The sequence below is a fragment of the Nomascus leucogenys genome, chromosome X (genome assembly GCF_006542625.1).
Source record: "Nomascus leucogenys isolate Asia chromosome X, Asia_NLE_v1, whole genome shotgun sequence".
Classification (NCBI taxonomy): Eukaryota; Metazoa; Chordata; class Mammalia; order Primates; family Hylobatidae; genus Nomascus; species Nomascus leucogenys.
The window spans coordinates 106,765,134-106,837,222 of NC_044406.1; the positions used below are offsets into that span (position 1 = coordinate 106,765,134).

The following is a 72,089-nucleotide window of genomic DNA, read 5'->3' on the forward strand; positions in this document are numbered from 1 at the left end:
GACACATATAGTACTAATTCAACTGTTATATAACACTGTATTTTATAAATGTAACACAATTCATCCATTCTGTTGAACACTCATAGCTTGTTTCCATTTTTTTCTCATTACAGACAATACAGAAATAAACATTCTTGTAGATTTCTCTTCAAACATAGTGTGAGATGTATATCCTAAGATTAGAATTACTCAGTCATAAGATGTGGGCAGCTTTGATCTTACTAAATATTACTATTGCTTTTCAAAGTAGTTGTGCCAATTTATATTCCTACCATAAATGAGATTACATTCCTCATTACCGCCATCATTTAATGCTGTAAGGCTTTTCCATTTTTGGTAATCTGATGCATGTGAAGTACAATACCTTACAGTTTTATTCTGCATTCCTCTGACCATAGTGAGATTGATCTTATGAATGTAGTGGTCATTCGGGTTTCCTTTACTGTGAATCCCCTATTCATATTCTTTGCTCGTTTTTGAACTTACCTGTTTTTCTTATTGACTTATGAAACCTACTTATATTTTCTGAATATTAATCCTGTGTTGGTTATATGCACTATGAATGTCTTCTCCCAGACTGTAAGTTGTCTTTCTGATTTGTATGGGGCCTTTTGATTAGTTATATTGGAACTATCTCTCCCATGTTATTTTTGTGCTTTGCATTAACTTTGCTTTTTCTAAGCTTCTTTCCCTGTTTCACTGATCATGTTTCCCCCTTCTACTGGTTTGGATGTTAGACATTCTAATTCTTTTTGAGTCACCCTAAAAATATATATTTTAATTTATATACAGTATAATTCATTTTTGTTGTACAGCTGAGTTTTGACAAATGCAGAGCTGTGTAAACACTACTACAATTAAGATGCCAAAGAGTTTCATCATGCCTCAAATTCTCTCTTAGTACCCCTTTATATATCCCTCCTCTCACCCCCACCCATGCTAATTACTGATCTGTTTTCCACTCTTAGTTTTGCCTTTTGCATAATGTAATATAGGAATTACACCGTATGTAGCCTTTTGACTTTGGCTTCTTTCACTTAGAATAATGAACTGCAGATTTATTCGTGTTGTTGAATGTATCAATAGTTCATTCCTGTATATTGCTGACTAGTAGTATTCCATTACACAGATGTACCATTATTTACCCATTCAGCAGTTGAAGGACATTTGGGTTGTTTCAGGTTTTTGGCAATTATAAATAAAACTACCATAAACTTACATACAGGCTTTTGTGTGAGAATTAGTTTTCATTCCTCTTGGAAAATACCTAGGGGTGAGATTTCTCGGTACCCTTAAATTTTAATATGCATACAGTCCAAAGTTAGTATATACTTTATTCCCCTTTTGAATAAAACAAAGATCCTAATACATTCTAACTCCAAACTTTTACCTTCCATCTTCCATGTTAGCTTGTCTAATATTTTAGTGCTACTCTTACTGTAATCTTCCCCAACAAAATCAGTAATTTTTATTTTTAGTCAATACTTATTTAGGTATAGGAATATATTTCATCAATTACTTTGGTCATCATTGCTTCTTGCATCCCACTCCTTTCTTCTAAAAAGCACATTTTAGGCCGGGCGCAGTGGCTCATGCCTGTAATCCCAGCAGTCTGGGAGACCGAGGTGGGCGGATAATTGAAGTCTGGAGTTCGAGACCAGCCTGGCCAACATGGTGAAACCCCATCTATACCAAAAATGCAAAAATTAGCCAGGTGTGGTGGCAGGCCCCTGTAATCTCAGCTACTCGGGAGGCTGAGGCAGGAGAATCGATTGAACCCAGGAGGTGGAGGTTGCAGTGAGCCGAGATGGTGCCACTGTACTCCAGCCTGGGTGACAGAGCGAGACTCTGTCTCAAAAAAATAAAATAAAATAAAAGGACATTTTAATGATGTGCTTTAGAACAATAAATTAGAAATTAAATTAGCAGAATGTTCTAGTGTATACTAGAGCCTGATATGCCCAAAACACTCATTCCTAGATGACAGAATCTAGTGATCTGTTTTAGGTAGGAATTATATATACTGGTCTGAAATAATCTTTTCTTATTCCTTTTAATTGCAAAGGAAGTGACTCTCCATTTATTAGTTCCTACATGAGAGTAGGGTGAAAAGGCTAATAGAGGCTTCATGCATTCAAAGAGGGTTGAGGTTTTCATACTACTCTTACCTTTGGTTAAAACATTTGACCTGTTTATATCTAATTTCCTCTTAAACAATCACATGCAAAACCATATTGATTAAGTAGGATACTTGAAATTCCTGAACATTATATAAATTATGTTAAAAATTTAGTATGTTTGAAAGATAAAGAGGAAAATGCTTATACAGTTATCTTTCTGCCTCATAATCCTTAACTCAAAGAGGAATTAGAAATAAACCTTTGAAAGATCCTAATTCCATAGTCTGAATTGCTGCTTGTGTTTTAGGACAGAAGTCTAATTCATTATGTAGGCCTGATTCTAAGAAAATTTGTCTTTGCTTCTCACTTGTGTTATCTTTTAAAAATCCAGCAAATTCCATACTGCCCTTTTAGGTATAATGTTAACCATTACAAATAATTTTTTTTTTATAATAAGTCTCACACTGTCACCCAAGCTGGAATGCAGTGGCATGATCTCGGCTTACTGCAACCTCTGCCTCCCGGATTCAAGCGATTCTCCTGCCTCAGTCTCCCGAGTAGCTGGGACTATAGGCACACGCCACCATGCCTAGCTAATGTTTGTATTTTTAGTAGAGACAGGGTTTCACTATGTTGGCAAGGCTGGTCTTGAACTCCTGACCTGGTGATCCGCCCACCTCGGCCTCCTAAACTGCTGCGATTACAGGCGTGAGCCACCGTGCCCAGCCTGAAGAATCTTATGACCACTTTTAAAAATGCTTTCACAAGATATTCACATACCAATGATTTAAACAAATCAACAAAGGAAGAATTTCTTTGTACTTAATAAAAAATTCTTACTATCTGCCAAATGTTTAAAAAAATAACTTCTGACATATAGGCTGGGCGCGGTGGCTCACGTCTATAATCCCAGCACTTTTGGAGACTGAGGCGGGCAGATCACTTGAGGTCAATAGTTCGAGACCAGCCTGGTCAACATGGTGAAACCCTGTCTCTACTAAAAATACAAAAATTAGCCAGGTGTGGTGGCGCATGCCCATAATCCCAGCTATTCGGGTGACTGAGACAGGAGAATAGCTTGAATCCAGGAGATGGAGGTTGCAGTGAGGCAAGATCACGCCACTTCACTCCAGCCTGGGTGACAGAGTGAAACTGTCTCAAACAAAAACCAACAAAACAAACTTCTGACATATAGTTAATGAAAAGAAAATGCGTTTATGCACAGAAGGGATTTTTAAATTAACACAAAACAATTGAATATCTAAAAGCAACCCGTGCCGATATTTATATTGCTTTCAACTTAAGAATGTCTCATTGGCTATTTCAGACTAAGAAATCTGAGAAAGATTTCATCTCTAAATAGGCACACAATATATAAAGATGTACTTTGGGACAATAACTACATAAAGGAGGAGAGATAGAGCTGTATAGAAGCAGTTTTTATATATACTATTGAAGCTAAATTAGTATTAATTCATAGTAGTTTGTTGTAAACTTAAGATGCCCATCATAATCCCCAGGGTAACCACTAAGAAAAAAAACCTAAAAGATATATATGAAAAGAAGCCAGGCAAGGTGGCGTGCACCTATACTCTCAGCTACTCAGGAGGCTGAGGAGGGAGGATCACTTGAACCCAGGGGCTCTAGTCTAGCCTGGGTAACACAGTGATACTTTGCTTCTATTTAAAAAAAAGATATGCATAAAAGGAAATGAGAAGAGAATCAAAACGGTATACTACAAAAAAAAAATCAATCAAGTACAACAGAAAGGGAGATTTACTCATGCTTCCCTGGTTGGATGTATACATGAGGCATATAATAGTCCCCCCTTATAAGCAGTTTTGTTTTCCCTGGGTACAGTTACCTGTGGTCAAAATGGTCCAAGAATATTACATGGAAAATTCCAGAAATAAACAATTCCTAACTTTCAAATTGCACGCCATTCTGAATAGCATGATGGAATCTCATGCCGTCCTGCTCCATCCCACCCAAGATGCAAATCATTCCTTTGTCCAGCACATCCATACTGTATATACCACCCGTTAGTCACTTGGTAGCCATCTTGGTTATCAGATCAACTGTTGCAGTACTGCAGTGCTTCTGTTCAAGTAACCCTTGTTTTAATTAATAATGGCCCCAAAACACAAGAGTAGTAATGCTAGCAAATTGTTACAATTGTCCTATTTTATTGTTGTTAATCTCCTACTGTGTCTAATTTATAAATGAAGTATAGGTATGTATTTATAGGAAAAAATGTATATATAGGGTCTGGTACTATCCGTGGTTTCAGGCATCTACCAGGGGTCTTGGAACATTCCTCAGATAAGGGGGGACTGCTGTACAAGCTATTAAACTGTTTTTCTCTTGTGAATCTATCTTTTGTTATAGGAGTCCATCACAATTAAAAACTATGAAGGGTAGAGAGAAAATTATCTTTCCTCCCCTAGAGTTTCTGGTGATGAGGATAGGATCTCTGGGGTACCCTGCTCACTCTGGAACCTGCCAATGAGATCCCGGGGAAACTGACAGAAGCTGGCTAAGGGTAAGAATTCTTACCAAAGTCAACTCTCCTGGATGTGTCTGTAGCACCTAGTAGAGAAGAGGAAGGCAAACACTTTTCTTTGCTCCTTACTTTCTAACTTTGATTAGCAGGAGGAAAACATCTGTACGAATTGATTTTTTGGGATTGTGACTCTGGCTTGATCCTTTCCCTCTCAGAGACAGCTTTTGCTTTCCTGTCGGTCTCATCTTGTGTCCTGAAAGCTTAGCTTGGCTTTCTACCTGTCCGGGCACACAGGTTATCAAGCCTGTATTTGCAGGCAGCCAACTGAAAGGTTGGCAGCCCCCAATAATATGGCTGGACAGAAATGGGGGTTGCACCCTACTTGTATCTAGGGTCCTACCAACTGTTGCCAGCTCTCAGAGGATTCTGTCTTTTGGCTATCTCTGGGAGTGGCTCTGGATCTTGGCGGTGGGGGGAGGGCTGTATCTTTGCACCCTCTATGAAGACACCCCTTATACCCACAGTTAAGCCATTAAGGGCTTATTGGTTTTGGTCAAGTCACTCGATAAATATAACTCTGAAAATGTCCCCAGTGGGGTGACATGAATTGCATGCCAGGTTCTGGACAGAAATATAGTTAAAAATTAATCAGGCTGCCCTTTGGCCCACTTTCCTCTTGCTGAAAGTCATGTAGTACTAGATACTGACTATTTGCATTCCCATTGTTTCTATAGATAGGATCTCTGACATTGGAATCATAAGGCTTTTGTTTAAAGACTGCTTAAGATATTCTTCAGATCCTGAATTCCAGTGGAAAGGCTGAAGCCAACCAGTTTCAAGACCCTCAGAGAGGAACCAAATCAGCATAAGAATATACTTTTTTCTTTTTTTTAAGATAGAATCTTGTTCCGTCAGCCAGGCTGGAGTGAAGTGGCACAATCATAGCTCACTAAAGCCTCAAACTCCTGGGCTTAAGTGATCCTCCAGCCTCAGCCTCCTTAGTACCTGGGGCTACAGGTAGATACCACTACACCCAGCTAATTTTTAAAAATTTTTTGTAGAGATGGGGTCTCCCTATGTTAGCCAGGCTGGTCTTGAACTACTGCCCTCAAGCAATCCTCCTGCCTTGGGCTCCCAAAGTGTTGGGATTATAGGCGTCAACCTGGCCAAGAATACAGTTTCTTCATCTCCGAGTCCTATGACTTCATCCTGCACTCTTCAACCAATCAACAATCTCCACACTTTGGCCCACTCCAAAACCCTTTAAAACCCTAACCTCAAATTCCTTGGGGAGATAGATTTGAGGTTTCCTCCCATCTCTTTAATTATCCTACCATTAAACTTCTTTCTCGGCCAGGCGCAGTGGCTCACGCTTGTAATCCCAGAACTTTGGGAGGCCGAGGAAGACAGATCACCTGAGCTCAGGAGTTCAAGACCAGGCTGGGCAACATGGCGAAAACCCATCTCTACAAAAAATACAAATATTAGCCAGGTACGGTGGCATGTGCCTGTGGTCCCAGCTACTCGGGAGGCTGAGGCAGGAGAATTGCTTGAGCCCGGGAGGCGGAGGTTGCAGTGAACTGAGATAGTGCCATTGCACTCCAGCCTGGGCGACAGAGCAAGACTGTTTCAAGGAAAAAAAAAAAGGACAGAAAGAGAAACTTATATAAATTAAGTATTCTCTTAGAAAACAGAAGAACTAACTCAATTGCTTTTCAAGTTCACTTGACTGGTAATCTTTAGTAAATAATACTGCTGGTTTAGTTAAAAAAAAAAAAGAAAAGAAAATGCCTTCAGAGTTGTCAGCATCAGCATTAAATATAATGCAAACACACAACTTTTATTCTGAGTTTACTAGTCGAATAAGCTTATGTTATTTCTACTAGATGTTTATGATTATAAAATTAATTCAACCAAGAATAAATGTATAAGTAAAAATGCAGTATCTGTTACTTCATATATATCAAGTACAGCAGTAAACAAAAAACCCATGAATTTAAAAAGAAACACACACAAGAGACGGCAGTAATAAAGCTATTAAGGAACAAAAAAAATAGGATATATATAAAACAAATAGCAAAATGACAGAAGTCCTTCCTCATCAGTAATTATTTTAGATGTAAAAAAATTAAACTCTCCAATTTCAAAAGTCAGAGATTGGCAGAATGGATTTAAAATCAAGATCTAACTATAAATTGTCGACAAGAAAGTCACTTTAGGTTCTAGACACAAACAAGTTGAAAGAGAAAGGATGGAAAAAGACATTACAAGCAAACCAAAAGAGGGCTAGGGTTGCTCCACTAATGTCAGATAAAATAGACTTTTAAGTAAAAAAGTGTATTATTACAAGAGACAAAGAACAATAATATATATTGATATAGGGGTCAATCCATCAGTAAGGTATTAATAATCATAAACACAGACATACCTAACAGTCCTACTATATATGAAGTAAAAACTGGTAGAATTGAAGGGAGAAATAGACAGTTCTACAGTAATGGTTGAAGATTTCAATACCCCACTTTCAATAATGGATAATAATAGACAGAAGATCAATAAGGAAATAGAAAAACTGAACAACACTACAAACCTACTCGGCTCAGTAGACATATACAGAACATTCCACACAAAACAGTAGAATACACATTCTTCTCAACTCCACATGAAACATTCTCCAGGATAGATCATGTTAGGCCACACAACTCTCAATAAATTTAACAAGACTGAAATCATACACTATCTTCTCTGGCCACATGGAGTAAAATTAGAAATCAATAATAGACCTGGTATGATGGCTCTCGCCTGTAATCTCAGCAATTCGGAAGACCAAGATGGAAAGATTGCTTCAGGCCAGGAGTTCAAGACTAGCCTGGGCAACATAGGGAGACCCAATCTCTGCAAAAAATTTTAAAAAAATTAGCTGGGTATGGTGGCATGCACCTGTAGTGCCAGCTACCTAGAAAGATTGCTTAAGCCCAGGAGTTTGAGGCTGCAGTGAGCTGTGACTGTGCCACTGCACTCCAGCCTGGGCAACAGAGTGATACCCTGTCTCAAAAAAAAAAAAAAAAAAAAAAAGAATAACATAGAATAGACTCGAGTTACTAAAATCAGAAATGAAAGTGGGATATTACTACTGATCTCGCAGAAGTAAAAAGGATGATAAACGATTGCCATGAGGCTGGGCACAATGGCTCATGCCTGTAATACCAGCACTTTGGGAGGCCAAGGTGAGAGGATTGCTTAAGACTTTGAGACCAGCCTGGGCAACACAACAAGATCCCATCTCTACAAAAAATTAAAAAAAAAAAAAACTAGTTAGGTGTGGTGGTGAATGCCTGTGGTCCCAGCTACCTGGGATGCTGAGGTAGGAGAATTGCCTGAACCTGGAAGATCTAGGCTGTAGTCAGCTATCATTGTGCCACTGCACTCCAGCCTGGGTGACAGAGTGAGACCCTGTCTCAAAAAAAGAAAAAAGGATTGCTATCGACAATTGTATGCCAACAAATTAGATATCTAAGAGAAAATCGAGGCAGGCGGATCACAAGGTCAGGAGATCGAGAACATCTTGGCCAACATGGTGAAACCCCGTCTCTACTAAAAATACAAAAATTAGCCAGGCGTGGTGGTGTGCGCCTATAGTCCCAGCTACTCTGGAGGCTGAGGAAGGGGAATCGCTTGAACCCAGGAGGCGGAGGTTGCAGTGAGCCGATATCATGCCACTGCACTCCAGCCTGGGTGAAAAGAGTGAAACTGCATCTCAAAAAAAAAAAAAAAAAAAAAAAAAAAAAAAAAAAAAAAGACAAGGAAAAAAAAAAAAACCCAAAAAAACCAAATTCCTGGAAATATACAAATGACCTAAAACTGATGCAAAAAGAAATAGAAAATCTGAACAGACCTGTAAGATACTAAATAATCAAAAACATCCCCCAGAAGAAAAGCCTGGGACCGGACAGCTTCACTAGTGAATTCTCTTTTTTTTTCTTCATCCTCTGACTTTCACACTGGTGAGTTCTGTTAAAGAAGAATGGTGCTGGAGAGGATGTGGAGAAATAGGAACACTTTTACACTGTTGGTGGGACTGTAAACTAGTTCAACCATTGTGGAAGTCAGTGTGGCGATTCCTTAGGGATCTAGAACTAGAAATACCATTTGACCCAGCCATCCCATTACTGGGTATATACCCAAAGGACTATAAATCATGCTGCTATAAAGACACATGCACACGTATGTTTATTGCGGCACTATTCACAATAGCAAAGAGTTGGAACCAACCCAAATGTCCAACAACAATAAACTGGATTAAGAAAATGTGGCACATATACACCATGGAATACTATGCAGCCATAAAAAATGATGAGTTCATGTCCTTTGTAGGGACATGGATGAAACTGGAAACCATCATTCTCAGTAAACTATCGCAAGGACAAAAAACCAAACACCGCATGTTCTCACTCATAGGTGGGAATTGAACAATGAGAACTCATGGACACAGGAAGTGGAACATCACATTCCAGGGACTGTTGTGGGGTGGGGGGAGGGGGGAGGGGGGAGGGACAGCATTAGGAGATATACCTAATGCTAAATGACGAGTTAATGGGTGCAGGAAATCAACATGACACATGGATACATATGTAACAAACCTGCACATTGTGCACATGTACCCTAAAACCTAAAGTATAATAAAAAAAAGAAAAAGAAAAAAAAAAGGAATAAAATTCTAATACCTATTAAAAAAAAAAAAAAGAAGAATGAACACCAATCCTTCTCAAAGCCTTCCAAAAAACAGAAGACCAAATACTTGATAGTTCATTGTATAACACTAGCATTACCCTGATACCAAAGCTGGACAAAGATACTGCAAGAATAGTACAGATCAATATTCCTTATGAATATAGATGCAAAGATCTTCAAAAAATAATAGCAAATGAAATCCAACAACATACCAAAAGGATTAGACAACATGACCAAATGGGATTTATGCCAAGAATGCAAGGATGATTCTACATATGAAAACAAATCAATGTACTATACCACATGAATAGAATGAAGGAAATAAACCACATGATCATCTCAATTGATGCAGAAAAAGCATTTGACAAAGTTCAACACGCTTTAATGACAAAAACATTCAGAAAGCTAAGAATGAAAGAAAACTTCCGGCTGGGCAGTGGCTCACTCCTGTAGTCCCAGCAATTTGGGAGGCCAAGACAGCAGATCAATTGAGGCCAGGAGTTCGAGACCAGTCTGGGCAACACAGTGAGACCCCTGTCTCTATTAAAAAATGTTAATTAGCCAGGTGTGGTGGCAGGTGCCTGTAGTCCTAGCTACTTCGGAGACTGAGGTGGGAGGATTGCTTGAGCCCAGGAGGTAGAGGCTGTAGTGAGCCATGACTGTATCATAGCACTCTAGTCTGGGTGACAAGAGCGAGACTCCATCTCTAAAAAACTAAATAAAAGAGAAAGAAAACTTCCCCAATAAGATAAAGGGCATTTATTAAACACCCACAGGTAACATCATACTCAACGGTGAAAGACTGAAAGCTTCCCACCTAAGAACAGAAACAAGTCAAGAATGCTCACTTTAGCTACTTGTATTTAACATTGTTGAAATCTCCACTCAGAGAAATTAGGCAAGAAATTGAAGGCACTCAAAATGGAAAGGAAGAAGTAAACTGTAGATGGCAAAGATGCTATAAATAGAAACTCCCTAAAAATCCACAAAAATTCATAAGAGCTAGCAAACGAATCCAGCAAAAATGCCGGATACAAGACAAACATGCAAAAATCAGTTGTATACAGTTGTATACACTGGCAATGAATAGCACGAAAAGTAAATTTAGAAAACAATTACATTTATGATAGCACCAAAGAGAACAAAATATTTAGGAACATAATTAGGGAGATACAAGAAAAGTACACTGACATATATAAAACTTTGCTGAAAAAAAAATTTTAAAGACCTAAAAACAGAAAGACATCTTTTGTTCATGGATTAGAAGACTTCATATTGTTAAGATGACAATACTCCCCAAAGTGATATACAGATTCAATGCAATCCCTATCAAAATCCCAATGGCCTTTTTTGCAGAAATGGAAAAGCTGATCCTAAAATCCATATGGAATTATATGTAAGGCACCCAAATAGTTAAAACAATCTTGAAAAAGAGGAAAAGTGAAACAGTCACATTTTCTGATTTCAAAATTTACTAAAAAGCTATAGTAATCAAAACAGTGTAGTACCAGTGTAAGATGGACATATAAGAAGAATGGAATAGAATTAAGAAATAAACCCCATCTCTGTGGTTTTATCTACCTTTGGTCTTTGATGATGGTAACATACAGATGGGGTTTTGGTGTGGATGTCCTTTCTGTTTGTTAGTTTTCCTTCTAACAGTCAGCACCCTCAGCTGCAGGTCTGTTGGAGTTTGCTGGAGGTCCACTCCAGACCCTGTTTGCCTGGGTATCAGCAGCAGAGGCTGCAGAACAGTGAATATTGCTGAACAGCAAATGTTGCTGCCTGATTGTTCCTCTAGAAGCTTCGTCTCAGAGGGGTACCTGGCCGTGTGAACATCGATGCAAAAATCCTCAATAAAATACTGGCAAACCGAATCCAGCAGCACATCAAAAAGTTTATCCACCATGATCAAGTGGGCTTCATCCCTGGGATGCAAGGCTGGTTCGACATACGCAAATCAATAAACATAATCCAGCATATAAAGAGAACCAATGACAAAAACCACATGATTATCTCAATAGATGCAGAAAAGGCCTTTGACAAAATTCAACAGTCCTTCATGCTAAAAACTCTCAATAAATTAGGTATTGATGGGACATATCTCAAAATAATAGGAGCTAATTATGACAAACCCACAGCCAACATCATACTGAATGGGCAAAAACGGGAAGCATTCCCTTTGAAAACTGGCACAAGACAGGGATGCCCTCTCTCACCACTCCTATTCAACATAGTGTTGGAAGTTCTGGCCAGGGCAATCAGGCAGGAGAAAGAAATAAAGGGTATTCAATTAGGAAAAGAGGAAGTCAAATTGTCCCTGTTTGCAGATGACATGATTGTATATTTAGAAAACCCCATTGTCTCAGCCTAAAATCTCCTTAAGCTGATAAGCAACTTCAGCAAAGTCTCAGGATACAAAATCAATGTGCAAAAATCACAAGCATTCTTATACACCAAATAACAGACAAACAGAGAGCCGAATCATGAGTGAACTCCCATTCACTATTGCTTCAAAAAGAATAAAATACCTAGGAATCCAACTTACAAGGGACGTGAAGGACCTCTTCAAGAGGAACTACAAACCACTGCTCGATGAAATAAAAGAGGACACAAACAAATGGAAGAACATTCCATGTTCATGGACAGGAAGAACCAATATCGTGAAAATGGCCATACTACTCAAGGTAATTTATAGATTCAATGCCATCCCCATCAAGCTACCAATGACTTTCTTCATGGAATTGGAAAAAAACTACTTTAAAGTTCATACGGAACCAAAAAAGAGCCCGCATTGCCAAGTCAATCCTAAGCCAAAAGAACAAAGCTGGAGGCATCACACTACCTGACTTCAAACTACACTATAAGGCTACAGTAAACAAAACAGCATGGTACTGGTACCAAAACAGAGATATAGACCAATGGAACAGAGCAGAGCCCTCAGAAATAATACCACACATCTACAATCATCTGATCTTTGACAAACCTGACAAAAAAACAAGATATGGGGAAAGGATTCCCTATTTAATAAATGGTGCTGGGAAAACTGGCTAGCCATATGCAGAAAGCTGAAACTGGATCCCTTCCTTACACCTTATACAAAAATGAATTCAAGATGGATGAAAGACTTAAATGTTAGACCTAAAGCCATAAAAACCCTAGAAGAAAACCTAGGCAATACCATTCAGGACATAGGCATGGGCAAGGACTTCATGTCTAAAACACCAAAAGCAATGGCAACAAAAGCCAAAATTGACAAATGGGATCTAATTAAACTAAAGGGCTTCTGCACAACAAAAGAAACTATGATCAGAGTCAACAGGCAACCTACGGAATGGGAGAAAATTTTTGCAATCTACTGATCTGACAAAGGGCTAATATCCAGAATCTGCAAAGAACTCAAACAAATTTACAAGAAAATGACAAACAACCCCATCAACAAATGGGCGAAGGATATGAACAGATACTTCTAAAAAGAAGACATTTATGCAGCCAACAGACACATGAAAAAATGCTCATCATCACTGGCCATCAGAGAAATGCAAATCAAAACCACAATGAGATACCATCTCACACCAGTTAGAATGGCCATCATTAAAAAGTCAGGAAACAACAGGTGCTGGAGAGGATGTGGAGAAATAGGAGCACTTTTACACTGTTGGTAGGAGTGTAAACTAGTTCAACCATTGTGGAAGACAGTGTGGCGATTCCTCAAGGATCTAGAACTAGAAATACCATCTGACCCAGCCATCCCATTACTGGGTATATACCCAAAGGATTATAAAGCATGCTGCTATAAAGACACATGCACACGTATGTTTATTGCAGCACTATTCACAATAGCGAAGATCTGGAACCAATCCAAATGTCTATCAATGATAGACTGGATTAAGAAAATGTGGCACAGATACACCACGGAATACTATGCAGCCATAACAAGGGATGAGTTCATGTCCTTTGTAGGGATATGGATGAAGCTGGAAACCATCATTCTGAGCAAACTATCGCAAGGACAGAAAACCAAACACCGCATGTTCTCACTCATAGGTGGGAACTGAATAATGAGAACACTTGGACACAGGAAGGGGAACATCACACACTGGGGCCTGTCATGGGGTGCGGGGAGGGGGGAGGGACAGCATTAGGAGATATGCCTAACATAAATGATGAGTTAATAGGTGCAGCACACCAACATGGCACATGTATACATATGTAACAAACCTGCACGTTGTGCACATGTACCCTAGAACTTAAAGTGTATATATATATATATATATATATATATATATATATATATATAAAAGGAAATAAACCCATACAGCTATGGCCAACTGATCTTCAACAAGGGTTGATAAGATTATTCAATGGGAGAAAGAATAGTCTCTTTGACAAATGGTGCTGCGACAACTAGATAACCACATGCAAAAGAATAAAGTTAAACATTTACTTCTTATCATATACAGAAACTAACTCGAGATCAAAGATCTAAACATAGGAAATAAAACTGTAAAACTCTTAGAAGAAAACACAGGGGTAAAACCATGAGCATTGATTTGGCAATGGTTTCTTAAATATGACACCATGACACATAGACAGCTTATAAGTGAAAATAAAAAAAATGACACCAAAAGCACAAGCAACAGATAAAAAATAAACTAGACTTCATTAAAATTAAAAACTCATGTGCAAGGGTCACCACTAAGTGAGTGAGAAGGCAATTCACAGAACCAGAGAAACTATTAGAATATAAAAAGGATTCTTACAACTCAACAAAAAGACAAACAACCTATTTTAAAAACAGCCAAAAAGTGTAAATAGACATTTCTCCAAAGAAAATATACAAATGGCCAATAACCACATAAAAAGATGGTCAACATTATTAGTCATTAAAGAAATGAGATTCAAAATCACAATGAACTACCACTTCACACTAAGATGATTATGGTAATACCTGAAAACCAGAAAACAGCAAGTGTTGAGGATGTGGAGAAATTGGAGAAATACATTGCTGGTGGGAACAGAAAATGGTGTAGCTGCTGTGGAAAAGTTTGGTGGTTCGTCAAGAAGTTAAGCACAGAACTATCATATAACCCAGCAATTTCACTCCTAGGTATCTTCCCAAAAGATTTTAAAACAGGAACGTGAACAGATAATTGTAAACAAATATTCATAGCAGCATTTTGCACAACAGTCAGAAGGTGGAAACCATACAATGTCCAACACCTGATGAGTGGATAAACAAGATATGGTATACACATGCTATTATTCAGCCATAAAAAGGAATGAAGTTATCAATACATATGATGTGGAGGAACCTTGAAAACATCATGCTAAGTGAAAGAAATCAGATACAAAAAGTCACATAATGATTCCATTGATAGGAAATATCCAGAATAGGCAAATCCAGAGAGACAGAAAGCAGTGGTTTCCAGAGGCTGGGTGAAAGGGGGAATGGGAAATGACTGCTTAATGGTGCCAATTTTCCTTTAGAGTTGAGGAAAATGTTCTGGAACTACATAATGGTGACTGCACAATATTGTGAATGTACTAAATGTCAGAATTGTATACTTTATCATGGTTAGAATGGTAAATTTTGTGTGTACTTTACCACAATAAAAAACTTAAAAATTAAAGAAAAGTTTTGAAATTAGAGAACAAATGAAGAGGATCTGTTGTTGTTACAGCTGGCAAAACTATTAAGTTCTTTTTTTTTTTTTTGAGACGCAGTCTCGCTCTGTCACCCAGGCTGGAGTGCAGTGGCGCGATCTCGGCTCACTGCAAGCTCCGCCTCCCGGGTTCACGCCATTCTCCTGCCTCAGCCTCTCCGAGTTGCTGGGACTACAGGCGCCCGCCACCACGCCCGGCTAATTTTTTTTTTTGCATTTTTAGTAGAGACAGAGTTTCACCGTGGTCTCGATCTCCTGACCTCGTGATCCGCCCGCCTCGGCCTCCCAGAGTGCTGGGATTACAAGCGTGAGCCACCGCGCCCGGCCCAAAAGTATTAAGTTCTAACATGCCAATGCAGCACATTCTTATATTTTACATCAAATAGAAAGGGTTTTACAAAAGAAAGGTTAGGGTCTTTTTCACTATGCTAGAGATGACTTCTAAGGATTGTTAAACATGAAGGTACATTATGTGTCCATTCAAAAGAAAAAATACCCTTTTTTTATAATAGCAAGGGGAGAAAGAAAAATAATTGAGCAAAGTGTTTGATTTGAACCAAGTGTTTGCAGGTGAACAAACTTCAATATTCAAATGTAAAGCAGGTTTCTTTTTTTGTAGGACACTGAAAAATATTCATTGATGAAGTATTAGCAGGATATCATTTTACAAAGCATAATTATGCAAATTTTCATCAGTACTGCTCTTTTCTTTTTAATGAACAATTTGTTTTGGCAATTTTATGTAAATAAGAGAATAGAACATGCTCATAACACTCCTGCCATTCACAGCATTAAATAGAGTGGTCATGAAAACAAAGACTAGCTCATTTTAAAAGATTTATGAATATCAAGATTAAAAAACAAACTTCTCAAATCTTTAGATCCAGATGCCTAAACTGGTTTTCTGAACTGTACACTCACATACACAGCAAAAATTTCAAGAGTATAGCTAGACATCATATTAAGACCATTCAAGCAGACTGAGGAACTGGGTTCAAAAACTTTGAGGAACATCTTACTCTGAGAGTATTTGGCCCAGAACTCAAAAAACTATTAACAGAAAAGGCAGAGCAAATGCCATAACTAAGAGTAATCTTTTCTTCTCCCCTGAACTCAAATCTAGACTCATTTCATATTGACTTTATGAAACACTTTGACACTGAGGATTTGAATGAAGCAATGTTTATACTTGTATCCGCATGTTTAAGAATAATTATCCACCTTGAGGATTCCTGGGAATTTTCCTCGCCCTGTTAACCATGCCCTCCCCCATACTCTTATAGCATTACCACAAAATCATCACAAAATTTTTAAAAAGTTTAAAAATAACAAAATCAACAAATGTCAGTTCATTAGAAGTTGTTAGGAAGATTTTAAGTCCTGTGATTTTATAACTTTCTTACAATACTTGAATTTTAAAGATCTCTAGAAACTTTTTTTAAATAAAAGTTTTATTGGAGAAAAATAGAACCACCACATACACAGGGAAAAGAGCACAAAAATTCAACTGATACAGAACAACAACTGAAAGTCACAATTATCCAATGTAGTTTGCAATTACTTTTCAGTTTCTTAAACAGCTCCCCTCAACTTGTTTTTTTAACAGTCTTGCTAATTTTTCAGCTGAAACAGCATCAAGTTTTCAAAGAATTAAGAGCCTCAGGGAGGGGACCTGCTTTCAAGATACCGAAGGTGACATCAAGAGTCTCCTCCTAACAGGACCAACTCTATCTAAAAGTTGCTTATGAGTAACTTGAATCTTGTGTAATAGTCTACATCTCACAGACCATCAGGAATGAGTTAGAACACTGTTGTTGATGGTCCGGTATGAAGAGAGGGCAAACAAAATAGCTGCATTTGCTTGTCAGCTGAGCTCATATAAAGAAATCAGTGAGGAGCTGAGAAAATATAGGCAATGGCTGCTCAATAAGAATTACAAGTTCCGAATACCACATATAGTTAGACACCAGTGTGCAAGTTGATGCAACTAGAAAGAAATAGACGACTTTTTAAAATACCTGGCCACAGGTCTTTGAGAACTCAAGAAAACAATCAACAGTAGACACAAGAGTCAAAAATCTTCTCAGGTTGAAGATTAGGACATAGGTAATCTTCCTAACGGCTCCAACAGGCAAGGAAATATGCTGTGGCAAAAAGCATTAAGTAGTTCTGATTTTTAAAAAACAAAAACAAAATTTTCTGCTTCTCCTCCCTTCAAAGCTTCAAGGAAATAGAAACAAGGAAACAAAACAAAAACAAAAAAAAACAGTGATGGTAAAGAGAAGCCTTTTGCTTGAATTATCAATTCGAAAAACAGTACTTTTGCCATTTTGTATATATAAACAATCTTGGGACATTCTCCTGAAAACTAGGTGTCCAGTGGCTAAGAGACTCAATTCAAGCAATTCTGAAAGGAAAACCAGCATGACACAGAATCTCAAATTCCCAAACAGGGGCTGTGTGGGAAACATGAGGGAGGACCTTTGTATCTAGGGTTTTAGCAAGTTAAAATGAAGATAACAGGAAAGGCTTATTTATCAACAAAGAGAAGAGTTGGGATGCTTCTAAAAAAAACTTTGGTAGAGAAAATAGGAATGCTAAATCCTAGGAAGCCTGTAACAATCCACAATTGGTCCAAGTTGAAGACAAAACTGTCCAAACAACATTTAAAGTCTAAAGTATGTTGAAAACTAGTTGAGAAGTTTTTGCTCCTGTAACAATTTACAAAACACGTTCATTTTGGTCTCTTTTGTGATTTTCTTATTGTATTCATTTTTAATATAAAGAGTTGGATTTTTCTCTTCTATGATGTTCCTCTAGTACAACTGATCATTAATTTTCTATTTTAGCTATTTTTATAAGTACTTGTTAATCAGCACAGTTAACTTGGGGCTAAGCCATATATACACATCCCATACTCATAAATGAGAATTTTTAGGATGTGAATATACAAGATATTATGTAAGCAACTGTCCCCCTACTTGAAAACTTGTTTCCAAATAATTTTTTTTTTAAAAAAACATCCCTTTCAGTGTAACAGAACATTACCTAGTAAAATATCAATAGCTATGACAATTCATTTCTCTTTTTAAGGGAAATCACAAAACGGGTGAACAACCAAGTCAAGGGTGGTTTTTCTATTTGATAAATACATCCAGAACTCTGTACAGTAAATAAAGTTTGCATGCAGTTTAAGTATCTTTAAATGACATTTTAAGCAAATAAACCTTTTGCTTCATAATTAATGGTGTGTAAGAACCCTCCCCCCTTTTTAATAGCCACAGGGATCTCTTTCCCAGTTCCAAAGAGGAATTCATGAAGACCAGGTACGTTCTTAAGTGTTTTCTGCACATCATACTAAATAACATGCAAAGAGTTCAACAACATTCTTCTTAAAGGTAAGTATTACTCTTTAAAATAGGCATGTTAACCACTGAGAAAAAGTCCACGCAACTATTTCCATTAATTACACTGCTTCATTTGGTCATCGGTAGTAAAAAAGGAGTCAAATAATATTGAATCAACAGGTTAGTTTATCCACTGGCTACTGCATATGACACCAAATGCTGCAGGGCCAACATTCTATGCAATATAGTTGTACTGGTTGGGATTTTCTTTATCTCTTTCCATGTAGTCCCGGTCAATTAAAGATTCTATTCTCTTCTTAAGATCAGCAGGCTGTAAGAGAAGGCAAATTTTCAATGTAAAGTTCATTATCATTGGCTCAAGCCCATTTAGTTAACACCCCATTAAAAAGACAACAGTTTTGGCTCATGAATTTAATCTCCTTTTTTAAAATTTTTATTTATTTAAATCTCTTTTTTAGAGAAAAGTATCATGAAAATAAACCAGGTTAAAAAAAAAATGTTTTATACACGTTGAAGATTCTTTTTTTTTTTTTGAGACAGAGTCTCGCTCTGTCATCCAGGCTGGAGTGCAGTGGCACTACCTCGGCTCACTGCAACCTCCACCTCCTGGGTTCAAGCGATTCTTCTGCCTCAGCCTCCCGAGTAGCTGGGACTACAGACACAAGCCACCACACCTGGCTAATTTTTGTATTTTTGGTAGAGATGGGGTGTCACCATATTGGCCAGGCTGGTCTCGAACTCCTGACCTCAGGTGATCCACCTGCCTCAGCCTCCCAAAGTGAGGGATTACAGGCGTGAGCCACCGTGCCCAGCTATGTTGAAGATTCTTTAATACCAGAAGTGTTTTTGATTTTTTTGGTAGCTTTTAATTTTTTTTAATAGACAGGGTCTTGCTATGTTGCCCAGGCTGACCTTAAACTCTTGTTCTGGAGTGATCCCCCCAGCCTCAGCCTCCCAAAGTACTGGAATCCCAGTACTCACAGGTGTGAGCTACCATGCCTGGTCCTGACTTTTTCATTTTGGAATATTTGCATATACATAGTGAGATACCATGGAGATGGGACCCAAGTCTAAACACAAAATTCATCTATGTTTCATACATACCTTACATAGCCTGAAGATAATTTTATACCTTTTGTGCATGAAACAAAGTTTTGACTGCAACCTGTCAAATGAGGTAAAGTGTGGAATTTTCCACCTGTGGCATCATGTTGGCATTCAAAGTTTCCAATTTTAGAGCATTTCAGATTTTGGATTTTCTCATTAAAGATGTTCAACCTGTACTATATACTATACATACATTAAACTGTCACACCCTTGTCATATTGTTATGGAATACTTTCTATTACTTTTCTATTACTTTTCTATTTTAAAGAGGTCATGCCAGAAGCAGCTACCCTTCGCGTGGTTAAATACAAAAGACTACATTTATTGTAACTTCACATGAGCACTGTAAGGTAGTTTAAGGATACAGAATACTAGTTTTGTCAAGATAGTTCATGAAGCGCACCTTTACTTTGGGCAAGAGTTAGTTGGCTTCATTTTTATAAATTAAGATTTTAAATGTATTGATAAAATCACTATTTAGACTGGGTGCGGTGGCTCATGCCTGTAATCCCAGCACTTTGGGAGGCTAAGACGGGTGGATCACCTGAGGTCGGAGTTCGAGACCAGACTGGCTAACATGGCAAAACCCCATCTGTACTAAAAATACAAGAATTAGCCAGGTGTGGTGGCGGGCGCCGGTAGTCTCAGCTACCAGGGAGACTGAGGCAGGAGAATTGCTTGAACCCGGGGGGTGGAGGTTGTAGTGAGCCGTGATCACGCCACTGCACTCCAACCTGGGTGACAGAGCAAGAAGACTCCATATCAAAAAAAAAAAATCACTATTTAAAAGAATACTGGCCACGTGCAGTGGCTCATGCCTGTAATCCCAGCACTTTGGGAGGCTGATGTGGGCGGATCATGAGGTCAGGAGTTCGAGACCAGCCTGACCAATACGGTGAAACTCTGTCTCTACTAAAAATACAAAAATTAGCCGGGAGTGATTGCGTGCACCTGTAGTCCCAGCTATTCGAGAGGCTGAGGCAAAACAAGTGCTTGAACCCGGGAGGCGGAGGCTGTAGTGAGCCAAGATCATGCCACTGCACTCCAGCCTGGATGACAGAGTGAGACTCCATCTCAAAAAAAACCATGAAATGGCTTGATAAATGAAGTACCTCATAATTTAGATCTTCATATTTCTGGTTTAGTGCATCTAAGTGACTTGGATTTCTGCATCCTGTGATTTAAAAGTAATCAAGAAAGCTTGTAGCTTTATCTTCATGATTGCATTCTAAGCTCCTGGATGACAAAATTCCACTATATATCTTATGTATCTAGTCTGTAAATATAATATAATCTTGTTTGCTAATAGAAAGTTTTTCAGGATAAGTAAAATGACCACTTGTTCAAGAGGGGAAAAGAGGGGAGGCAGTCTGATGCAGCAGTGAAAATTTTATCCAGTAATCCCAAGGTTGGGAAATCAGATGACTTTCTCTTAATTATGGTGAAAGACCTAGAATATCAGCACAATATTAACTACAGCGATCCCCTAATTTCCCCAGCATCCGTGATCTCTCTGGCTTGAGGTGAAATGACTGTTAGGCAGAGCATGAGGGTGAGAGGGTGGTAATGAGGAGTGCGATATTAGGTTTGGAGAAAAGAAAATGCTTACCTTATTAGAACTAAGAGCTACCGAGTGCTTACTATGTACCAGGTCCAGTGCTAAGATTTTTACATTCATGATCTCACTTAAACCTCACAATAATCCTACAAGGTAAGTACTACTATTACCTCAGTTTTACAAAAGAGGAAACAAGATCAGCAAGGTGAAGTGATTTATGAAAATCCAAAGCTCATAAGAACCCTAATAGCTAGCAGTCTATTCAAACTCTATCAATGTTTATCATCCAAGAGTTTGGCTATCTACCTCCTAAAACTTGTAAAAAAGGCCAGTACAACATCACATTAAGTGACTTTATTATTGGGCATTCACAGTGGAACGTTTCCATTTAATGACCAATTTCAGTTTACCAGAACTATCACCATACTTTTCAAAAAGATGCTTAATCATAACTAGTTATCTGTATGGTTTTTAACAGATGATCTCTTATATAAGCTAACTAAACAGGAGATTTAACTCAATCCACAATAACCGAATCTGTCAAATACCATGGTATTTCAATAAATACCATGGTATTTCAAGAGGAAAAGAAGTAAATAAACCAACCAAGAAGTTCAAAAGAAATATAGTGAATAAACTTGAAAATTTCAAACACTCATTTAGCAGTTCAACTTTCAGGTATCCAGGCTTTTCTGTTATTTTCCCCTTTTGTCACTGCTGCCCACATATGCCAACAAAGTTTTTTTTTTTTTAATCATATGCATCAACATGGGAAATTAAAACTTTTCTCTCTCTAAATGGTCATGATGCTTTATGTTTGCAAGATTTGTGTCTGAAAATCTAATGTACTTTCTTTTATTTATAACACGCTCAATAGGAAAACACAGAAGTACCTACCTTAACTGGAAATTTCAACTGGTTGTACACTTCTGAAACAAGGAGATTGTGGCTAAGTGTCTTTCTCATCTTCATAATTCGAACAATTGCAGCATCAATTTGATACTGTCTATCTTGAAATACTCTTTCTGTAGTGCTTGCTTGTTCTTCAACCTAACAAAAAAGTTTTAAACCTAAGAATTATACCAGAAGCAAAACCTGACTATTTACATAAATTGTGCATTTTAGGGACATGACATTGTTATTGCTTTAAAGGTACTGAATTATGTAAATGGGGTCTTATAAATATAGATGCTGACAGAGAAAAATCCTACAAACGTAACTCCTTTCTGTTCTGATTATATTGCCCTATACCAATGAAGTAATGCTAGTATTAGTTAATAGAAAAACATCATCTTTGAATTGCTTTTCTAGAAGTAGAGATAGCTGATGTGGAATTTACCATTTTGTTTTTTTACTCTGTCTTTGATATCTTCTAAATGTGTGTATCAGTTTCAATGGATTGTTAACCAGATTTCTCTATGACAATAGCTTGTCTATAAAGTGACTCCGTCTGACCTCTGACTCAAGGCATGGTATCAACTGGCTAAGCAAACTAGTTAAGAGTCAACCTCTTTGAAAATTAATTTTTATTTTGTAATATGTAAATCAGACATGCATGCCATTAGTGCTTACAATCCTTCAAGACTTACAGAAATGTAGGTATTTAGGAGGCGGTTTACCAATCTTGATGCTGAAGTAAAAATGTTCATCTTTAGTAATTAAACCAAAAAAACAGTTTGGGCTTTTTGCAGCAGTTTCTTCCTGGTACAGCATAAATGTTTTAAAAGTAGGGACATGGTAATCCTTTAAGAAAATATCCTGTCTTTGATGTGTATGTGAAAACGACAGGAACTTGTTTGAAGATACTGGTCACTGTCCTACATTAAAATTTTTTCAGCTGGGCGTGGTGGCTCACACCTGTAATTCCAGCACTTTGGGAGGCCGAGACGGGTGGATCATGAGGTCAGGAGTTCAAGATCTGCCTGGCCAATATGGTGAAAACCCATCTCTACTTAAAATACAAAAATTAGCTGGGTGTGGTCGTGCACGCGTGTAGTCCCAGCTACTCGGGAGGCTGAGGCAGGAAAATCGCTTGAACCCGGAAGGCGGAGGCTGCAGTGAGCCAAGATCGTGCCACTGACTCTAGCCTGGGTGACAGAGTGAGACTCCATCTCAAAAAAAAAAAAATTTTTTTTTTTCAAATACTGCATTAAACCTTATTGGAACTGAAACAATCAGTTTCAGGATGCTGCAGTTGGAAGTCTCTTACAAATTCAAATGGCAAAAACAAACAAAATATTCACCTTCACTGTTTTTGTTTGTTTTTTTCTTTTTAGACAGAGTCTCACTGTCACCCAGGCTGCAGTGCAGTGGCGCAATCTCAGCTCACTGCAACTTCCACATCCCGAGTTCAGGTGATTCTCATGCCTCAGCCTCCCAAGTAGCTGGGACTACAAGCACGCACCACCACGCCCAGCTAATTTTTGTATTTTTAGTAGAGACAGGGTATCGCCATGTTGGCCAAGCTGGTCTTCAACTCCTGACCTCAGGTGATCTGCCCGCCTCAGCTTCCCAAGGTACTGGGATTACAGGTGTGAACCACCGTACCTGGCCCACCTTCACTGTTAATCAAATAAATAGTGAATAAATCAATTCAGATTTTTCACCAAGCAAGTTGGCAAAAGAAAATATAATCTTTAGTGCTGGGGGACATAGTAAGACAGGCTCTCATATGCTGCTGGACAGAGTATAAACTGGTCCAGCCTTTCTGGAACACAATATGACATTATGTACTAAGACTCCTAAAATGTTCATACCCTTTAACCCAAAAAAATCTACTTCCACAAATTTATCATAGATCAAAGAGATTAAAATTTAGTTTCAAAGAGGTTTCTTGCAATCTTATTTATAATACTAAAAAGTCATGAATTTAATTGCCCCAAAATGAACAGTGGTTGAACAAACTATAAGAGCCATGTAAAAATATCACACTGACATCTGCCATTTTTTGAAGCTATTTAATAGCATGGAAAAATTCTAAAGATTGAATACTAAATAAAGATATAAAACCATGTTGAGTATCATCTCAATCCTGTACAATCTCTCTCCCAAACACCCAAAATCAAATACGGAAACATATTTAGCTAGACACAGGCACAGAAAATATTAATGGCATTGGCAGTATTACAGGTATAAAAATCTTTATATATTTTGATTATTAACATGAATAATTCCAGTGTGTTAGGACTAGGATAAAGTGAAAGAAATACCGTTTCTTTCATCTGGATTTGATTGATCTTTATCCTGAAAAGTTTATGTTTGAAATCATCATTACAAATGAACTTGTCACCATCTTCAATATCTTTGCCCTTTGGATTTTTTGCCAGAACTCTAGCTTTGCCACAGGCTAATGACTGCAGTGTTCTCCTTAACTCTCCATCCTCTGAAGAAGAAACAGAGGTTTAGTTATTTGTTACCAGCATGAACAACTACGACATTCTACCTCAATCTAGCTTCCACTCCATCCCCCTATTAAAACTGTTTCATTTTTTCCCAAAGGTCACCAACAACTTTTCTTTGTTCTAGCCAATGGCTTTTTTCCTAGTCCTCTTCTTTTTTAAAAAAAAATAGAGGTGGGGTTTCACCATGTTGCCCAGGCTGGTCTCAAACTCCTGAGCTCAAGTGATCCACCCGCTTTGGCCTCCCAAAGTGCTGGGATTACAGGTGTGAGCCACCACGCCCGGCCCCTAGTCCTCTTTTAAAGGTGTCAATTATCATACCATGTGGGCAACTACCAAATCTTCCAAAATGACATTTCACTTCTCTCCAGTTGCATGTTTAAAGGGCAATTCCGCCTGGCTGTTTTACTATCAACTGTAGTTACGTCCAAAATTTGATTCATCGTCTCCACATAACTGTGTCCTCTTTCCAACTGTCAGTGGTGATACCACTAACCTTCTCAGTTGGGAAACCCTGAAATCATCTTTTAACTTTTCCTTCTCCTTCATCCTCAACATAATAGCTAGCCGCTGCTTCCACAGAGATGAGTTTTCTCCATTTTCATGGTCTCACTCTAGTCTAAGTCCCTTCCACTTTATGCCTGAATCATCCCAATAGCATCTAAACTGGAATCCCTTGATCCTTCCAGTTGCCCTGTAGATTGATTTCAGTAAGTGGTCCAAATAATTACTTCCACCATGCCACACAGTTGAGACACTACAGTGTAGGTTTCATTTGCTAGACTTATCAGGTTCTCCACAATCAGGCCCTACTCATCTTACCTAATTTTTTAACTCACTATTCTATGTTACAATTAAGCTCTTCATGATTCTTCATGATTCTATGCTACAATTAAGCTCTTCATGGGCCTATATACTGTGCCCATTCCTACCTCCAAACCTCATCTCAAAATATTTCCCCTTGCTGTATATGCCTTCTCCCTGACCAAAACTTGAAGTCCCAGCTCAAATGCCACTTGCTTCATGACAGCTTTCCCAATTGTGCCAGTCCACAGTGATCTCTTACTTTGTTGAACGCTTACCACACTTATAGTCAGTACCACAAGCCAGTACTTATTGGTTTTGACATTATGTCAAGTGTCATTTCCCCCTTTCCCTATGGTTATATAAAGAGTTCTGGCCAGGCGCGGTGGCTCACACCTGTAATCCCAGCATTTTGGTAGGCCGTGGCAGGCGGATCACGAGGTCAGGAGTTCGAGACCAGCCTGGCCAACATGGTGAAACCCCATCTCTACTAAAAATACAAACATTAGCCGGGTGTGGTGGCAGGCGCCTGTAATCCCAGCTACTTGGGAGGCTGAGGCAGTAGAATTGCTTGAACACAGGAGGTAGAGGTTGCAGTGAGCCGAGATCGCGCCACTGCACTCCAACCTGGGTGACAGAGCAAGATTCCGTCTTGAGGAGAAAAAAAAAAGAGTTCTGGCTGGGTGCAGGGGCTCATGCCTGTAATCGTAGTACTTAGGGAGGCTGAGGCAGGAAGATCCCTTGAGCCCAGGAGTTTGAGACCAGGCTAAGCAACATAGTGAGACCCTGTCTCTACAACAAATTTTAAAAATTAGCCAGGCATGGTGGCATGCACTTGTAGTCCCATCTGCTTGGGAGGCTGAGGCAGGAGAATCACTTGAGCCTGAGCCATGATTGTACCACTGGACCCCAGGCTGGGTGACAGAGTGAGACCCTGTCTCATAAAAAACAAAAACAAAAACAAAAAACAAAACAAAACAAAACAAAAAGACAACTCAAAAGAGTTCTGAAGCAAGGGATTATTCCTATAAGTATGTCCCCTAGACCTCTTAACATAGTGGTGTGCACATAGTGAACACTTAATGCTTGCTACAAACCTATTCCAGTTGCCTGCTTGATCTCTTCTAAACTGAACTCCTCTCCCTCATTAAACATTAGCAGCACCAGTGTTTGAAAAAGAGAGACCTGGAGTTCCTTTTTACCCTGTTGAAGAAATAAAAGTGTTTAGTCATCACTTTTTAAAAAAACACATGAAAAATTAATCAAATCATCACTTATAGGAAAAGCATTTTTCAATTAGTGGATTTAGAAACATGGTTAGCATTATCCAGCAAAGCCACTTGACGTGGTAATACAGTATTCCAGTGTGAGGTTTAGGTGTGACCCTACCTAAAATAGGGGGAAGGATTAGCTGACCTTTTAACAGTTTTTTTTAAGCCTTATAAATAGAATAAAGTAATGAAAATTAATCAGCCTTATGTGTCATTCTAGATATTCATCACAAGCAGCAAGAAATCACTATTTCAAATGTATTTTTGATTTGTTTGGCTCAGATTAGTCATGAAAAGCTAAAGTTTTTTGAGATTAGATATTGCACACTGTTCCCCTTAACTCCCACTCTATTCGTAGCTCCCAGCAACAAGATTTCCGTCAAGAAGTGGCAGTGTTAGACTGGATGTAGTTGCTCATGCCTGTAATCCCAGCACTTTAGGAAGCTGAGGCAGGAGGATAGCTTGAGCCCATGAGTTTGAGGTTACAGTGAACTATGATTGTGCCACTGTACTCCTGCCTGGGTGACAGAGTGGGACCCTGTCTCTAAAAATAAACAAATAAATAAAAATAGAGAGTGGCAGTGTAAAGTTTTCATCCACAGGTGAGGAAAGGGTAGGGGGAAAGTTCACTGCTTTTCATTTTGCAGAAGGGCCAAATCAATTGTGGAAAGACCACACACCTAAAATTACTTAAAAATACATAAAGCTATGACAAGCTATCACTGTCGTCATGCGGATATCTAGGATACAATTATAAAACAATAGCTTAAACTGGCCAGACATGGTGGTTCACACCTGTAATCCCAGCACTTTAGGAGGCCGAGGCCCGTGGATCACGAGGTCAAGAGACAGAGACCATTCTGGCCAACATGGTGAAACCCCGTCTCTACTAAAAATACAAAAAAATTAGCTGGGCATGGTGGCACGTGCCTGTAGTCCCAGCCACTCGGGAGGCTGAGGCAGGAGAATCACTTGAACCCAGGAGGCGGAGGTTGCGGTGAGCTGAGATAGCGCCACTGCACTCCACTCTGGTGACAGAGTGAGACTCTGTCTCAAAAAAAAAAACAAAAAACAATAGCCTAAACTTTCAGTTAAGAAGGATGACCTAAATATTAAAGATAAAGATGAAAACTAAAAGTTTTGGGAACATCCACTTACCTCTTTAAATTCTGCTTTTAACACACAGTGTCCTAGGGTTGACTGCCACTGAAGCTTCCTGCCACTATGTTTGCCTAGGTAAAATGTCTTGAAAATCTCCTGAAGTTTTACCATCTAAAGTAAATAAAATAAGGCTTTATTTAAGCTCTGTATCCAATACCACATTTACCACTTTTTATACTTACCTCATATGATATAGTTTCTGGAAAATTTTAAGACTATATCCAGTAGGTCCACCAATCACTTTGATGAAAAACAATGATCTCCCAACCACCACATCAAATGGGATTTATTAGGATTTATACCTTTTGTTCTCTCTGAACCATTTAATCATCCCCTCTTTTGAAACATTCACCTGTGCCTCTGCACTATGCTGGTTCCTTTATTTCACTGTTGCTTCTGCACTGGTTTTCTTCACAGGTTCCTCTTTCTACCATCTGCCAAATGTGAGCCTTTTCTAAAGTTCTGCCTCTGCTGTTTTTTCTTCCTCTTTGAGAGAGATCTACTCCCTGGGCCTTCATAATCATCTCCATGGAGGATTCTCAATATCTATCTGTCTAGCCTTAATCCCTTTTATGGGCTTCTGTCCTGGGCTAGACAGTTTCCCAGGAGTCAGGATAGATTTAATCAAGGACCCATCATTTAGCAATCCCACCTATGGGTGAAATATGTGCAAGAATTCTTAATAGCTAGGTAGAGTGAGGGGTATAACCTGGGAAGATGGAAGAAGAGCCAGGGAAATTGACCCTGAACCCAGAAATTTGGCATTATTAGCTATGTGCTTAACTGGACTTCTAAGTACAAAAGTAAAGTATTAAAGCAGTTGGTATTTGGTGTTGGTGCGTTTACTGACATACACTTTTAAAAGTATCCATGCCAGGCCTGATGACTCACACCTGTAATCCCAGCACTTTGGAAGGCTGAGGCGGGGGGATAACTTGAGCTCAAGAGTTCAAGACCAGCCTGAGCAATACAGCGAGACCCTGGGTCTCTATTTTTTTTTCTAAGTATCTATTTTTAAATGACAAGCAAAATGGAAATGCTATGATCTCTATGCCTATAATTCAGTTCTAAACAGTAACTCTTACCTCCGGTGGTAAATGAACTTCCATAGGCACATATGTTGGCCAATAGCCCATTGTCAGGATATTCACAGTTAATTCAATATTTCCCGGAACATTCTGATTCTGCATATACTATAAGAAGATCAAAACACACACTGAGATCTTAAAACTGCATACATTTCATATCATAATAATCTATTTAAGAAGTTCCCCGTTATGAAATTACATGCAAACACTGACCATCCTTAAAATAAAAGGCAACTATTAAGAAGACTTTAAATGAAACCTACACAAAATGCACTAGGCAAGTACAGAGGTTAACATTTTGATACAAAGGCATACAAGGATCACATGACCTCATTACAGGCATTATCAACTTAAATAATTTCTTACATACAGCTGGGCCATTATAGGATCTCTTCTCCATTCTTTTCCCCAATACCACCTGCAGTCCCCACCTTTGAATACCCCTATGTGGCTTAAACACCTTGCAGCAACCCCCCATTCCTCACCCCACCAGCCAGCCCAAGTCTCCAGTTTTTCGCTTGCTCCACTGCCTGTCTGCAGGGAGTGACCTGGAGTAGGGAAGGAAAAAGAGGGGAAAAGGGCAAAGCAGATAAGCCCTATTCGGTAGCTACTATAGAATCCATAATCTTACTGACCCTGATTTTTTCTTAATTCTTTCACTTCCACTTCCCATCTTAGCAACATTGTGGAGTAAAGAAGTCACTACTAAAACCCAAAAGAGGAAAATCTAATTTGTCATCATTATCACCTATGTTCTTAAACATTTCAAAACTACTTTCTACCTACATCTTCAAAACTGTGGATCTAGCTTTCTATCCCCAATGTCCCCAAAGGCTTTATACAGCTACATCATCACTTCTCCTCTCTCCCCATTGCAAGCTCTGAACATGCAAATTACCAAACGATAAGATGCTGGGGAAAGCCCTGTTCCCACTATAGCTCTTCTTGTACTGACTTCAGTTCAATACATTTTATTTTTTTGTGTGTGTTATTCTGGGTGTTTGTTAAAAATAAATCCTAAAGTAGGTCAAATATACTTATATTTCACCGATGATTTTTTTTCTACTGTGAATATCACCTCAGTTGCCATGAAGTAATTACAACAAACACGTTTCTATTTATCCTCTTTAGTACAAATCACAGCAAGCAGATAACTAAATATAACTAAGTTTGACGAATTAAGAGTTTAACTCACTTTTACCTGTTTGAACTGAATCATGATGTCTTTAGAAAGTTCCATGTCTTTAAACATTCCTTCAAGTTTACTGGTGAAAGCAGCTCCGCATTCTATTAAAGATGTTTGTACATGTATAATATTTTAAAGTGGTAAAAACAAAAGAGGTTTAAAAGTGGGAAACACGAAATACAAAACTTACTTTAGTATGAAGTATGATCTGTAACTTTCATAAGAATAAAAAGAAATCCTTACCCCAAAGTGTATGCCCCATTAATTCAGAGTCAAACTCTTTAATCCTGTAGTAACCTTATCTACTATTTAGGTATAAAATAAATGGGAAATTTTTATACAAATAATAAAACCAAGAACAATGCTTTATCTTAAAAAACACAACAACTCTGGATATATGTACAAGTTGGAAACCTCAGGAGCTTGCTCAATTTATGTTTTCATCATATATACATAGATGTGAGTGACAAAAGAGGAAATCGATTGAAAGGGTAAAAAGCTAACATTCTCCTTCAGAAATCAAAGAAAAGGAACAGAAAGAATGAGAAACCTACCATGTTTAAGTTTGGACAGCATTGATTTTTCAGCATCTACAGATGCACTCTTCCCGACTAACAGGCGCTTGGCTAAATCTTTCTTATAGAAGGCCTCAAAAACATCCTTGCCTATGTAAAAAGAAATGCAAAATTTATAATATTCCAATAAAAAGTTCTAACAAAACTGCTTTAAAGTGCTTTAATAAAGCATAACATTATTCCAAGTTATTTTACTTTACACATTTTATTTAAGTTTGTTAAATGCAAGAAACAGTAGAGATCTATTTTTGTGCCAGACATTTCGAAGTCTTTATTGTAAAACTTTTTTGCATGTAACTGTCTTGATTGCATTAACTTTTCTTCAGAAAAGCTTTTGTGGACTGGTAGCTTTGGTGCCAATATTTAAGAGATTAAGCCAAGTAGCAAAAATCAAGGCACTTAATACTAGAAGAGCCAAAGCATAGGACAATCAGGTAACATTCCTCACATATCTCCCCAATGAATTAAAAACAATTTTAAATCTGTAATTTCCAAATAAATATTCCCTCCAGTTTGAATATACTTGCTAGCTTCTCTGTTGAGTGCTATTTTAAAATAAAAATATTAAAACATTAGTAAATACTTACCATAGATAAATCTAAATATGATCATAATTTTATCCAACATTTTCTCAAGCTCTTCATCTGTAGCTTCTTTGTTGCCTGCACGAAGTTTTGAATCTACATACTTAGCTAAAATGGGGGAAAAGTTTGTTGTTTAATAACCAGGGAATACACGAGGTCCTGGGCACTATATATACCCAAAGAGGAGTATGATACACTGAGTTTTTCAATACTTCAGAAATCTATATGCATTTTTTGAAGTCTCCAAAGTCAGGAAGATCGACTGACTCGTTCAATGCCATAGAGCTAATAACATCAGGGCCTGAACACAAACCCAAGTGTTCTGACTCCAGATCAAATGTACTTTCCACTATACTGATGTTTATGAAAATAGGATAGGGACATCCTGTGGGGGAGGTCTCATGTAGCCCTGTGAGGGCATAATGTAATCAAAGCCACGAAAAGACATGGGGAATCTTCTGGAGTATCCATTTTATAGGAATAGTAAGCAATCTTAAACATTACTTTTCTATTAAAATAAACCAGATACATCATAGAGTAGAAAGTAAAATTTGCTACATGTTTAAGGATAAATAGTAGATAGGCTGCAACAAAATTTCATCCTTTTGGCAGAGGACCCTAGACCTTCTCAGGTTACCTCCTCCTCTGACACTAAGGGTACTCAGGTGGAAAAACCTGAGAAGCGCTGTAGTGTATATCGCATCCTTATGCTAAATGGGCCCAGATTATTAGGTTTATTTTTGCCCTGGACTTTTTTCTTTTTCACTGACAACTGTAATTCATGCTGCCCTTTTTTTGTAGCTTGAAATAACACCCTGCCTCATTTCTAAATCGTTAGGCTACGAAAACAGATAAGCTTATTATCAATAAAGGTAAACAGTGTCCAACGTACTGTCTTTCAAAGAAAGCACATTATGTTTGACATGTGGGCTTTCAGTATTTATATCCAGGTTTTTAGAAAGACTTTTCAAACTTGATATACCAGCTAAGCAACCTCAAACAAAAGGAATTAGTAATACTACAACCTGGTAAAAATTTCGGATTGAGATTTTATGACTCAAAGAACATCATTAAACAACTGGAAAAAGGACTGGAAAACATACCTATAAGTTCAGCTGGTTTATTTGGTCTTTTGTTAATGAACGTTTCAAATGCTTCTTTCATGGCATTAATAAATTTCTCATTCTTCAGAAAGCAGATATCAATTATATGGTCAACCTTATCTTTAAAATCCAGCAATTCTTGAACCATGGTTTTATCTTTTTCAGGATTAATTACAATAGTGCTGCCAAATGCCTAAAACGAAAAATTACCACTTTTTACTGTAATCAAATTGTCTACAATGAAAACAATCCCCAAATCGTATTTTAAGTGGCATATATATTTAAAGATCTTTAAAAAGTAAAATAAAGGTATTTTTAAGATGGAATCTCGCTATGTTGCCCAGGCTAGTCTCAAACTCCTGGGCTGAAAGGATCCTCCTGCCTCAGCCTCCCAAGTAGCTGGGGTTACAGTCATGTACCACTGCACCTGGCAAAATAAAGCTGATGGTGAAATGAGGACAAAAAAATAAAGTGCTAAAATATCCACACTGTTAACCACTCATCTATAATCACAAAAATAGTAAGCAATGATCACTGGGCATATGATATCATAACAGGGTATTATTAGAAGCCTCTGGGATCTTTTCCTTATTTTTAAAGAAGTCAGCTTTCAATTTCCTTAAAATGGCAATCTGGCTTTAGTGTAAGATGGAAGAAAGGAAAGAAATTTGGGGTTCAAAGTCTTCTTTTTCTACATTCACTGCTTTAAGTGGTAGAGATAGAAATTATGTCAGCCAGGAGGCGCGGTTTCGCCATGTCGGCCAGGCTGCTCTCCAGCTCCTGACCTCGAGTGCTCTGCCCGCCTCGGCCTCCCTAGGTGCTGGGACTGCAGACGGAGGCTCGCTCACTCGGTGCTCGGTGTTGCCCGGGCTGGAGTGCGGTGGCATGGTCTTGGCTCGCTGCAGCCTCCACCTCCCAGCCGCCTGCCTTGGCCTCCCAGGGTGCTGGGATTACAGCCTCTGCCCGACCGCCGCCCCGTCTGGGAGGTGGGGAGCATCTCTGCCTGGCCGCCCATCCTCTGGGTTATGAGGAGCTCCTCTGCCCGGCCGCCTCGTCTGGGAGGTGAGGAGCGCCTCTGCCCTGCCGCCACCTCGTCTAGAAGTCAGGAACGTCTCTGCCCGGCCGCCCATTGTCTGGGACGTGAGGAGAGACTCTGCCCGGCCACCGCCCCATCTGGGAAGTGAGGAGCGCCTCTGCCCAGCCACCCCTTCTGGGAAGTGAGGAGCGCCTCTGCCCGGCCACCCCGTCTGGGAAGAAGTGAGGAGCGCCTCTGCCCGGCCGCCCCGTCTGGGAAGTGAGGAGCCCCTCTGCCCGGCCACCACCCCATCTAGGAAGTGAGGAGCGTCTCTGCCCGGCCGCCCCGTCTGGGAAGAAGTGAGGAGTGCCTCTGCCCGGCCGCCCCTTCTGGGGTGTGAGGAGCCCCTCTGCCTGGCCGCCCCTTCTAGGGTGTGAGGAGCGCCTCTGCTGGCTGCCCCATCTGGGAAGTGAGGAGCACCTCTGCCCGGCCGCCCCGTCTGGGAAGTGAGGAGTGCCTCTGCCCGGCCGCCCCTTCTGGGGTGTGAGGAGCCCCTCTGCCCGGCCGCCCCTTCTGGGGTGTGAGGAGCCCCTCTGCCTGGCCGCCCCGTCTGGGGTGTGAGGAGCGCCTCTGCCGGCCGCCCCGTCTGGGAAGTGAGGAGCGCCTCTGCCCGGCCGCCCCGTCTGGGAAGTGAGGAGCGCCTCTGCCCGGCCGCCCCGTCTGGGAAGTGAGGAGCGCCTCTGCCCGGCCGCCCTGTCTGGGAAGTGAGGAGCGCCTCTGCGCGGCCGCCCCGTCTGGGAAGTGAGGAGCGCCTCTGCGCGGCCGCCCCGTCTGGGAAGAAGTGAGGAGCGCTTCTGCCCGGCCGCCCCGTCTGGGAAGTGAGGAGCGCCTCTGCGCGGCCGCCCCGTCTGGGAAGTGAGGAGCGCCTCTGCGCGGCCGCCCCGTCTGGGAAGTGAGGAGCGCCTCTGCCCGGCCGCCCCGTCTGGGAAGTGAGGAGCACCTCTGCCCGGCCGCCCCTTCTGGGATGTGAGGAGCACCTCTGCCTGGCCGCCCCGTCTGGGATGTGGGGAGCGTCTCTGCCCGGCCGCCCCGTCTGGGAGGTCTACCACAGAGGCCAGAAGCAATGTGGGGGCTGGACGTGGTGGTTCACGCCTGTAGTCCCAGTACTCTGGGAGGCTGAGACGGGTTGATCACTTGAGGCTGAGTTCGAGACCAGCCTGGCCAACATGGCGAAACATATGAAAAATGCAACTGACAAGCCAACCAACCAACCAAGCGACAACAAAACAGGTCTACCCTGGAGTCATACTCTAATTTTTTCTATTTTCCTCCCTTTCTGATCCTTTATCCCACTTTCTTTTTCTTCCTCTTCCTTCTCCTCCTTCTTTGTCAAATAGAGGATTGAGTTATTATCATTGATCCATACAAAGTCCCTCTCTCATTTATTTTCTTTAATTCCCACCCCCCATTTCTATTCCCCGTCTTCCCATGTGCAACCTTCCTAATATATTTGATATGCATCTTTTTCTTTGTATGTACTTTTAGAAAATGTTTATTGTTTTGTGTGCAAAAATAAATTAAAAATTTAAAATAAAAAAAGGAAAAAAAAAAACAAAAAAAACAAACAAAAAAAAGAAATTATGTCAGCCATCAATCAGGTTTTATAGCTGATATGCCACACAGCTACCATTCTCAGGTTGACTGTTCTCAAAATTCCCATTACTTTTTAAACAAATTTAAAATTCCCTTAAAAGAATTGGATCAAGGCCGGGTGTGGTGGCTCATGCCTGTAATCCCAGCACTTTGGGAGGCCAAGGCGGGTGGATCATTTGAGTTCAGGAGTTCAAGGCCAGCCTGACCAACATGGTGAAACCCCGTCTCTACTAAAAATACAAAATTAGCCAGGCATGGTGGTGCATGCCTGTAATCCTAGCTACTTGGGAGGCTGAGGCAGGAGAATCGCTTGAACCTGGGCGGCAGAGGTTGCAGCGAGCCGAGATTGCGCCACTGCACTCCAGCCTGGGTGACAAGAGCAAAACTCTGTCTCAAAAAAAAAAAAAAAATTGGATCAAACAAGAAATGCTTGCCAATATGCACTCTTGATGTGTAGATAAGCCGTAAGAGAGAAAAATCACAGGTAAATTGTTAATACCTTGATATATTCGATCCACTGCTGCAAAAGAACCTGAACTCCACCTCGAACTCTACTGAAGAGCTGATACAGAAGAGACAAATCTTGAATTCGGTTTTCATCAAGGAGGTTATTTAAACCTGTATTTTAAAACATTTTGGCATTAAAATATAGTGAACAAAAAAGTGAACAAGATTATCAGACATTTTAATAAAATTTGAGTTATAATCATCATTGTGATACTGGTTTGAACTATGACTAGTCTGTACGTGAGCTGTAATGTGAGATTTCCTTGGAATTAAACCCAACCATCTTTCTGGGTAAAAACTAAATATAGAGACTTTAGTCGTTATAAAAATAAAAACAGGCCAGGCACGGTGGCTCACACCTGTAATCCCAGCACTTTGGGAGGCCGAGGCAGGAGATCGATTGAACCCAGGAGGTCAAGACCAGCCTGGGCACAATAGTAAGACCCCCTCCCTCTTTCTATTTTAATTTAAAAAGTTAAAAAAATCAAAAAGAGAAAGAAAAATGGTTAACTCCATAATGGTTTGTGCCATTTAGCATGATAGAGGCAAAAACAAACTTATAAAAACTGGCTTACATAAATACACATTATAAATACCTCATATATGTAGTAGCCATATTATGTACATAGTTATATTTCAGAATACCGGATATAGCCTGTGATATATCAAAAGCCATGCATAAATAGGTCAAATTTAAATGAGGCTCTAATAAATATTTGATTTTCAGGATGAAATAACAGTATAACTGCATTAAATTTCTAAATACATAAATTTTTATACAAAAGAAAATATTGTTGAGGAGAAAGGTAAGGCTTTTACCTATTTGTGGCATTCTCAAAGTAAAATGTAGGGTATACTCTAAATTCACTTGGGATTAGAAGTGCTTGGTTTGACATGCCATGAACAACAACAAAAAACCCTCACCACTTTGGTGTAAAAAGGAATACCTTTCCTTACTGAAAGCTTACATATTAAGTCAAGAATTTCCCACTTTTTTTCTTTTATTTTATTTAAAGAGATGAGAGTCTCACTATGTTGCCCAGGCTGACCTCAAACTCCTGGGCTGAAGCAATCCTCCTGCCTCAGCCTCCCAAGTAGCTGATACTACAGGCACATATCAACCACTGTTTTTTTATTGGTATTTGTGGATCCTTCTCTTCTAGTTCCTGTATCTTTCAGATAAGAAAACTGGCACCTCCAGGAAATTTACTGTGATTAATAAGGATGGTGTCCATCCTCAGAAATGCAGCCACATGCTATCAAATTTTTAAAAGGGCAACATCTTTAAAAATTCCCTACTAGTTTGCCATTACCATTTAAAAAGCAATCTCTTATTTACAAATTGCCAATTACCTTTCTGAAGAATTGCTGTTAAGTGTTCACCTAGAAGTTGTTTTTCTACAGTAGCAATTAATGACTTCCTAAAGGAAAAAAAAAAAAAGGTTAGTATTATTGATGTTTGACTTCCAGAAAATCTAAAGCCTCTCCTGAGGGTGGAAAAAAAAATCAAATAGCTCATTTTATGTTGATTTCAAGATTCTTATCCTATGTATAAATCTATTGGTGCTCAGAGTTACTATACTTTATGCCTAAAAGAAAAAAAACATAGAGGAATTGACAGGCAAAAATTTTAAAAAAACACTGCATATTTTAGAATTTGGTTTACATAATGAAATAAGTATCTCCAAGACCTTGCTGTAGTTGGCTTTTTCCAAGTTTTGCTACTTTTATTAGGAAGGTAAAGAAGTACTACATACAGAAGCCCCTCGACTGGCAATATTAATACCTAGGAAAGCACAGAAATAGGGGAATCCACTGAATTTTAATTGGCCTAAAGAGTTTTAAAGGTCACATCAGCCTCTAATATTATTTCTAAATTACCTTCTAAACACACACACACACACACACACACACACACACACACACCCCTAATAATCGAATCCTTGGATGAAAACTAACTAGGGAAAAGAATAACTTGAAGTTTGTATTATGAAAACAACTGTTAACACTTCAAATCACACCTGAAAACAGTTACTAACATGTTTAGGATAGCTAAAGTGCTGCAAGTAATTTAACGACAGTTTAAGACTATTAAATTCAGCATGTAATACTTACTGGGTGGTCTGATCTAAGTAAGTAATAAGTCTGTCTGCTTCTTCTTCTAAACGTTTGTTAACATGATGTAGATATTCAGGAACCTACAAAGATAGTTTTTTATATTATTGTTTTCCTCCCCATAAATCACTCAGAAAATGTCAAGTCCAAAAGATCCTGGAAGTGGCCCTGTCAAATGTGACAGGGTAGAATCATATGTAAAAATTTATAGGTAGAGTTTATGATCCAGAATTCTGGCCTTTAAGAAGAGAGAAAAGAAAGGAGCACCTAAGTGAGAGAAGAGCATCACAATGTTGGGAAGATAAATGCAAAGGGAAGCTTATATTCTACAAAGTAAGGTCTATTGTGAGAGACAGCGAGAATTTATTAGTCATGATTTTTAAATACCTCTCTTTCTTGCATTAATTTTTGGCCTTCAGCTGCATAGAGCCGGTTAGTTTCTTCCAAAAATCGTTGTTCAAAAGAATCTTGATAAATCTGGGAGGGGGAACAAAATGAAGGAGATCATTTATTTAGCAAATATTTACTAAATGTCCTCTATGTCTATGTAAACAGCATTATGAATTTGGTTTTTAAACAACAAGCTAGGATCCTTTTGTAGTTTAGAAGCATGATGATTGGGTTTTTATGCTCATATGAGATGTGCTTCCTTCAAACCTTGTTATGACATCAGCACGTTACCTGTCTGATGTGGGGGGAAAAAAAAACTAGGAATAGCAATCAGCTCTGTATAGTATGTGTAGAAGTTAACTTACTTGCAAATCAGACAGCATGCTTAAAAGGCTTCGAAGTAAACTTCTATCAATTGCTTCACCATTCCTTTCCCTCTCAATCAAGAGAAGAATGCCATCAATTGTCTTATTCTGCACTTTCTGATCACTTATAATATGAGCCCTAAATAACTCCAGTCCCATGTCCCTAAAATAAAAAACAAATATAACCTAAATTAATTGACAATACCACTTCTGAAGAGGTTTGCTTAACTTCTTACCACATGTTCCCACGCTAATTAGGGCTCCAGGGCTTTGAAGCAGCAATTGTCAAAAAATAACATCCACACATTTAATTTTGAATAACATTATTAGATTAAAGCACACAGGAAACTCATTTTGTCTTTACTGAGAATTGAAGCTAAATTCCTATTTTCCTCCATAACTAAGTTTTGTTGTATTATTTCTTTTTGTGGATTTCTTCCTTGCTCAAATCAACAGACAAAATTAGTTCAAAGACATAAAACAGTTTTCACTGTACTGGTATTGAAAGCTTATTTGGTTATTTATCAACTGGTTTCAATACTAAAGAATCAGTGAATTCTGATCATTGCTGTAGGCAGATGATAGGTACATGGGGGGGGGGAAGAGTTCATGATACTATTCTGTTTTCATGTATACATGGACTTTTCCATAATGTTAAATGAGTGAACTCTTGATGATCAGCAACAAAATGAATCACAATCATAGACATTCCAGAGCAAACTTTAGTCCCCTTGGCTAACAAAAAACTTCTTCATAAATTAATACATGCCCAGGGAATGTTAGCTATCTTCAATATTAGCATAGGCAACATATTATTAGGAAGATAAAACTGCTACAAAGGAAAGTCTAGAAGCCAAATGTGAATTTTTAGAATATTTACAGTATAGCTTATACTCTTTCATTAGTGTAATTAAGATTTGAATATGATTTGGAACAATCTTTTCATGTTTTTCTGGTATCCTTACCAAATGGAGGGTAGCATTGAATTCTGAAGAACGTAAGTTCTATCCAGAAACAAAAAAATGCTCCTAATCATGATCTGCCAATGAAAAAAAAAGAAATCAGACAAGTTTTGTATGTTGTGAAGCTGAAATATTTGCTTTCAATAAGAATAAAACTGAAGGGTTTGTCTGTATATATATTAGATTACTAACATCAAACATGCAGATAAACACATCTATCTGAAAATATACCCATATCGTTTTTATTATTCAACAGTCTTAATCCTTTTTGTGTTTTCTAGAAAAAAGACAGTTAAAATGGCCCTCTGACTTACTACTTGAAAAGTAACTGAAAATAATAACAGAGAATCAAGGGGACACTCATATAATTCTTCCTGCGCCACAGTGCTAGGGAATGAAGCTGCCTTACATTCTACATGTGAGGGGTTTTTTTGGCAGGGGGTGGGGGTGGGTGGGGGTGATGGATTTTAAGATTTTAATCTGTAGAATATAAGGTATAAACCAGATTAAGAAAAATGGAAAAGGTTGTCATCTGAATAAACTAAAACACAGGACCATCAGGCACCTTCACAGGTAATCAAACAGTGGACAGGATAACCATCAAGAGAGAAAAAAAATAAGAGTGACAGACGAAATGTAGCTTTTTAATGAATGAGATAAATACATTTTTGGTAAGTGTGACAAAAATAAAAATGAACCTAAGGTGCAAGACATTTTGAAATGCAGGTTTACCTATAACTTGTGGTTTTAAAATAGAAAACTCAACCAAAACTAGTTTCCAATTCAGAAAAGGAACTTGGGAGGAAGAGTGGGAGGGGGGCGAGGGATAAAAGACTACAGTGGTGCAATGTATACTGCTCTGGTGAAGGGTGCACCCAAATCTCACAAATCACCACTAAGGAACTTACTCATGTAACCAAATGTCACCTGTACCCCAATAACTTACGGGAAAATAAAAAATAATAAATAAAAAAAAGAAAAAGAAAAGGAACAGATATTGCAGCAATCTCCCTATTGCTAAGTTTTAAAAACTAACACTCCTGTATTTGAAGAAATGTTTTTAACTATTAATACAATGTTTAGCCGAAATACAATACTTTTTCCAGCTTACCATTTGTCTGCAATGGTTTTGCCAGCATCTATCAATCTTCTTTAAAAAAAGAACGCTATCCAATGAATCCCTGAAACATATGTTAAGGATATTTTAAAGCGTTTGGTACAAGTCATATGTGCCATGTGACAGACAGCACATTAGTCTTAAACATGAATACCTTGCACACTAAGTGAAACTAAATGGCACTTGATTATGCACCAAAGTGCTATTTCCTAATTTGTAAAAGAAAAAAAAACATAGTTTATACTAAAAAACACCTTTAAAAACAAGTTTTACACATAACCGAACATCATGTTTTTAGTTTACGATTTCCCTTAGGAGATTATTTTTCCTCAAGTGGAAATCTGTTAGGGCAAAAAGGGTAAAGACATAAGGACATCTTATTTACATGAATACCACATGTAGTTCTGGACACGAATTAAGGCTGAGAAGTCAAAATGTGTTTCTTTCTCGAGAAACACAAGGCATAAAAAATGACAAACCTACAAAATACAGGCATTCTACTTCAAGCTGGGTTAAACAGTGAGGGGTCGGGACGGAGAGGAAGACAAAACTATTCACGATTTTTTGTTTTAAAAAGGATATTCTCTGAATTGATGAATCTGTGCTTTGATGTGATCTTCACAGATCTGTCTCAGCTGTTTGTACAAGTTTGCAGAAATCTTGTAAGAACAGAGATTTTCTACAGCCTGCAAGGTTAAACACATACTTTCTTAAGGAGAGGATGAAGGATTTCTCAACTATTTACATCAGATTCTTATTGATATTCCTACCACATCAGCTTATTAAAAGGGGTTATTCATCCACTTAAAACACAAGGTAAAACAACAAAATATATCAATGTGGATGGCAAACTTTCTCATAACCAATGCACTGTATCAAAAAAGAACAAATTACAGGTTTGGCATCTTTAATCTAAAAATCTGAAATCCAAAACGCTCAAAAATCTGAAACTTTTTGAGTGCCAACATGCTGCTCAAAGAAAATCCTACTTGGGCTGAGTGCAGTGATTCATGCCTGTAATCCCAACATTTTGGGGGGCCAAGGTGAGAGGATTGCTTGATGCCAGGCTAGAACAGCCTAGGCAACTGTGATGGTTAATAATGAGTGTCAACTTGATTGGATTGAAGGATACAAAGTATTGATCCTGGGTGTGTCTGTGAGGGTGCTGCCAAAAGAGATTAACATTTGAGTCAGTGGGCTGGGGAAGGCAGATCCACCCTTAACCTGGTGGGCACAATCTAATCAGCTTCCAGTGAATATAAAGCAGGCCAAAAAAAGTGAAAAGGAGAGAAGGGCCTAGCCTCCCAGCCTACATCTTTCTCTCATGCTGGATGCTTCCTGCCCTCGAACATCAGACTCCAAGTTCTTCAGTTTTGGGAATCAACCTGGCTCTCCTTACTCCTCAGCTTGCAGACAGCCTATTGTGGGACCTTGTGATCGTGTAAGTTAACACTTAATAAACTCCCCTTTATATATATCTCCTACTAGTTCTGTAGTTCTGTCCCTCTAAGAAAACCCTGACTAATACAGAAACAAAGCAAGACTCCATCTCTACAAAAAATTTAAAAATTAGCTGGGCCCAGTGGTGTGCACCTGTAGTCCCAGCTATTCAGGAGGCTGAGGCAGGAGGATCACTTGAGCCCAGGAGTTCAAGGTTGAAGTGAACCATGATTACACCACTGCACTCTAGCCTGGGGACAAAGTGAGACCTTGTCTCAAAAATAAAAAAGCTGTCTTATTTAAAATGTTAATAATTTTCACAAGCAGGGCTTCATTTTGGGTTTAAAAAAGAATTTCACCTATTCTCTATGTATCAGATGGGTCGGGCAGTCCTACTACAATTGAATTAAAATTTACTTAAACGTTCTTGAATTTTCCTGAACAGAACAAAGCAGAAATTATTGCTAGCAGTATGATAATGAGTATGATATAATACCAAGGAATTTTCTCCAACATTTCAGTTTAAGAATAGTTAAATATAGATTTTAAAATTTGTAACTGGGCGCAGTGGCTCATGCCTGTAATCCCAGCGGTTTAGGAGGCTGAGGTGGGCGGATCACTTGAGGTCAGGAGTTCAAAATCAGCCTGGCCAACATAGTGAAACCCCGTCTCCACTAAAAATACAAAAATTAGCCGGACATGGTGGTGCACGCCTGTAATCCCAGCTACTCAGGAGGCTGAGGCAGGAGAATCTCTTGAACCCAGGAGGTGGAGGGTGCAGTGAGCCGAGATCACACCACTGCACTCCGGTCTGGGCAACAGAGAGAGACTCCATCTCAAAAAGGAATAAAATAAAAAATAAATAAAATTTGTACAACTGAATTAACACCAATTACAAAAGAAATAACTGCATTTTTACTTCACTTTAATAACTGAATTGGTCTTCTTTTATACTCAGATTCCAGAAGGATGACCTTCAGATTTCAGTAAGTTTCCTGTTATGCATATATAAAAGACTTGCAAATTTAAAACAACAGGCATGGTAAAACTCTTTGGGAAAACTCTGATATAATCTATAATTCCAAGTGGTAATGACTTAAATGTAACACCAGCATTCCTTTCTCACCACAACAGAAGAAAAAAATTCCATTAAAATGGACTCTAGGGGGGCATCCAAGTTCTGTGGGTTGGAGTGGAATTTTAAAAATATGTAGTTAGAAGTCACATTCCCAATATGCAGGTCCAGTAAATAAATTAGCAAATGAAAAGAAAGCTTGGCAGAGCGTGGTGGCTCACGCCTGTAATCCCAGCACTTTGGGAGGCCAAGGCGGGCAGATCATGAGGTCAGGAGTTCGAGACCAGTCTGACTAACATAGTGAAACCCTGTCTCTACTAAAAATACAAAAATTAGCCGGGTGTGGTGGTGTGCACCAGCTACTCGGGAGGCTGAGGCAGGAGAATCTCATCAACCCGGGAGGTGGAGGTTGCAGTGAGCCGAGATTGTGCCATTGCATTCCAGCCCAGGCAACAGTGTGAGACTCTGTCTCGAGAAGAGAAAAGAGAAGAGAAGAGAAGAGAAGAGAAGAGAAGAGAAGAGAAGAGAAGAGAAGAGAAGAGAAGAGCTTAAAGGAAACCTCTTACACCACAAGAGACAAGTCACCACACCTCATCAGGAAACAGCAGGCCAATTAGATTGGGCAGCTATGGAGGAGTAAGAAGGCTGAGACCCTGCTGGACTGCCCACTTTTCATGTGACCTGGGGCTAGGCCACAAATGCTTAAGGGAATTTACATGTATTTCATGTGCCTCTCTGTTCACACGGGTCCTTTGTGGACTGTCCCCCTTCCACCTTTAGTATTCCTCTCATTGTATCTCACCGTTCCTTCTGAATGACTGTTTTCTCAGCATTTCTTATCTCTCTGTTTAGATTCTGTCATATGACTTAGTGCGTACTTCATCTTTCCACACTGCACACTTCCAGTACTTCTCTAAGTCCTATTTATCCCATTTCCTTCTGCTATGTTCCCTTCTCACATAAAACAGTTCTTGGCACATCTACTTATCTTCTCACACAAGATACCATATTCCCTTACTACTCAATTAGGTCCCACTTCTTCCAATAAGTTCTTCTTAATTGACTCAGCTACCAGTGACTCACATGGCACTCGCACCCATCATACCACACTAATTTAGTCATTGAGTCAACACTATTTATCTCCCAACCACTGGACACCTCTTACACAAAACTACTTATCTTTTTATGTGTATATCTTGTCTCTCTGACTCCTTAATGACAGAAAAACATTGTGTGGTCATCTATCTATAAATTCTTTAATACTTTTTAAGCTTTGAACCAAGTGAATACATGAAGTATTCAAAAAAATCTCTAGCAATGTGTCCTGCACATAGAAAGGGCTTCTAGTATGAGAAAAGCTGCCAGAAAACGTGTAATTACGATTGAGTGTGCTAGATGCTATGATGAGGATAAGCAGAGAGATGAGGCCCCTAACCCAGCATTTAGGGGAGGGCAAGTCAGAAAAGCCTTCCTGGGAAGAGGTAAAGGGACAGAGTCCCAAAGACCCACAGGGAAACAGATAAAAAGTTAGTGGAAATAGTGAGAAATCGAGAATTAAGCTGGGCTTTACAGCACAGAGTCTCTCACCTGTGTTTAGCTGGAGGGTGGTTTAAGAACTTTAAGGCAAGAAAGGCAGGAGCATCTAAGGTAAGTTTTGAGGTCAAGTTCGGAGGGAACATTCTGTTTTTCTAATTTAGCCTTGACTGCTTAAGCTATAGACCGGATCTAGTCATTTTCCTTCCTCAACAACCTTCCATCAAGCTTTTCCTGTACTGTGATGGGGCAATCTCGTAATAGGTATAAATAAACAAACAAAAAGAACTATCTGGTACATGGTCTGCTATCATTTATGTAAAAAAGGGACAAAATAAAAACATACACAGTCGTTTTACGTATATAAAACACCTCTGGAAAGATATCCAAAAAACTAATAATGTCTGTCACAAAGAGCACTAACTAACTAGGGGACTGGAGGATGGGGTGGAAGTGAGACTTTTCACTACGTGCTCTGCAATACTTTCGGGGCTTTGAACCAGAGGAATATATTAAGTATTCAAAAAACTTAAATACTTGCCTTCCCCAATAAAAGCCTAACTTCCCCACCACCATACTTTTAAGCATGGCGTTGAAGGCGAATCTTACCACTTCCATCTCATGTCTGATTATAACTTTTTTTTTCTTTTTTTTTAGATGGAGTCTTGCTCCGTCACCCAGACTGGGGTGCAATCTTGGCTCAGTGCAACCTCTGCCTCCAGGTTCAAGTGGTTCTCCTGCTTCAGCCTCTCAAGTAGCTGGGATTACAGGCATGCACCGCCACACTCAGCTAGGTTTTTTTGTATTTTTAGTAGAGATGGGGTTTCACCATGTTGGCCAGGCTAGTCTCGAATTCCTGACTTCAAGTGAACTGTTCACCTCAGCCTCCCAAAGTGCTGGATTACATGCATGAGCCACCTTGGCCACCCCTGACTATAACCTTTCACACATCCTTTGATCCAAATACTCTACTTTTCTCACTTTTGGGCAAGATTTGGAGTGGTGTCTCTAAAACAGTGGCTTCCAAAATGTTTTGACCCAAAGCCACAGTAGGAAATCTAATGTCACAATCCATCATACATAAATTTATGTAACTAAAATAAAATCTTAACGAACCTACACATCATTACTCTATGTGATGCATTCTGATATTTGCTATTTCATTTCTTTTTAAAAAATGCTGGTCACAAACTATTAATTTCATGAACCTATTAGAACTTAAGTAACTTAGGGTAGGTACTTATGCTCTCTTACTTACTAGTACTAAGTGCTTTCCACAACCCCAAGGTATCAGTCCAGTTTTGGACACAGTAAGCAGTCATGGATTGAACAAGGAATGACTGTTTACTAAGTACTCTTCATCCTATTACATGCTGGGATGGAAACAGGAATAAGGTGTTTGAGATAAGCTCTATTTTACTCTAGATCTTTGAAACGTACTTTTAGAAATACATTATTTTAAATATTATGTATTTATTATTTATGTATTTTTACATATTATGCAGTTTTATTTAAATATTATGTATTATGTATTTTCACACAGTATGCATTACATATTTATTATTTAAATATTATGTATTATTTATGTATTTTTACATATTATGCATTATGTATTTATTATTTACACTAATAAAACACTTTGGGAATCTCTGGAAGTAACCTCTTGCCTCACAAACAACTATTTGTAATGAACAGATTCTAGATAACTGCAACCTCTGCCTCCTGGGTTCAAGCGATTCTCATGCCTTAGCCTCCCCAGTAGCTCGGATTACAGACACGTGCCACCACACCTGGCTGAATTTTGTATTTTTGGTAGAGACTGGGTTTCACCATGTTGGCCAAGCTGGTCTTGAATGCCTGACCTCATGTGATCCGCCCACCTTGGCCTCCCAAAGTGTTGGGATTTCAGGCGTCAGCCACCGCACCCAGCCTTACAAGTATTTTTAATAAAACTATCTTTTTACTTAAGCTCCCACTAATTACCAGTAAATATGCTGCCTTAAATCCTTTGAAGGTACTTAGGTATAAAATACAGGCATTCTAGCAAGCTTCTAACCCTTATTCTTCCAAATCCCAGCCCTTCCCCTCCAAAATCCACAGGATACATAAAAAATGTGTCTTTCTTCGCAAGGATGAGCTAAAAAAAAGTGTCTGAAAAAAAAAACACACTCAAAAAAATATATATAAACGTGTAGCAAATGACATATGCAAATATTTACTGAACAACAGACAATAAAAAAGATACTGAATTTTTCCACCAGGGTGTTGAACTCTGGTCACTGGTCTAAGGAGTGGAGTCTTATTTTTCAAGCTATGTTTACAGATAGTAAGTAAAGCACATAACAAAAATTCAACAACTGATATAGCAATAAGATCTACACTATCTCTCTCTTTATGTCAAGTAAAAATGGCTAAGATACTCTAAATATTCAAAAACTAAGAATCTGCTTAAAGGAAACCAACTATACAATGAAACCTAAACTCCTTTTCTTTTTACTTCCAGTAAACAGGGCTTAAACAAGACTGAAAATTATCAAGGACTAAGAGTTTGTAAGTGCACATTTTAAAATTTTTTACTATTTAATAATCTATTGTATATTTCAAAATAACAAAAAGTAGAATTTTAGTTGTACATTTTAAAAAACAGCAACAATAGTACTGATTAACGATTCAGTAAAAAGAGAAATACATAATACATAATAGACTAAGCTTTAAGACATCAACAGTGTGACAAAAGTTACATAGACTCCAACAGCTAGTCATCAACAATGCTAAGAATCTGACTGCTTTCTTATAATCATTGACTGCTTAAGCAACCAGATTTTACAATTGATAATAACCTATACTATTTGATTCTAGTCCTGTGGTCATCTACTCTATAAATGAATTGTTAATAGAAAGGTTCATCATTTAAGGTTTATTTCACAAAAAGGTAACTACAGTTCCCATTATTAATAATAAATAAAATTATTTTCATCAGAATTGAAGTATGGACTAGGCTTGACTTTAAAAATAGCTAGAGATTTATAGGAAAGATAAATGTTACACGCTCCTGTACAAACTTTCAGCATCTCCAAAAAAGGTAGCTGATCTTAAACACTGTACTAGGCCAGGCATGGTGGCCCATGCCTATAAGCCTGGCACTTTGGGAGGCCAAGGCGGGACAACTGCTTGAGGCCAGGAGTTCGAGAACAGCCTGGGCAACATAGCAAGACCCCCATATTTCTATTTAAACAAAACAAAACAAAACACTGCAGCTACTCATACAAAAGTTGATAACATGAGCTCATAATAGGATTATCAAAATAATCCTATTTAAAATATTACCTATTAATAGTAAAAAACTCACACCAAAACCAAAATTCCAACTGTACGATACCACATGTGAAAACAAGACACATTCTTTTTAAGCGTAGAGGGACGCTGTTCCTAGAGAGTTCCTGTCTTTTTCTATTATTTTTTCAATTTCGCTAATGGTGTCTACTGAAGCACATTTGGAATGTAATCTATTTATCAGCCAGCTGCTGTGGGCCAATGTAGATTTAGAATTTAAAATCGTGTGGCTTCAGAGCTCTAAAATAAAATGTAATTTTAAAATAAAGATTTCTTTTCTAAAGACTCAAATATCTACTATCATTGATGACACATAACAATATACAGCAGGGACTGTGATAATTACTTTTTTGCAATATTTCATTTACGTCTAAAAAACCCTGCCATATAGGTAGCCGTTAGTCTCACCATCTTGTAAATGAGGAAACCAAGACTTAGAGAAGTAACTCGCCCAAAGTTATATGATGAGTGACAGATCTGTAACCTAAGGCAGGCTGAACAGCTCAAAAGTCAGTGCATTTAATCAGTCTTATTTGTAGTCAATCAAAAACAAGCACGCAAACAAACAAAACAGTCAAATGAAAACATTAATCACTGCCTCACACCCACAGGATCTCAAGGTTGTCAAGGAAAGATAATTTTAAAACTCAGGTCCAATTCCAATTTAAAATTACTTTAAAAAGACAATGTTTGCTTACTGCAAGTGTACTTAGAACAGCATGTTCTTTTATAGAAATTAAAAACTTAGTAGGCAGTACATGCAACCCACACTAGGGACTTCCATACTTAAAGCTTTAAAGCAAAATGTTTTTTCATGCAGAAGTAAGTTCTAAGTAGATATATGCCCGTAAGTGTTTACCTCAGAGAAAGAGGGTGGGACAGGGGTTTGGAGAACTTTTGTATAACTACATATTTCCACATTATTTCAATTTTAGAAGAGTACTTTTTCTTATTTATTTCCCACTCAGGTAGATTGAGAGAGTACTTCTAATTACGTTTCAATAAGTCAAAATCAAACAAGCACCTGAAGTCCAGATTATATGAAATAGCTTTACCTCCTTTATCCTCCTGTTTGAACTTGAACATCTCAAAATAATCTTTCTGAGAACAATCCAAAGGAACATTTATAAAATTAAGGTCAAAAACAGTAAAAGAGCTAAAAACCAATGCTTTTGAATTCATTATAGCAAAAGCAGTAAGGTATTATGAAAAATGCAAACAGTGAAGTTATAAGACTTGTGACTAGGCTAAAGAAATGCAACTGAACAACAGCAGGTAAAACTTACGAAGTACAAGAAAACAAAAACAAAAGATGCAAGCTCTATGCTCTTGAAAGAAAAAGATTTAACAGAATCAATATATCAGGAAAAGTATTTTCAAATCAAAAGCTCTGGAAAAATATTCAAGGTAAAGTAAATAGGGTTAATTAATAACCACAATAAACATTTGTTATAAATATGGAATATATAAAATATTACTGAAATTAAATATGCTGTATACCAGCATATCCAAATAAACACCATATACTATCCAAATAAACACCACTTATGCATGCACAAATAAAAATACTACTAAAATGATAAAGAGCTTTTTCCCTAAAGTAAAACAATTTAATTGTTTCAAACACTGCACTACAGTGGTTTTCAAAGTACCAGGGTATAGTAGTGAGGTGGTACAGGGGTAAACGTGCAACGAACTAGAAATCCAGCACCTCAGTTTGAGTTGCCCCTGCTCTGCCAATATGTGACTCTGGGCAGGTTACTCAACTTCTCTGAGACTCAGTCTCATCAATAAAGTGGGGATAGGCCAGGCGCGGTGGCTCACACCTGTAATCTCAGCACCCTGGGAGGTGGAGGTGGGTGGATCACTTGAGGTCAGGAGTTCGAGATCAGCCCAGCCAACATGGTGAAACCCTGTCTCTACTAAAAATACAAAAACTAGCAGGGCGTGGTGGCAGGCGCCTGTAATTCCAGCTACTTGGGAAGCTGAGGCAAGATCACTTGAGCCCGGGAGGTGGGGGTTGCAGTGAGCCAAGATCACGCCACTGCACTCCAGCCTGAGTGACATAGCAAGACTCCATCTCAAAAAAAAAAAAAGAAAGAAAAAAGTGGGGATAGTAACTACTACCCTACGTACTCCAGAAAGGGTTTCCATAATGCTTATATGAGATAATACAAGATGAATCCCCTTTGCAGGCTGTCACGAACACCACAAAGAAAAAATATTGGACCACATGCTCTCTTAAGGCCTTTCCAAGTCAGTTTCATATTTTGGCTTTTATTGTTGTACATTTTAGGAGACGCATATATAATATGCCAAAAAAGCCATATGAAATGGGCTTATTCTTAATAGCCTAGTACTACAACTACTAGCTGACATTTGCATAGCATTACAATGCTTATAATGTTACATGGCATTATTACTATGTGTTGTGCACTGATTTGAGCATTTTGCGTGTACTGACTAATTTTCACAGCAACAGAAACTGGTGATCTCAATTGACATACTACAAGTGAAGAAGCTATACTGTGGCTTGTAAAAAAGTTTGACTCGTGATATCATCTTATATTTATAAGATTATAGTGCCTGGAGGTGTTTTCCACAAATATCTTATTTGATTCTTATCAGCAACCTTGTGAGATAGGTAGGGCAAATTATTATTTCCTCTACTTTAGAGAGAAGGAAATTTAAATTGAGAGTGACGGCTGGGTTTGGTAGCTCACGCCTGTAATCTCAGCACCTTGGGAGGTTGAGGTGACAAGACTGATGTAGCCCTGGAGTTCAAGACCAGCCTGGGCAACATAGCAAGACCCATATCTCTTAGAAAAACAGGAAAAAAACTGAGAGGGCTTTAGTACCTGGCCCAAGATTACGAGGGTAACAGCAGTCAAAACTAGATCCCAAACTCATCTTCTGACTCCTAATCCGGGATTTGCCCATCACCATACTAGCTCTGCAACTAAAATATACAAATACTGATAAATCAAACCAACATAATTTCTTACAAGGTACTCATCAATACAAAAATTCAAGCTATTGTACTCTGAAGTATCTTTTTTTTTTTTTTTTTTTTTTTAAGATGGAGTTTCACTCTTGTTGCCCAGGCTGGAATGCAATGGTGCGATCTTGGCTCACCGCAACCTCTACCTCCTGGGTTCAGGCGATTCTCCTGCCTCCGCCTCCTGAGTAGCTGGGATTACAGGCATGCACCACAATGCCTGGCTAATTTTGTATTTTTAGTAGAGACGGGGTTTCTCCATGTTGGTCAGGCTGGTCTCGAACTCCTGACCTCAGGTGATCTGCCAGCCTTGGCCTCCCAAAGTGCTGGGATTACAGGTGTGAGCCACCGTGCCCGGCCTGAAGTATCTTTTAATACCAAATCCCTGACACTCTACTGAAAGTAACTTCTTGAATTGGTTGTGTGTCAAATACACAGTAGGGAAAAATTTCTTGGTAGCAAGAGATTGCCCTTAGTAACTGCCCTTAACATTACTTTTAAGTGTAGGGACCCATTTGCTAAGTAAAGAATCTGAACCTCAGACTAAGCTGCTGGACTACAAACTGCTACTCATTTCTGGGCTAAGGTGCATCTTGTAGCCCAGGTATTAGAAAAATGTAAAGAACAAGAAAAAGAAATGGCAAAGTCTACTATTAAGAAGGAGGTAGAATAAAGGATATGAATAATATCTGCATGTCTTGAGGCCTTTCCTATGGGTAGGTAACACAACTAAGAAACAATTATCACAATAGAATGACATGTCACCAGAAATCATCTTTGGGATTCATGCTATAGGATTACATTATAGGTAGAACTTCTATTACACCAAGGTACACGTAACTGTAATTCCTTATCAGAGGGGTCAAAGATAAGCACAACTTATACCGGTATGACTGTACCCATGGTTTATGTGAGAATATGTGGTCTAATTATAGAGTTCATCAATTAATGGAGAAACTAAAATTAGAAGGGAACCAAAAGTCTACTTAAGAACCTATTTCAGAAAGCAAAATCCATATACATCCCACCTCAATTTATGTTAATCAAATCTGGTTATGCATATTAATACATACCTGGTAGAGTTCTTCTAAATTGTACTTAATTGAAGTACTATTCTGAATAGCTTCCACTGCTTCTTTCAGTTTTTGCCAGGTTTCATCTGTGTAGTTTTCTGGTAATTTAGGCTTATCTAGATGATATGTAAAAGGTTGGTATCAGAATACCATGTCAGATATAGTAACCACAAGATCCATAAAATACAATAGCATTACTATTTTTAGGGTAAATTGTGATCTTTATAACTATTACACCTAATCATTAAAGTAACCACTGTATTTAAGCTTAATATAAAGAATAAAATTTGAAATGCCATAATACTGTTTAAGTCATTTTGACTCACCTATTAAAACTGAAGGTGAGGTTTTTCTCCTATTGATTGTATTGCTTCAAAAAAATAAAAATTCAAGAATGACCATAAAAAATAACAATCCTGATCTTATTTCATCATGTGTAAAACCTAAGTCGACAGGAATTTTTAACCTGAGATTTAAAGTACTGTCTATGTGCAAGGTACTTTATAAGCCTCTTAATCTTCCCAACAATACCCTGAGGAATCTATTTTACAACCGAGGAAACTGAGGCTGGAACTCATTTAGTAAGCTTGCCCAAGGTCATCATAGCTAGTCAATGGCAAAGCTGGGATTCTAATTCAGGTCTGTTTGACCCCCAAATTTATGCAGCATCTATAGAAACGGAAACAACTCAGGTTTTAAACTACATTTAGGAGCAGAGTGAAATTTTTAAAGATTGAAAGAAATGACTCCAGAAACCATGTCGCATTTTCAGAATAGAAAGAAACATCTTACTCTAGGCTTTAAACTTCACTGACTAGCAATGAGTGTGGGGAAAAAAGTTTTAATTAGAACATCCAAATGCCTTAATGATATGCTTTTATTTTAGGAGGGAGAGAAAAAAATCTCTGAAACCAATTTGAAAATGCAACCAGGATCATAACTCATTTAAAAATCTTTAGCTATAAAATCCATATATTTTTAAGTGAAATAATGAAAACGTTAGTCAATTACAATTCATATTGACTTCAGAAAGCTCTACTATTAAATCAGAAACTGAGAGCCTGGGTATGGGAAGGTAGTGATATAAAAAAGAAAGGGTTAAAAATAGACAACACCATAGCCCTCTGCTTGGGACAAAATAGAGCATATTCCTGATTTCCACACAATGTTAAAAACACAAGCATAGAGAACCTAATCTTCTCAATACTAATATTCAGCCACAAAGCACTTATCTCATAAATATTACTTAAGTTCATTCATTTACTTCTCTGTTTAATAAACACTGTAGCACTGATTACCTGGCAGTCAAGGGTGTTGAAAAAGTAAGTCAGAAAAACAGAAACACATTCAACAGATAAAAATTAATTCAGCTCAAATACATTTTTAAAAATTGCTGATTTTATATTTGCATCAATGTATTCATAATACTCTCCTCACATATCTCAAACACGGTCTTAACAAATTTTCCTAAAAGCTGCAGGTCGACACTTTAAAATTCATTTTAGTGATGGAAAAAATAGATGTAGTAATTGTTCCTATCTTTAGACTAGTGGTACACAGAGCTACTACTGTGTATACACAATGTTTTTCACTTTCAAACCCTACCTTTGGAAAGAAATGCAGAGAAAATAAATTTTTCTTCAAATACTGCTTCCAAATGAGTTTCATGAATACAGTATAAATCTAATTATAAATCTTATTTGAGCATAAAAAGATCACTATTGCTACCTGCATTTCTAGGCACTGGATAATGTGGCCTACTGAAGCATAAAAATAAAAATCCCAGCAGTGCCAAGGCTCGCTATGCACCTGAAATAAATAAACCTCTTTAGAATACAAATTTCTCACCTGTAAAATCCGGATCAATCATACCGATTGTCAGTGTTATAGGGAATAACAGATTAAATACAATAGGTTGAAAAAGACCTCAAAATACTGCATAGAAACACCCCGGTGTATGCTTCAGCACAAGGATCCTAACCACCCCCGGAAAATGAACCCTCCACCAAAAAAGGACCTCCCCTCCACCTCATTGATTATGCATAAAACATTAGGCCACCTCCAAACTGTTTAATATATTAACATAAATACAGCACGTGACCCCTCGAGTGTCAAATCCTTATTAGGTGATTATGGATTTTGGTCTTGGTTACCTTTAAAGTTCTTGATCACTAACTTCTTAGCAGAGCCAGGCTTGCTGTTAGCAAAGCTAGAGACGGTGGTAGAAGATTTGGCTAGGCCGTTTGCATGATGCACCGAAGCCACAGAAGAGATTAATATACTCTTATTTTTAAGTTGCTGCTGCTGAGATGTTGCAGCAGTTGGTGAAGATGAGGAGGAGGAGGAGGAGGATTCCTCAGCCATCTTCGCATCAAACCCTACAAACTCCAGGGTGTCTTCAAAACGCAGCTTCTTCTGTATCGGTACGTGGCTGGAAGCAGCCACTGAAACCCCCAGGCAGAAGGACGAGGTTGAAGGGGATGCCGAATCCCTGGGTTGTAAAGGAGGAGTGGAAGAGGAGGAAGAGGTGGAATCAAAGTCTTCTCTCTCGTTACTACTGTTACTGCTGCTACTGCTGCTGCTGTTTAACTTTCTCTTCTTGGCAGAGGTGGGCGGAGTGGTGCTGGTATTACCATCAGTGGCAGATCTGACCTCCTGAGCAGCAGCAGCAGCTGAGGGACTGGGGGAAGAAAAACCTGTTGGAAACATGAAAATAGCGGGGTCAACAGGCAGAGGAGCATCAAAAAGCTACGTTTATATGCCTGCGTGCGTGTAGGAGAGAAGGTGGCAATGCTAGAGGGGGAAGGGAAGAAAGAAGAGAGGAGAAACACAGAGGACGAGAAGGAAAGTGAAGGAGGGGGGGCTACACCGGGGGAATGGGAGGGTTTGGGAAGGCGGATAGGCTGACACCAGGAGTGAGCAGAACGAGGGGGGAGAGCGAATGAGGAGGCAGACAGGTAAACGGCCGTGCCGTCCCCCTCCCCTGCTTTTCGATCTCTCTCCCCCCCTTTCTGCAGGAGCGACTCAGCGAGTCTGTGAGGCTGCAGCTCCTCCTCCTTTTCTCCCTCTCCCTGGGAGGGGAGAAGCTGTGGTTGGGGGAAAGGGGGAGGGGGAAAGAACCAGGGCTTGTTATTGTCAATAGCACAAGAGGCTAAAGATGGCGCCATTTCCGGTCACGCGGCGCCGAGGGAGGGGCGGTGTCAACCTCAGGGAGTGGGGGTGAGGGAAGCGCTGCAGCCGCCCGGGGGGCGGGGGAGCTCGCGCGTGAGGGGGCGGCTGGAAAGGGGCGGCTAAAGTGCCCCAGACGCTCGCGCTAGTTCGCTCCTGCTCCCGCTCCCCTTCGCGCTCCCCTTTCCTGGCAGCGCCTTCCTTCCCTGGCCCACCGGGAACTCCCACTCCCTTCTTAACGGTCCCGCGGGAAGCTCCGCGCCGCAGCGCCCTTACCGGAAGTGACTGGGCAGACACTTTTCATAGCGCCCAGATCCCGAAGCCCCCAGGTCCGCAGGACTTGAGTGGGGGGGGGAAGGGGGGAGGGAGAAACTGGGGGGAAGAAAAGTGGATAGGAGGAGGGGGCGGGCCTTCGAGACACCTTCGGAGCTCCTGATTGGAGCTTTCTGAAGGCGAGGGGGTGGGGGGGTGGCGGGAGGAGCGGGAAGGAGCCTCGGGGGAGGGAAGGTAGTGACGGCGAGGGGCGGAGTGAGCTAGCTGGGAAAACGGAGGAGGAGGAAGAGGAGGAAGAGGAGGAGAGAGGGAGGGACGGAATAAAACGTAAGGGTCCGGGAGAATAGGAACTTTGAAAGAGATAAAAGAATAAGGAGTGGTTGCAAGGCTAGGGGAGTAACCCTAAATAGAGGAAAACATAATCATGCCATTATGCCCGCTGCTGGAGAGGAATGTCTCGATGTTAAGATAGGAAAGGAGGAGAAAACGAGCTAAGATAGGAAGAAAAGGACTTTTTGATTCGGTGCCGCTATAAATTGTTTCTGTTGTATCTCAGGGCACCACAGACCCAAGGCTGAATAAGGCTTGAATTTTGATGCCTTTTTCTTTCATGTAGCTGTAAATCCTTTTATCTTACTACCAGGAGCATTTTCTAAGCTGGCTGGCCAAATTAAGGGTGTATTCTAAGGCGAAGAAATAGGTAACTAACCCCTCACCCACCCAGCACTATGCCCAGGACCGTCCTAACCCCCGCTCTATCAGTCCTTAACTCAGTAATTTATAAACCAAACAAAGCTAAGACCCACTTCCTTCTTTTGCCAAATCTCAGTTTACGTGCTGTCCCAAAGGAGACATTTTAGAACAATATCGGCAAAAGTCAGTGTTTTCTACTAATGTCTTTCATGAGCCCACGCTTTACAGTTGAATACTGATTTTAAAAATCTTTAAATTTGGTTAAATTAGCAACAACAAACCTTGTAAATTCCCTGTTGGGAGTTTTTACTTAACCTTGGGGCATTCTCAGAGGGAGGTAACACAATATCAAAAACTAAATTTGCCAACCTGTTGATCATTCTAACTGCAAAAGCATTCAGTTAGCATGTATGGTAAGACTATGCAAGGTCTCTGCCCTTGAGAAGCCAGTAGGGGAAGATAGTTTCAAAACTAATTTCCATAACAATATTATGACACATATACAAAGTGCTGTCAGAAGAGGCAAAACAAGAAATTTGGGAGAAATCTGGAATAGGAAGAGTTCTACAGAGATTATGTTTATGCTGTGTCTCAAAGTGGGAGTTGCCAAAAAGACAAGAGGGAACAGGATGAAAGGCATTCTGGGGAATGGAAACAAGGGCAAAGCAAGGAGTGAAAGGGCCTGGCCTGTTTATGGAAACATGGAAAGTGCAGTGAGGCTGGGAAGTAGGATGTCTGGCTGGGAGTAAGGAAGATGAGGCTCAAAAGTGCCTGGCACACCAAGCCAAGAATTTGGAGTCTACTCTGTAGGTGATCATAGATAGTAGGGAGACAATCCAGCAAGCAGAGCTTTTACAAACCAAGGGTGACAGGATTGTGAGTGGAGTAAAAGCAGCTTGTATGGTATACCTTGCGATAGATGAATCAGAACCCTGCAAATAAATCAACTTTCTAACTTTGTTTAAACAGGCCCACTTGTTTTTGTGTCTTGAAAAGTCCCTGATTAAAATGCAAATCAACCTTTGGCATTATTAGACAATATCATTGCTATTTGATGACAGCCTGCTGAAAGCAAGGCTCTAATGGAACTTAGAACCCCTGAGAAGGGAGATAGGGGCCTGAAAGGAGACAGATGGAAGCACTCCTATCTGTTTTGAATATACCACATAGTTTTTTTCGTTTTGTTTTGTTTTGAAGACAGAATCTTGCTGTGTCGCCCAGGCTGGTGTGCAGTGGTGTAATCTTGGCTCACTGCAACCTCTGCCTCCCGGGTTCAAGCGATTCTTGTGCGTCAGCCTCTTTGAGTACCTGAGACTACAGGCGTGTATCACTACGCCTGCTAATTTTTTTTTGTATTTTTAGTAGAGTCAGGGTTTTGCCATGTTGGCCAGGCTGGTCTCGAACTCCTGGCCTCAAGTGATCCGCCTGCCTCAGCCTCCCAAAGTGCTGGGCCTACCATATAGTTCTTGCTGCCCAAACAGAAACAGTAAACTCTTAAGGCCAGGAAAGACGCCTTAAACATTGAGCTTTCCTTTATCGTGTCTCACAGTTCACAAAATGCTGAACCACTGTAAATGCAGGGTAAATGCTTATTGAATTGAGTATTTCATTGCATGTGAATAAAATAATGTTGTGTCTTTATAAGGGAGGATTAACTGACTCATTTTCAGGATTTAATAACAAGGTTGTTCTAATTCATGTAGTTAAAATCTTTAGGAGGGTATATGAAGTGCTAGCCATTTAAAAAATTACAAATATTAGTGTAACTGAAAGGGAATGGACATAAAGATAAGAGAAAGCTGCTTTTGCCATACAAAGATAAACTTTTCTACTCACCTAAATGATAGCTGAGTCCTGTTAATATTTAACTACATTCTAGTAATAATAGTTCCGTATCTCACATGGTTATCTAAGCCCTTCAGTCTTCTGAGTTATATGTTGGTTTTAAAAAGCACAGATCTGGCCACGCATGGTGGCTCATGCCTGTAATCCCAGCACTTTGGGAGGCCAACGTGGGTGGATCACATGAGACCAGGAGTTCCAAACCAGCCTGGCCAATATAGTGAAACTCCATTTCCACTAAAAATACAAAAATGGGCCGGACATGGTGGTGTTCGCCTGTAATCCCAGCTACTCAAATGGCTGAGGCAAAAGAATCCCTTGAACCTGTGGCAGAGGTTGCAGTGAGCCAAGCTCACACCACTGCACTCCAGCCTGGGCGACTGAGTGAGACCTTGTTATAAAAAACAAACAAACAAAAAAAAAAAACAAGGCTAGGTGGCTCAGGCTTGTAATCCCAAAACTTTGGGAGGCTGAGGTGGGCAGATCACCTGAGGTCAGGGGTTCAAGACCAGCCTGGCCAACATGGTGAAACCCCATCTCTACTAAAAACACAAAAATTATCCGGGCACGTTGGAGGGTGCCTGTAATCCCAGCTACTTGGGAGGATAAGGCAGGAGAATCGCTTGAACTCAGGAGGTGGAGGTTGCAGTGAGCCGAGATTGTGCCACTGTACTCCTGCCTGGGCAACAGAGCAAGACTCTGTCTCAAAAAAAACAAAAACCTCCCAAGTTGGTTTGTAAAATATCTTTTACATCAAGAACCAAATAATTGAGGCTAGTTGAAGAACATAAGCATGTATTCTGTACACCCAAATGTTTGCCAAGCAACGTTAAACACATTCTCAACATTAAAATACATTTTCAAGGTTGAATTCACGGGAGCCACACTAATCAAGATGTGTAATGTAGGACACCATACAATTATAGCCATTATCAGACTAAACCAGACTGGGCACTTAGCACATATTCCATATTTAGGATCTTTCATCTTGTGAGTTCAACTCATACCTTAGAAACATTAATTAAACTTTACAATTTTGCCACATGAGGTGTAGTTATTATTGGCCGCCTTTTAACCAAGCTGTTTATAAAGGTAAGTATATGTGTATAGGAAGAAATACAAACAAAGACAGGGAGCTAGCTTTTATAATGTCAATTCCTTTATTTCTGTGGACATCTCCCTAAAAAGGCAAAGTGTAACCCATTTCCCCTTTTTGATCACAGGGATTCCCCAGGGTGCTTGGGGAATCAAGATGTGTAATGTAGGACGCCATACAGTTATAGCCATCTGGGGTGCTTTAGGTCCTCTCCAGATATACCAGTGGCTTGCCGCTAGACAGACACTCCTGGAAGCCTTCCTATCCAATGGGTGGGATTTTCCTTAGGAATGGGAGAGACTGCTTGCCCAGGGGAATCTGAAGATGTTTCTGAGATGCATTAAAAAAAAAAAAAAGCAAAAACCAAAACAAAACAGAAAAAACGGCTAGGCACAGTGGTTCACACCTGTAATCCCAGCACTTTGGGAGGCCAGGGTGGGTGGATCACTTGGCCAGGAGTTTGAGACCAGCCTGGGCAACATGGCGATACCCCGTCTCTACTAAAAATACAAAAATTAGTCAGGCGTGGTGGTGCACATCTGTGGTCCCAGTTACTTGGGAGGCTGAAGCAGGAGAAGTGTTTGAACCCGGGAGGCAGAGGTTGCAGTCAGCCGAGATTGCACCACTGCACTCCAGCCTAGGTGACAGAGTGCAAAAAAACAAAAAAACAAAAAAACAAAAAAACTGCTAGGTAAAAGGCAGTCCATTTTCTTCATCCACTTTTCTGAAGGATCATCTTTGAAGTAGGAAAGTACAGAGAAGGCAAACTAAGCAATGCTGAGATAGTAAAGATTGTATCATAATAAGGGCTTTGTTATGCTATCAACACCAATGGGCTGCTGAGGAGGCCAAAGCTCAAGCAAAAATAATCCAACTACACAATATGAATTCATCCGTTTCCCATCCTGAGATTGCTATATAAAAGCAAGGAAAGTAATAACATGTGCTGAACCTATGTGCTAAGTAAAATGTAAATAGATTTCATATGTATGTGTGTGTGTGTATAGGTATATATATATATTTATATATATATATTTGGGTTTTTTTTTTGAGATGGAATTTTGCTCTTGTTGCCCAGGCTAGAGTGCAATGGCACTACCTCGGCTCACCGCAACCTCCACCTCCCAGGTTCAAGTGATTCTTCTGCCTCAAGCCTCCCAAGTAGCTGGGATTACAGGCATGCAGCACCACGCCTGGTTAATTTTGTATTTTTAGTAGAGACGGGGTTTCTCTATGTTGGCCAGGCTGGTCTCAAACTCCCAACCTCAGGTGATCTGCCCGCCTCAGCTTCCCAAAGTGCTGGGATTACAGGTGTGAGCCACCGCGCCCAGCCAAATTTCATATTTTTAACAAAATTGTTTATCTTACATCACCTGAAGTTACTGACTTAGTACATCAACCATTCAAGCACTTCGTTCCTTAGCTCAGAGATTTTATCTGTCATACCTGTGAACCATCTGGAAAGCAGATTTAAGGACTAAAAGTTAGAGATAGGCTGTTTTCCCTGAGGGTTTGGGAGTGGGGAGCCAGACCAGCCACAGATGACTTCTCCCTTGGGTGCTGCCAAGGACTTGCTTATGGAGTTGCTGGGCCTATATATATATATATTTGGCAAGCTGATGTGCCATGGCATGGGCCTATTTTTAACATTCTGTTTACTTTATCGATGTCTCTCAAAGTCCCTCCAACCCCACCCTGCTCAATGTTTGATCTAATGGCATTCAGCTTTTCTTTTTCTCACAGACAAGGCCAATTTAGATTTTTTTTTTTTTTTTTGAGACAGAGTCTGGCTCTGTCACCCAGGCTGGAGTGCAGTGGCGTGATGTTGGCTCACTGCAATCTCCATCTCCCAGGTTCAAGTGATTCTCCTGCCTTGGCCTCCCAAGTAGCTGGCATTACAGGTGTGCGCCACCATACCCAGCTAAATTTTTTGGTATTTTTAGTAGAAATGGGGTTTCGCCATGTTGGCCAGGCTGGTCTTGAACTCCTGACCTCAGGTGATCTGCCCACCTCGGCCTCCCAAAGTGGTGGGATTACAGGCATGAGCCACTGCACCCAGTGCCAATTTAGATTTAAATCCGGGGTTCCCAACTCACTGTACAATAGAATGACTTGGGAGTTTTTTTTGTTGTTGTTTTTTAATCTTTACTCAGGTCCAAACCTAGTCAGTGCAATTCAATCAGAATCTCTGTGAGGAGGACCTCAATTATCAGTATTTTTAAGAAGCTCTTGGCCAGATGCGGTGGCTCATGCCTGTGCCTGTAATCCCAGCACTTTGGGAGGCCGAGGCAGGAGGATTGCTTGAAGCCAGGAGTTCAAGACCAGCCTGGTCAACAAAGCAAGACCCTGTCTCTATCAAAAAATAAAAATAAAAAATTAGCTGCATGTGGTGGCACATGCCTGTAGTCCCAGCACTTTGGGATGCTGAGATGGGAGGATTGCTTGAGCCCAGGAGTTCCAGCTGCAGTGAGCTATGATGGTGCCAATGCACTCCAGCCTGGGTGACAAAGTAAGACTCTGAAGAAAAAAAAAAAAAAGCAGCTCTCCAGGTAATTCTACATACCTCCAAGTTTGGGAAACCATAGTTGTAGGTGAAATAAGTATGTCTTGTGATTTGAATGGGACTGATAAGCCCTTGTATCCCCTTTAATGCCTGAAATTTCATGATTATTTATTCACTCATTTGGATAACACATTGCCTCCTTCTCTAGGATCCTTTTTTAAAGTGCAAATTAGCCAAGGAGACTTAGTTCCTAACCCTTTAAGGTGAATGCCTCTTGGAGGAAAAAGGCTAATAGGAAAGTCCTAAGAGCCTGGAGGTAAACAGAACTAGGAGAAGCCACTGCATTAGGGAGTGGTGAGAGGTGAGGTTACCAACCAGGAAGGAAAGATTTTTGAGTACATTTTGCTGACCTCACAGTATTGCCTAGGGCCAATCCTGCTTTTTGATGACTGTATATTTAAAACCTAATCAAGTTTGACAGCTTATCTAAGCTGCCAAAATCATACTGAAAGAAAATTTAAATATTTTTTATAAGCAAAGCAGAGAGCAGACATTGGGTATATAGGTTTAGAGCTATCCCTAAATGCCCAACTTTTAAATTATCACTCACTTTAGGGAAGTTTCTATTACCAAGTCATGTATTTTTCCTGCTTCTATTACTAAATGTCCTTTATTCCCACCAGCAGCATTATTTCTCTCTCCAATTCCTTTGGTCATTCAACAAAAATGTATTGAGCAAATACTCTCAGCAACGCATGGTGCTAGATGCCATGAGGGAATACAGAATAACACAAAATTCAATTTGTAGTTGAATTCAATTTTCAAAGCACTTTCACATACAATCTTATTTTATCCTGATAAACACACTGTGAGATAGATCAAGTACCATCCCCACTGTACAGATAAGAAATAGGCTCAGCAAAGGAGGTTAAAATTATTTGCTAAAATCACAAAGCACACAGACCTAAGTCCAGTTCTTCACTGACTCCAAATACAGTACTTCCCATAGTTTACATAATTTCGTAAGGAGACTTGTCATAAAATAGTCTCAAGTAGTAGACATGTTAGAAAAAGACGTTCAGAGCCCCACTCACCAAGATAAAGAAATGAAGAATAAGAAAATAACTCCTTTATTGAGATAAGCCAAATCAAAATGCCCAAAAGGAGACCAAGCTTGCATGCAGTTCAGGCCACGATCAAGCAGGTAGGACAAAACAGCAGGCAATGCACATTTAAGGATATGGTGACAATTTTGTTCTAGAGAATCAGTCTATTCTCTGGCTGGACCCTCAGCCAGTGGCTGATCTTCACAAGAGGTAGAAACTGGCTGCTTCTCCTGGCCAAATCCAGGAAAACAGTGAAGGAACCCTGCCGGCAGACCCATTATGATCTACTCTCTTAGTATACAAAGACAACCCTTGCCCTCCATTCTCAATTGGCAATGTAGGTTTAGAGCTATCCCTAAATGCCCAACTTTTAAATTATCTCACCTTAGGGAAGTTTCTATTACCAAGTAATATATGTGGTGGGTAAGGCAGACAATTACAAGACAGAGTGACAAAGGCTGCTATGAGAACGCAGAGGTGGGACACCTGGCCCAGCCTAGGAGGGTGAGGTGGGGTGCAGCGGAGGAAGGGAATTAATAATAGCTTCTAGAGAAAGAAATCCAATTTAAATCCCCGAGAGTGAGTGGGAATTAGCCAGGCAAAGGGAGTGAAAGGGAGCAGGGGGCATAAAGAAGGAAGATAGGAAGCACATTTAAATCCTAAAGGAAGAGAGAGTAAGGCACATTCAGGACATTGCAAGGAGACTAGTTATTAAAGTGTAACTTCAGTCCTAACCAGAAACTCTGAAGAGCTAATGAAGGAAGTGAAGGCAGCATCCCAATCTCAAGTCTGGTACAGCAATCTTAGGCCTCTTAGTACCAAATCTTACTCATATACGCTACTTGCTGTTGGAGCTGTGGCTACAGATAACACTTCTTGCCTTGAGCCACACTGGTTCAGGAATTGGATTTACAAGTCAAGCTCACTCTTAGATATAGGAGGTGAGAATCACAAAGGGGGAGAATAGGGTTTGACACTTGCAAAGTAAGACAAGGGCAGACTTGATAATAAGAACCACAATACTGGGCAACACTACAGAAATTCAGATGAACTACAGCAGGGTTTGGAAACTACAGCCCATGGACCAAACCCTGCCCTTTACCTGTTTTTGTAAATAAAGTTTTATTGGAACATTGCAATATTTATTTGTCTATGTATTTTCTGTGGCTGCTTTTATGCTAAAACAGCAGAGTTTAGAGTTTTGACAGAGACCATATGGCCCACAGAGTCTAAAATGGTTCCTACTAGTTCTTTAACAGAGAAAAAAAATTGCCAATCCTTGCATTTGAATATACTAATTGTTAAAAATAGAGACATGGCACAAAGGAGAAAGTGATTTAGAACATGCTAAGGATTTTCTATTCCTAGTCTGCATGCAGACTTCAAAGGTTGGCAAGAGGATATTCTTTGATAAGAAAATGGCTAAATAAATTGTGGTATAGTCACATAATGAAATACTATACAGCACTGAACGATGAATAAATTACAGCCATGTGCATAAGTCTCAAACAATGTTATGTGAAAAACACAAATCACCAAATAATATCTACAATTTGATAACTTTTTAAATAAAGCTCAAAAATAAGAAAAACTTGCAGATATATAATATCGTAAAGGTATTAAAGTATAGAAGGAAAATAGCTGGGTGATATGGCATGCACCTGTAGTCCTAGCTACTTGGGAGGCTGAGGCGGGAGGATCGCTTGAGCCCAGGAGTTTGAGACTAGCCTGAGCAACACAGGGAGATAATAAAAAAAAAAAGGGGGTGGAGTGGGGTGGGGGGAATAATTAATATAAGATCCGGGATAGGAGATTGCTCTAGGGGAAGTGTGGGAGGAAAATTTAGGGAAGGGGAATTTAGGTAGATTCAAAAGCATCAGTAATGTTCTAGTTCTTACACACAGATGATGGATTCCTGGACGTTTATTTAATAATTATGCTCCATAAATTACACATCATACATCTTTTGTATGTATTAAAATTACACAAGTCGCCACAGTGTTTGCAGAAATTTTTAAAATTAAACTAAAAGGTTTTTTGAAAAAAAGTTTCAAGACGGGAAGTGGTGACTTATTGAAGGCAGACTATGACAGTATGCAGAAAGAATGGTCCACAATATGGGGGCTTAACGTTGTAATCTGTATATTAATCATACAAATCCAAACTTAATTTGTAGTATCAGGACAGTGAGATCTAGAGATCTATGGATTACTTGAAAAGGGGAACAGTGTGTGCAAAGACATGGAGGCATGAGAAAGATCGTGGTCCATTTAGGCAACTGTTTACAGGTGACCCTTGAACAACTGGGGTTTAAACTGTGATGGTCCATTTATACACATATTTTTTCAATAAATACAGTCGGCCCTCTGCATGGGCGGGTTCCACATCAGCAATCAAGCAGGAATGGAAAACACAGGATTTGCAGGATTGGAAACCTGTAAAGGGAAGGCCAACTTTTTGTATCTGTGGGTTCCGCAGAGCTGACTGTGGGAGTTGAATATGCACCGATTTTGGTATCTGCAGGGTTCCTGGAGCCAGTTCCCTGCAGATACCTTGGAACAACCATATTACCATGCTATGTGACTGATGTTCAGTAGGCCTGTGGAGGAATGATGAGAGATGAAGACAGAGAGGTGGGCTGGGTTCAGATCATGGCGAATATTGTATGTCATCCTCCAGAGTTTAGATTCTATCTAGTAGGTCATGGGTAACCACTGAAGGGCATCAAATATGGAAGGGAGTAATATAACCAGAGGTACAGTTAGAAATGTCCAGGTCTTGGCCAGGCATGGTAGCTCATGCCTGTAATCCCAGCACTTTACGAGGCTGAGGTAGGCGGGTCACTTGAAGTCAGGAGTTCAAGACCAGCCTGACCAACATGGTGAAACCCTGTCTTTACTTAAAAAATACAAAATTAGCCGGGTGTGGTGGTGCATGCCTGTAATCCCAGCTACTTGGGAGGCTGAGGCAGGAGAATTGCTTGAACCCAGGAGGCGGAGGTTGCAGTGAGCCGAAATCATGCCATATAGCACTCCAGCCTGAGCAACAAGAGCAAAACTCCATCAAAAAAAAAAAGAGAGAAAGAAAAAGAAAAGAAATGTCCAGGTCTCAACGACCTTTGACTACAAAATAAGGTGAAATCTCCACTCAGTCCCTGTTCCCCAACTAAAACCAGCCCCCAAAGGTAACCTCAGTTAAGTTTGCTGATTAAAGATCTTTTTCTATACACTTAACCAACATGCAGAGTTTTTGCTTTTTTTAAAAAAAGGATCACACAGTATAAATTTTTCTGTGACTTTATTTTTTGCTTAATATTATATCATGAACATCTTTCCTTGTCACTACACACAGATCTACTTCACTATTTTTAAGGGCAACATAGTGTACTATATATGGATACATATTCCTATCACTTAAAAAAATCTAATTATCACACGTTATTGTTGTTGCTTTTTTCTCTCACCTTACGTTGCTGGACTGACAATTTCCTTTGTTTCTTTTTTCAACTATTAGTGTTTTGTAAGTTCTACATACTATTTACATTCTATTAATGGTCACCTTTCAGTTCTGTTTAGTTATGCAAATGATATATAAACATTCTTTGTGTAAGAAAAAATTTAAACAATATAAAAGAATATAGGATAAAAAGTGTAAGTGTTGGTGGTCAGATAAGCATACAAAAAAAGAAAAATAAATAAAATTAAATTAAAAGTGTCTCTTTTACCTGTTAAATTTGGTGCATCACCTTCCTCAGCATTTATGTACATATGTACTTGTATATATACAAATAGGAAGCTTTCATATTTTTTCAAATGGCATAATTACTGTACATATAGCTCTACAATTTGCTTTTTTCGCTTAATATATATTAGAGATCTGTCCATGACAGTATATAGAGATCTACCTCATTCTTTTTAAGGCCTTTTTACTATTTTGCAGTAAAAATATACCATATTGTATTAAACCATTCCCCTATTTCTGGACATTTGGTTATTTCCAATTTTTGTGACTACAAACATGCTCCAATGAACATCCTTGTAACATAAATCTGTGCATGTATGAAAGTATTTCTGAGGATATATTTGAAAAAGTAGAATTGGGTCAAGGGGAAGGTATATTTAAAATTTCGATACACTGTCATATTTACCCTTCAAAAATGTTGTGCCAACATATGATCCCCACCTTCTGAATGACTGTTATCTGCCCCATATCCTTAGCAACACTAAATTTTATCAAACCTTAAAGTTTTTGCCAAAATATTACATGAATTCATTCTCACTGTAAAGCAAGAAAAACAAAGTAAAAACAGGAGTACCCTCTTGACCACCATCCCCTGATCCCAGTTTTCTCTGGGAAAATTTGTTTCTACCTTGCTATTAATTTTTTTATCAATTGTTTCATTACGCTAGATGTTCTGAGGAATTTCCTTCCTTTTCTTTTTTCTTTTTTTTTTTTTTTTGAGACGGAGTCCTGCTCTGTTGCCCAGGCTGGAGTGCAATGGTACAATCTCCGCTCACTGCAACCTCCGCCTCCCACATTCAAGCGATTCTCTAGCCTGAGCCTCCCTAGTAGCTTGGATTACAGGCGCGTGCCGTGACCACGCCCAGTTAATTTTTGTATTTTTAGTAGAGACGGGGTTTCACAATGTTGGCCAGGCTGCTCTCGAATTCCTGACCTCAGGTGATCCTCCCTGCCAACCCCTCCTCCCCCGTCACCTCCCCCCGACCGCTGCCCCGGCCTTCCAAAGTGCTGAAATTACAGGCGTGAGCCACCGCACCCGGCCCTGAGGAATAATTTCATAAAGAATTTACTCTAGCTTCCTAGACATGTTGTTAACAATTTTTTTTTTTTTTTTGAGACGGAGTCTCGATCTGTCACCCAGGCTGGAGTGCAGTGGCGCGATCTCGGCTCACTGCAAGCTCCGCCTCCCGGGTTCATGCCATTCTCCTGCCTCAGCCTCCCGAGTAGCTGGGACTACAGGCGCCCACAACCACGCCCAGCTAATTTTTTGTATTTTTAGTAGAGACGGGGCTTCACCGTGGTCTCGATCTCCTGACCTCGTGATCCGCTCGCTTCGGCCTCCCAAAGTGCTGGGATTACAGGCGTGAGCCACCGCGCCCAGCCTGTTAACAATTATTTAGACTTAACTCTTGAGTTTTACTAGTTCATTTACTCACCACCGTCTTTAGAGGTAGTAGCCTCATCATCACTCCCATCTCCTGATCCAGATGACCGTGACATCATCCGTCCTTTGGGTCTACGATAGAAAACAGAGAATTCACTTTTCCAGCAGTCCTCTCCCATATCTGTATAGTGTTATGAATTCATTGACTCTGGTTTCCCAGCCAATTTTATCCTATTTGTTCCATATCTTCAAGGAAATTATGAAAATTTTGGTCTGCTAATCACATCCTTCCTTGCTAACCCTTGCAATTTTAGTGCTATTCTTTTACTTGTTTTTTTCTTCTGTCATTTAAAGCTGATTTGGCAGGGAAAACACATTTTTAAGACTCTCTTAAATTGGAAACCTGACATGCCATTTTAAATTACAATGGCTTGAACTCCTGCTGGCTTGAATGTCAACAAAACAGATTCCCCTCAAAGTGTCCTCCAGCTACTTCTGGAGGTTCTTCAAAGTACTATCTCACTTACGATCTGAATCAGGTCACAAATTTTCTTCTGTTCCTCCTGCCTCTTCATTAAGCTGCAGTGCTATGGTTGTTGAAGGCCATCTTGTGATCACCACTTTGCTGGGTAGGATCTTCACCACAAATAACTATGACTCTAACGAGCTTTTCCCTAAGTTATCCACATCACAGGTGAATAAAGGCTGTAACTTTTAACATACCTCTTATAAATATTTGGGAATAACGAAACCTAGCACAACATTGAGAATAACTTAAAATTGCCTAAAAATGTGGCTTTGCTTAGGTCTTGTGACCCATAACCAGGTACATAACCAGGTCCACCTTTAATAAGTTCCTAAACAAGATCCTCCCCACATTCCGAGATCTCAAAAGGGCATTTTAGCTCACCGTCAGTCACTGGAGGATCCGTTGTGTTCTTCTATCTAAGGTCCGATCTGTCTAGAGTAGAGGATTGGGAAGACCTTTTGAAAACACATTAGCAATGCCCGCCCTTTCAGGCTAGGTCCTGCCCGCCGAGGCTGGCCTTCCTGTGTATTTAACACCTTCCAGGATGATAGACGGCATAGCTGACCAATCTCTGCAGGGGAAACCCCACTAGACTAACAACAGAGGCCTGGTTGGAGCCAAAAGAAAAACAAAACGAAAATTTCAAACGATCTCAGAGTTATACAGTTCCCAAAGCCTGAGTTATTCTCTAGTAATACTACCTATGGGACTTAAACAGATAAGCCAAGGCTGTTCTTTAACAAGACTGGCAGTTTCTAAACTGAACTGCTGGGGAGGGATTGTGTCTTCACAATTGGGTAGTGCTGACATCACCCTCATGGGGAGGGGGAGGGGCATCAGGCTCTCCACGTGGTCTCTGCTGAGCGGGAAAAGGTGGGGGATGGAAGATGGGAACTGGAGCCTTCTAAGAGCCAAAGTCTAGGCTCCTGTTCTGCCATTGCTGGCATGGGTAAGGGTGAATCTGCATTTTTTTTTTTCCCATGGCATTTGGCTTGACTAGATTAGCTATCTAAAATTTTCTTGATTGCGAGATTGCTCCTTTTTTGGTCCTTTGTCTTGAGAGACAAGTTTTGTTAAGGCTTTAGTCTGTGTCTGTTGGTGTTTCACACTGTTGTGAATGGGATATATATATGCACACATAATGTCTAGTTCTGTTATTACTAGAATAAGAGAAAATTATTGGAATATAACAAAAGAATGCTAATTTTAAAATCTAGGTGGTGGGTGTATTGATGTTCATTGTAAAAATTCTTTAAACTTTTCTGCATGTTTGAACATTTTTATAACAAATATTGGAAAATAAAAGGGAGCTATTTAATAATACTTTGAAAAGAAAAAAATGGAAATGATGGGATTCTGTATATTTATTTTACATCTGGCTTGTATTAGGACTCTTGTTTGCAAGTGACAGAAACCCAACTTGAATAAGCTTAAGAGGAAAATTGAGTTTATTGGTTAACGTAACTGGGAAGAATAGGGCAGATCTCAGAACCAACTAGATCAAGGGACTCAAATGGTATCTAGGCTCTCACTCTGTCTCATCTTTCATCTCTGCTTCTCTCTGTATCGCCTAATTCTCTAAGACTCTTACATGGTAGAGACCTGACATGGCTACTAATTGCTCTGGGGTCACATCCTTACAGTTCAAGACCCAAGGAAAAGAGAAAATTACTTCTTTGATTTGGAAAATTCCAAGGGCGATCTTGTATCTCTGGGCCAGGTCTCATGCCTACCACTTGGAGCTACCACTGGGTCCAATGGGGTTGGATATTATGATTATGATATTATGATTAGTCCATCCTGGGTTAGGTGCCCAGCCACAGGCAGCGGAGGGGACTATTGTGATTGCCTGTCCTACCAGGACTATATTGAAAGGATAAAGTACGAGCAGGTATCCAAAGGAAGAAGAATGCTGTTGCTAGAAGCAGAGAGGAAGGAATGCTGGGCAAAGCAAAATAGCAGATATCCACTACATAGGCTTATTAGTTTTAATGTTTTTAAGATACGTTTCTTGGATCTCAATGTGTATAATCATATTTATAAATAATTATACATTTTCCTCTTTTCTCTTTCTATTAGATTTACACAGCTTATTTTATTTTCTTGTTTTGTCACATTCCAGAGCCTTCAAAATACTGTAGTGGACATCTGTGCTTTACTCCTGAATTTCAGGGGAAGTGACTTAATTATGATGCTTTCTATTGGCTTTTCAATACTCTTTACTGTGTTTAGAAAGCTCTTTTCTAGCTGGGTGTGGTGGCTCATGTCTGTAATTCCAGCAGTTTGGGAGGCTGAGGTAGGTGGATTGAGCCCTGGAGTGCGACAGCAGCGTGGGCAATATGGTAAAACCAGTCTCTACAAAGAATACAAAAAATTAGCTGGGTGTGGTGGTGCATGTCTGTAGTCCCAGCTACTCCAAAGGCTGAAGTGGGAGGATCACCTGAGCCTGGGGAGGCAGAGGTTGCAGTGAGCAGAGATCACGCCACTGTACTCTAACCTGGGCAACAGAGCAAGACCACGGCCAAAAAAAAAAAAAAAAGTTTTTTTTCTATTCTCATTGTACTTTCTATACTCATTGTACTCATTTATAAGGAATAGCTGCTGATTTTTATCCAGTGCCTTTTGGCCATCCATTAACAGGTAAGACTACATCAAAATTAAAAATTTTGTAAGGAAGGTAGTGAAGTACAGAAATCACCTGGAAACAAGAAAATGGAGAAACTGGAATGTAGACTTTACCTTCCATGAAACTAGGAGCCGTAAATGCTACATGAAAACACTGCTTAGAGCTGGGTGCGGTGACTCAAGCCTATAATCCTAGCACTTTGCGAGGCTGAGGAGGGAAGATCACTTAGAGCCTAGGAGTTTCAGACCAGTCTGGGCAACATGGTGAAACCCTACGTCTACAAAAAATACAAAAAGTAGCTCGGTGTGGTGGGCATGCACCTGTAGTCCCAGCTACTAGGGAGGCTGAGGCGGGAGTATTGCTTGAAGCCAGGAGGTCAAAGATGCAGTGAGCCGTGAGTGTGCCACTGCACTCCAGCCTCGGCCAAAGTGAGACCCCGTTACAAAAAAAAAGAAAAAAAGAAAAGGAAAGAAAAAGAAAAGAAAGAAAGAAAGGCAGATGGAAAGCAGATGGATAGATGACTAAATTATTTTAGCTAGCCCCAGTAGAAGCACTCATCATAATGCCATGGACGTTCTAAGTGCTTTACGTGTGTTACTCCAGCAAAAGAGGTCTATTATTTGTAGAAACTAAACAAGAGACATCTGGATGCTCATTTTGTAGCTTTATTTGTAAAAGTTCATTGAGCAGTACACTTATAATTTGTGAATTTCTTTTTTTTTTTTTTTTTTGAGACAGAGTTTCGCTCTTGTTGCCCAGGCTGGAGTGCAATGATGCAGTCTCAGCTCACTGTAACCTCCACCTTCTGGGTTCAAGCGATTTACCTGCCTCAGCCTTCCTGAGTAGCTGGGATTATAGGTATGCGCCAACACACCCGGCTAATTTTGTATTCTTAGTAGAGACGAGGTTTCTCCATCTTGGTCATGGCTGGTCTCGAACTCCTGACCTCAGGTGATCCACCTGCCTCAGCCTCCCAAAGTGCTGGGTTTACAGGCGTGAACCACCGCGCCCAGCCAATGATTTGTGCATTTCTGTATGTTATTTATCAATAAAACGTTTTTAAAATAGACTAAAATGCAAATAAGTGAAAATGAACCACAGATGTTATAGACTTAGAGACAAGTAGGGAAAGCAGAGTATGCTAGACTGAAAATAGGAGGAATAAAGTCTGGGATTCTATTTCTCATATCTAGTTCCTGGAATATAAGCAGCCAGGCTTATATCCCAGATAAGAGGTTTAAAGGATCCTTCTCTGAAGAATCGAGCCACATCGAAGAATAGTCTACTGGTACAGGTACCCCAACCAAAAAGCATCCTGCTATCCAATTG

At 39.6% G+C, this 72,089-nt stretch overlaps 1 protein-coding gene and 1 non-coding gene across 3 annotated transcripts; one reads left to right on the top strand and one right to left on the bottom strand.

Annotated features, from left to right (window-relative positions):
* Window positions 1-16,453: 16,453 nt before the first annotated feature.
* CUL4B (cullin 4B) lies at window positions 16,454-55,409 on the bottom strand. 2 transcript variants are annotated; one of them, XM_030806888.1, is made up of 21 exons: window positions 55,244-55,409; window positions 53,953-54,495; window positions 51,800-51,915; window positions 40,930-41,033; window positions 40,342-40,411; window positions 39,234-39,307; window positions 38,269-38,431; window positions 37,901-37,990; window positions 37,514-37,596; window positions 36,752-36,819; window positions 35,391-35,509; window positions 32,224-32,416; window positions 31,124-31,228; window positions 30,516-30,626; window positions 29,977-30,062; window positions 28,773-28,880; window positions 27,685-27,798; window positions 26,353-26,458; window positions 24,263-24,435; window positions 21,951-22,103; window positions 16,454-18,698 (listed from the first exon to the last, which is right to left on the bottom strand). In XM_030806888.1, the coding sequence occupies exons 1-21, from the start codon at window positions 55,269-55,271 to the stop codon at window positions 18,603-18,605; spliced, it is 2,703 nt and encodes a 900-aa protein (XP_030662748.1). In that variant the 5' UTR covers window positions 55,272-55,409; the 3' UTR covers window positions 16,454-18,602. The 2 variants fall into 2 exon arrangements, with proteins under 2 accessions (XP_030662748.1, XP_030662747.1); XM_030806887.1 differs by having other exon boundaries at window positions 29,971-30,062.
* On the top strand, window positions 38,103-38,204 carry LOC115833471. The gene has a single exon (XR_004028902.1). It is a non-coding gene; the product is annotated as a small nucleolar RNA U13 (small nucleolar RNA).
* Window positions 55,410-72,089: the final 16,680 nt, after the last annotated feature.

Excerpts from the sequence above, each read along its gene's own strand:
- CUL4B (XM_030806887.1), bottom strand. The coding sequence starts at position 55,271 with ATGAAAAGTGTCTGCCCAGTCACTTCCG. Across the intron at positions 41,034-51,799 it reads ATTTAGAAGAACTCTACCAG|GCTGTAGAAAATCTCTGTTC; the intron begins GTATGTATTAAT and ends TTAACCTTGCAG. Across the intron at positions 37,597-37,900 it reads AATTAATGCAAGAAAGAGAG|GTTCCTGAATATCTACATCA; the intron begins GTATTTAAAAAT and ends CTATCTTTGTAG.